General features: G+C 43.1%; 1 long non-coding RNA gene across 1 annotated transcript; it reads right to left on the minus strand.

Annotated features, from left to right (window-relative positions):
• Window positions 1-8,477: 8,477 nt before the first annotated feature.
• On the minus strand, window positions 8,478-44,389 carry LOC120991957. The gene is made up of 4 exons (XR_005776886.1): window positions 44,340-44,389; window positions 27,298-27,430; window positions 8,611-8,778; window positions 8,478-8,527 (listed from the first exon to the last, which is right to left on the minus strand). It is a non-coding gene; the product is annotated as an uncharacterized LOC120991957 (long non-coding RNA).
• Between the last annotated feature and the right edge of the window lie 27,700 nt (window positions 44,390-72,089).

The raw sequence follows: 72,089 nt of genomic DNA on the forward strand, positions 1-72,089 counted from the left end.
ATAAGGGAAAATAATACAATCTACAGAACACCGATCCCAAGCCCGAACATCTGTGATTTTTCTCACGCGAGTGCAAAACGCATTACAATGTTTTGCACTCGCGCGGAAAAATCGCGCGTGTTCCTGCAACGCACCCGCACATTTTCCCGCAACGCCCCTTGTGAAAGGGGCCGTTCAGTTCTGCCCAGAAATTTCCTTTGGGACTGAGGTCAGGGACTTGTGATGGCCGCCTCATTGCCCTCACTTTGTTGTCCTCCAGCCATTTTGCCAAACCTCTGGAAGGATGTTTGGGGAGATCATGAGTGGCACGTGCACCAATCACACAGCTGTTTACAGAAGGTTGCCATGCCGACCAGCAAAGCTCTGGCTGATTGGCCTATCAGAGAGAAGGGAAGCCGGGCCAATCAGGGCTCTCGCTCAGCATCCAATCAGAAGGCAGGGAGGGACATTTAAATCAGGTTGTGACCTTGCCTGTGATATCGTGTCCTGACTCCTGTGCTACTCAGCTCCTACATTAGAACTCCTGTTGAGCTGACCTTGGCTTGTTTCTGGATTATCCCTTAATCTTAATTCAGTTTCTACTGATACTTCTAGTAAACTGTCTTTGGCTTGTCTTCGGGTTAACCATTTGTCAGCTGATCTCGCTGATTCTGCCTCTCCTGGCTTTGACCCTGCTTGCTGATTACTTTTCTGTTCTAGTAGGTCTGCTACTAGCAGCGAGTGAATGAGTAGAAGATGTGTCTTCTCTGCTTGACACAGTGATTAGCAGGGTGGATAAAAAATCAATGATTTATTTATTTTTTTATCAATTTTTTTTTATTTAAATCGAATTTTTTTATATAAAATGCTTTTTGAGGAAAATATATTACCATCCAAAGTTTATTTCATCATGAAATAAAGATTAGTTTTTTAATTATGTAGAATAAGGCTGTACGTGGACTCCCATATTGTGGAATGGATTAGGCAGTGGCTGAGGGACAGACAACAGAGGGTTGTAGTCCATGGAGTATATTCAGACCAAGGTCTTGTTACCAGTGGGGTACCTCAGGGGTCTGTTCTGGGACCCATATTGTTTAATATCTTTATCAGCGACATTGCAGAAGGCTTCGATGGTGAGGTGTGTCTTTTTGCTGATGACACAAAGATTTGTAACAGGGTTGGTGTTCCTGGAGGGATACACCAAATGGAAAAGGATTCAGGAAAACTAGAGGAATGGTCAGAAATCTGGCAACTAAAATGTAATGTTGATAAGTGCAAGATAATGCACCTGGGACATAAAAACCCAAGAGCAGAATATACAATCAGTGATGCAGTCCTGACCTCAGTATCTGAGGAAAGGGATTTAGGGGTCATTATTTCAGAAGACTTAAAGGTAGGCAGACCATGTCATAGAGCAGCAGGAGATGCTAGCAGAATGCTGGGTGTATAGGGAGAGGCATTACCAGTAGACAGAGGGGGGCGCTCATGCCGCTCTACAGAGCACTAGTGAGACCTCATCTGGAGTATTGTGCGCAGTACTGGAGGCCATATCTCCAGAAGGATACTGATACTTTGGAGAGAGTTCAGAGAAGAGCTACTAAACTGGTCCATGGATTGCAGGATAAAACTTACCAGGAAAGATTAAAGGACCTTAACATGTAGAGCTTGGAAGAAAGACGAGACAGAGGGGAGATGAGAGAAACTGCTAAATACATAAAGGGAATCAACAAGGTAAAAGAGGAGAGAATATTTACAAGAAGAAAAACTACCACAAGAGGACATTGTTTTAAATTAGAGGGGCAAAGGTTTAAAAGTAATATCAGGAATATTACTTTACTGAGAGAGTAGTGGATGAAGTGGCGTAGGGATCGCCATAGCAACCATAGCAGTGGCTATGGGGCCCTACGCCACTGGGGGCCCGTCCGGACCGCATTCATTTATTTATTTATTTTTTTATTATTAACACACACAAAGACACTACACACAGGCAGTGGCGTAACTACCGGGGAAGCAGCTGCTTCGGGGCCCGACAGTTTATTTTCAAGTTAGTTAAATATCGATTCTTGTCTTAATGTTCAGGGCCCCTTCACAGCAGCAGTCTTAATATTCAGGCCCCCTCGCTAATGTGATCTAATCTTACTGTATTCTAAAGTCTCCTGATGTGTCTGGGATTCGAACCCACAACCTCCAATGTATCAGTGGCAAAGCATTTACCCACACAACCATAAAGGAGGCACTGCAACTGATTGAAAAAATATGAGACTTCTACTGTTATAGCTGGCTAAGTGTACATCTATACACATGACAGCTGCCACAACACACCCAGCATTGCTATATCTGTATATGACAGCTGTCCCAGCACACTCAGCTCTGCTATATCTCTATATATGAGCAGCTGTCATGTGTATAGATGTACACTTAGCCAGCTATAACAGTAGAAGTCTCGTATTTTTTTCAGTCAGCAGCAAGGCATTTCTTATGGCCGTGTGGTTAAGTGCTTTGCCTCTGATACAGAAGGTCGTGGGTTCGAATCCCAGCAGAAACTTTTCTGAAATACAAGCACTGACTCCATATATGGACATACAGGGCGGGACACAGGAAGAGGCTGCATCACCTCGCTGACATGGAGGTAAGTAGAAGTGTTTATTTTTTTAATACCCGACTGTTACTGCCATGGGGGGAGCGGGGGGCACTTGATACTGGCACATGGGGGGAGGGGGGTTGGCACCTGATACTGGCACATGGGGGGAGGGGGGTTGGCACCTGATACTGGCACCTGGGGGGGGGGTTGGCACCTGATACTGGCACATGGGGGGGGGGGGAGAGAGGCACCTGATACTGTGGATGGCACTGTTTAGGGGAGGGGGATCTGTGGATGGCACTGTTTAGGGGAGGGGATCTGTGGATGGCACTATTTAGGGGAGGGGGATCTGTGGATGGCACTGTTTAGGGGAGGGGGATCTGTGGATGGCACTGTTTAGGGGAGGGGGATCTGTGGATGGCACTGTTTAGGGGAGGGGGATCTGTAGATGACACTGTTTAGGGGAGGGGGATCTGTGGATGGCACTGTTTAGAGGAGGGGGGATCTGTTGATGGCACTATTTAGGGGAGGGGGATCTGTGGATGGCACTGTTTAGGGGACAGGGATCTGTGGATGGCACTATTTAGGGGAGGGGTATCTGTGGATGGCACTATTTAGGGGGGAGATCTGTGGATGGCACTATTTAGGGGAGGGGGATCTGTGGATGGCACTATTTAGGGGAGGGGATCTGTGGATGGCACTGTTTAGGGGAGAGGGATCTGTTGATGGCACTATTTAAGGGAGGGGGATCTGTGGATGGCTCTGTTTAGGGGAGAGGGATCTGTGGATGGCACTATTTAGGGGAGGGGGATCTGTGGATGGCACTATTTAGGGGAGGGGGATCTGTGGATGGCACTGTTTAGGGGAGGGGGATCTGTGGATGGCACTATTTAGGGGAGGGGGATCTGTGGATGGCACTATTTAGGGGAGGGGGATCTGTGGATGGCACTATTTAGGGGAGGGGGATCTGTGGATTGCACTATTTAGGGGAGGGGATCTGTGGATGGCACTATTTAGGGGAGGGGGATCTGTGGATGGCACTATTTAGGGGGGATCTGTGGATGGCACTATTTAGGGGAGGGGGATCTGTGGATGGCACTATTTAGGGGAGGGGGATCTGTTGATGGCACTATTTAGGGGAGGGGGATCTGTGGATGGCACTGTTTAGGGGAGAGGGATCTGTGGATGGCACTGTTTAGGGGAGAGGGATCTGTGGATGGCACTATTTAGGGGAGGGGGATCTGTGGATGGCACTATTTAGGGGAGGGGGATCTGTGGATGGCACTGTTTAGGGGAGAGGGATCTGTGGATGGCACTATTTAGGGGAGGGGGATCTGTGGATGGCACAGGGGGGGCCCATAATTTATTTTTGCTATGGGGCCCATGCATTTCTAGCTACGCCCCTGAGTGGATGCATGGAATAGCCTTCCTGCAGAAGTGGTAGCTGCAAATACAGTGGAGGAGGTTAAGCATGCATGGGATAGGCATAAGGCTATCCTTCATATAAGATAGGGCCAGGGGCTATCCATAGTACTCAGTATATTGGGCAGACTAGATGGGCCAAATGGTTCTTATCTGCCGACACATTCTAGGTTTCTATATGTGTAATTTTTTTGGTAAATAAATTCCATGAATCCACTCACAATGTCCGGCTCTTCCAGAGGTTTTTGTAAGATTATTGGGCAGTTTCTCTGCCTACAAGATATTATCACCGATGCTTGGTTTACTTTTGCAGTTCTCAAAACTGAATTTGACTCAGCAGAGATCACAGGCCTCTTCTTCACAGCAAAAATGTTATAACATGAACAGAGTTGAGAAAAATACCTTAATCCGAACTTCTACAAACCTATGATGGCAGAATCAACCCCTAAAACTAATATGAAAAGTTGTTATTCTAAAAACCTTCATCTACTTCAGGCATCCTCAAACTGCGGCCCTCCAGCTGTTGCAAATCTACAACTCCCAGCATGCCCGAACAGCCTACAGGTATCAGCCTACAGCAGGGCATTGTGGGAGTTGTAGTTTTACAACAGCTGGAGGGCCGCAGTTTGAGGATGCTTGATCTACTTGCATATTATAAGTTATACCAGCGAGAATTAGTCTTTATGTAGAAAACTAGGATTTAAATCAAATCCACCCTGGTGGTTATCACTCACCTGGGTGGTTACCTGTAGGGATGTCCTCCTTACACTGGTCCTCAGGCCTCATATTTGACTCTGCGGCACTGATATTGTTCTCATCTTTATGCTGTTTCAGTACCTGTGAAACAAATTATGTAAAAGTCACAGAACACTGTGGTCAACCTTTAAAAAAATCCTGACCCTGACCTGAGCGTTCACATAAGCCCTGTGACCTGACCACGCTTCCTTTTTCCCATTCCAGCTGCTCTGTTTGGAAGGCAGAGAGGTGAACAGGCCGACTGACAGAGCCTCCCCATGACACCTCGTACTCCTCTACAGGTCCTGAGCGTTCCATGCTTCGAACGTTTCTGTCAGCGACTGCAGAGGTGCAGGGGGGTTTTGGCATTGGTGGTCCATGTGGTATGTAGCACCTGCTCGGGAAATGATCTGCAATGCAGATACAAAACAAGTCAAATGTGCGGCTTTCATTTCGCCAGCGTGTAACAGGGATACAAATGGATGAATCCAATGGGCATGCTGCCGTTCACAGCCAGCTGTAAGCTCTGGCAGGCTCTCTCCCCTCTGTACCAGTCTGCCGATAGTTTGCTTAGTGTAAAGAAGGTATTAGGCATGTGTGACCGCTCTCGATGTACAGCACCATGGAATTAATGGCGTAATGAAACCCCTTTACAGTTACCGCTCCGCTGCTACGGTTCATCGCTGATACAGTAGCGGTACCGCCCATGTCGAACACCAGTAATGTACCTGCTAAGTGATAGACCACCTCATATGTATATTTAGGGTATGCCAAACTTACGTGCCGATTAATGCTCCTTATGCCGCCAGGACACGCCAGGGAGGTATTGAGTAATATGTGAGTGAAAAGCCCTGCATGTCCATGCTATGTATGACACGTACACTGGGAGTGGTGACATCACAGGAGGCCTATAAAACAGGGATGATGCCTTTGTGAGTCATATACCTGATGTCATATACACCGACGAGCTAAAGGGTAACAATGTTTAGAACTTCTGACTTCCAGGCTCCATATCTCACCATCCACTACAGCTTCGGACATGAGACTCCCATCATCCTATAGACAGTCATCTCGGCCATCTCATACATACATTGGACTTGTAGCTATTCAGCATATGATTAGTTCTGCAGGTTCTTCTCCTGTTACTGCATTGTTCCTGTTCTGCTCCTGGTGGTGGAACAATCTCTTTCTTCTTGTAGACTACAAATTCCACCCTGTCCTCACCTTCCCTGATAGCTCAGTGTCTTATTAGGTTGATTCCCAAGTGAAAGGTCACTGGTTCGAATCCAGGAGCCACTATGAAGAAGATTTCCCAAGAAAAGAGAAACGGCATCATCCAGCTCATCGCTAGCGGAATCTCGGACAGGAAAACCACCAAACTGCATCATACGAGCGCCATGACAGCTGGAAGAATATGGAATGAAGTCCGTCCATCCATTCCAAAGCCAAGAGGTGGACGTCCAGGCAAAATATTGGCATCAACAAGTCAGCTCATCACAAGGTCTATCAGTTCTGGTAGTGGAGGCGGCTCGTATGCTTCATTATAGTGAGATCATTACACAAGTCTGGAAAAAGGTGTGAAGAAGTATGAAAAAGGTGAAGAAGCCTCGACTTATGGGTTCAAATGGGTCTGGAAGAAACAAGGGAAAAGGGGCTAATGGATAGAGAAATTGAAGGAACTGTCAAGTCGGGAGGAGAAAGCCTGATATGGGGATGTTTCACAGCCAAATGGTTCCATGAAGTAGAGGAGCTGGATCAGCCCCCACAGACCAGACCTCAACCCAATCCAACATTTAGAGTTGAAGAAAAAGCTGTATTCATAGCCAAGTGAGGCGACCAGGATGCACCAACATTGGGAACGTGTGGAAGAGATCAGGGAACAGATTTTGGTCGAGACATGCTTGAATCTGATGGAGAGAATGCCCAGAAAGATTAAGGCCGTGCTGAAAGCCCAAAGGTGGATCTACAAAATACTTAAAAAAATATTTTTTTTAGAATTTTAGGAGCAAAACAGTAACAATGCAGTTACATGAGAAGAATCTGAGAACTAATCTTATGCTGAATAGCTGCAAGTCCAATGTATGTATGAGATGGCCGAGATGACTGTCTATGAAATGATGGGAGTCTCTCGTCCGAAGCTGTAGTGGATGGTGAGATATGGGGCCTGAAAGTCAGAAGTTCTAAACATTGTTACCCTTTTGCTCATCGGTGTATTTCCATTGCTAGTACCGCTAAAAAATGACATATGGTCATCAGGTTCAACCAAGGGATGTTATTGGGCGCTGTTAATATGGCGCTGTTGTAAGATGCACTGTATTACACTGCAAAATGTCGACCAGTAAGTGGTTAGTGGCCATACACACTGCAACCTGATCAGTGTAAGGGTTACCCTATGGCATCCCCATGCTATGTAGCAGATTATTGCCCATGAGTACCTTGTAGTGGAACCAAACTGATGAGAGAGTGTTTTGAGATATGTCACAGCCACTGGAATACAGACGACCGGTCACACACTACGTAGTAGTTAGCTAGCAAGTAGAGGTAAGTGGAGCTCCTCACTTCTTCAGGGCTTACTTAGGGGCGGGGAAGCAGTAACACCTGCAGCAGTATACAAGTGTTCATCGGGGCAGACGACTTCCACTTCCTAGCATCTGGTGAGTGTTCAGTGGACCTGTGGTAACCAGGCCAGGAGGAACAGTCCAGTCAGCTTGGGAAATGGCATGGTTTCCGTTGAAAGCGGGCGTGACCTAAGATGCACCATTTTGGGCTAAAACTGCACCACAGCTCTACCGTAAAGTTCTGTCTGAATGTGAGCCAACCAATAGTTGGCATAGAGTTAGACAGATTCATCATCCAGTCTGAGCCCCTGTGCTGCAGGTCTATACAGCCAGGCCTAGTAAATCTTCCCCTGTGTGCTTCCCAAGCCTGTCGCCTCTAACCAAGCCTGTGCCCTCAAAGAGAGACACTTGTACCCACTGAGCCCACACCCTCTTCTGAGAACTACCAACATCTGCTGCAAATGTGCCACTGATTCCTTTCATCAGCCTTGAGTGGGGAGCGACTTACACCACTCACAAGCCACAAAGATGATGGGTAAGGTCTGACCCTTTACAAGACTCCCTCAGGACTCGCAGAATTAGTCTAGGGAATCTGTGTGTGGTCCTCCTGCCTCTATATGGACAACAGAAGGATACACCAAAGGGTAGGAATCTGAGAACAATTGTAGGATAAAGGGTAATGAGGACTTTTACTACTGCACGGTCAACAGTGCTGATAACGTTCACTGGCGGGCATAACTGACAGCAATCTGTAGGGTAGGACCTGATCATAATAGCGGGAAAAACTCTAATCAGCAAGACAACCAAAACCGACATGCCAGGAGTCGTTATCAGAGCCAAGGAGCACATCTTCTAGAGGCTGGATGAAGGGTTTAGATGGCAGCTCAGTGACCACATCAGATGCATCCCCCACATGTGTACTCATCATGGACAGACATGATCTTCTACAGATCACAGGGAATATCTCTGATACTGTCTCTCCATACCTGATGATCCGGAGGAAGGCGAGGACTGGGATGACTCTCTGGGGTTCTTCTCTTACTAAAAATAACTGTAGGAGACACTAAATGAAATCATCCTTCAAATACAAATAATACAAGAAGATGTGCACTTAGCCATATCCATTACCTGGTGACGTGAGGGGCTGGTGCTCCTCCATCATGGCCTCCTTGTACAGATCCTTGTGTCCTTCTATATACTCCCACTCCTCCATGGAGAAATAGACAGTGACGTCCTGACACCTTATAGGAACCTGACAACACAATGACACCGTCATCACCCAGACCCCTCCAGTGCTGTTACTGGAGAATTGCCCAGCATTCCCAGCAGTGTCACCTCCCCAGTCAGCAGCTCCATCATCTTGTGGGTGAGTTCTAGGATCTTCTGCTCATGTATCAGGGGGTGAGGGGGAGGCTCTGCGATGGGGCGTAGGGTTCTACCACAAGATTCAACCAAAGGGGTCTGACAGTGCTCACTGGAAGTCTTCTTCACAACTGTATAATCCTATGTATGACGAGACAATAATAAATATCACTACATACATGCAGAGAACCTCTCTCCTCTCCAGTCAGATCATCTGGTATTACCATAGATAATGATGTAATGTGACATCATCAGAACCTCTCTCCTCTCCAGTCACATCATCTGTAATTACTATAATGATGTAATGTGACATCATCAGAACCTCTCTCCTCTCCAGTCACATCATCTGTTATTACCATAGATAATGATGTAATGTGACATCATCAGAACCTCTCTCCTCTCCAGTCACATCATCTGTTATTACTATAATGATGTAATGTGACATCATCAGAACCTCTCTCCTCTCCAGTCACATCATCTGTAATTACCATAGATAATGATGTAATGTGACATCATCAGAACCTCTCTCCTCTCCAGTCACATCATCTGTAATTACCATAGATAATGATGTAATGTGACATCATCAGAACCTCTCTCCTCTCCAGTCAGATCATCTGGTATTACCATAGATAATGATGTAATGTGACATCATCAGAACCTCTCTCCTCTCCAGTCAGATCATCTGGTATTACCATAGATAATGATGTAATGTGACATCATCAGAACCTCTCTCCTCTCCAGTCACATCATCTGTTATTACTATAGATAATGATGTAATGTGACATCATCAGAACCTCTCTCCTCTCCAGTCACATCATCTGTTATTACTATAGATAATGATGTAATGTGACATCATCAGAACCTCTCACCTCTCCAGTCACATCATCTGTTATTACCATAGATAATGATGTAATGTGACATCATCAGAACCTCTCTCCTCTCCAGTCATATCATCTGTTATTACCATAGATAATGATGTAATGTGACATCATCAGAACCTCTCTCCTCTCCAGTCACATCATCTGTAATTACCATAGATAATGATGTAATGTGACATCATCAGAACCTCTCTCCTCTCCAGTCACATCATCTGTTATTACTATAATGATGTAATGTGACATCATCAGAACCTCTCTCCTCTCCAGTCACATCATCTGTAATTACCATAGATAATGATGTAATGTGACATCATCAGAACCTCTCTCCTCTCCAGTCACATCATCTGTAATTACCATAGATAATGATGTAATGTGACATCATCAGAACCTCTCTCCTCTCCAGTCAGATCATCTGGTATTACCATAGATAATGATGTAATGTGACATCATCAGAACCTCTCTCCTCTCCAGTCACATCATCTGTTATTACTATAGATAATGATGTAATGTGACATCATCAGAACCTCTCACCTCTCCAGTCACATCATCTGTTATTACCATAGATAATGATGTAATGTGACATCATCAGAACCTCTCTCCTCTCCAGTCACATCATCTGTTATTACTATAGATAATGATGTAATGTGACATCATCAGAACCTCTCTCCTCTCCAGTTACATCATCTGTTATTACTATAGATAATGATGTAATGTTACATCATCAGAACCTCTCTCCTCTCCAGTCACATCATCTGTAATTACCATAGATAATGATGTAATGTTACATCATCAGAACCTCTCTCCTCTCCAGTCACATCATCTGTTATTACCATAGATAATGATGTAATGTTACATCATCAGAACCTCTCTCCTCTCCAGTCACATCATCTGTTATTACCATAGATAATGATGTAATGTGACATCATCAGAACCTCTCTCCTCTCCAGTCACATCATCTGTTATTACCATAGATAATGATGTAATGTTACATCATCAGAACCTCTCTCCTCTCAAGTCACATCATCTGTTATTACTATAATGATGTAATGTGACATCGTCAGAACCTCTCTCCTCTCCAGTTACATCATCTGTAATTACCTTAGATAATGATGTAATGTGACATCATCAGAACCTCTCACCTCTCCAGTCACATCATCTGTTATTACCATAGATAATGATGTAATGTGACATCATCAGAACCTCTCTCCTCTCCAGTCACATCATCTGTTAGTACCAGAGATAATGATGTAATGTGACATCATCAGAACCTCTCACCTCTCCAGTCACATCATCTGTAATTACCATAGATAATGATGTAATGTGACATCATCAGAACCTCTCACCTATCCAGTCACATCATCTGTTACTACTATAATGATGTAATGTGACATCATCAGAACCTCTCTGCTCTCCAATCACATCCCCTGTAATTACCATAGATAATGATGTAATGTGACATCATCAGAACCTCTCTCCTCTCCAGTCACATCATCTGTTATTACTATAATGATGTAATGTGACATCATCAGAACCTCTCTCCTCTCCAGTCACATCATCTGTTATTACCATAGATAATGATGTAATGTGACATCATCAGAACCTCTCTCCTCTCCAGTCACATCATCTGTTATTACCATAGATAATGGTGTAATGTGACATCATCAGAACCTCTCCAGTCACATCATCTGTTATTACTATAGATAATGATGTAATGTGACATCATCAGAACCTCTCTCCTCTCCAGTCACATCATCTGTTATTACTATAGATAATGATGTAATGTGACATCATCAGAACCTCTCTCCTCTCCAGTCACATCATCTGTTATTACTATAATGATGTAATGTGACATCATCAGAACCTCTCTCCTCTCCAGTCACATCATCTGTAATTACCATAGATAATGATGTAATGTGACATCATCAGAACCTCTCTCCTCTCCAGTCACATCATCTGTAATTACCATAGATAATGATGTAATGTGACATCATCAGAACCTCTCTCCTCTCCAGTCACATCATCTGTTATTACTATAGATAATGATGTAATGTGACATCATCAGAACCTCTCTCCTCTCCAGTCACATCATCTGTTATTACTATAATGATGTAATGTGACATCATCAGAACATCTCTCCTCTCCAGTCACATCCCCTGTAATTACCATAGATAATGATGTAATGTGACATCATCAGAACCTCTCTCCTCTCCAGTCACATCATCTGTTATTACCATAGATAATGGTGTAATGTGACATCATCAGAACCTCTCCAGTCACATCATCTGTTATTACTATAGATAATGATGTAATGTGACATCATCAGAACCTCTCTCCTCTCCAGTCACATCATCTGTTATTACTATAGATAATGATGTAATGTGACATCATCAGAACCTCTCTCCTCTCCAGTCACATCATCTGTTATTACTATAATGATGTAATGTGACATCATCAGAACCTCTCTCCTCTCCAGTCACATCATCTGTAATTACCATAGATAATGATGTAATGTGACATCATCAGAACCTCTCTCCTCTCCAGTCACATCATCTGTTATTACTATAGATAATGATGTAATGTGACATCATCAGAACCTCTCTCCTCTCCAGTCACATCATCTGTTATTACTATAGATAATGATGTAATGTGACATTATCAGAACCTCTCACTACTCCAGTCACATCATCTGTTATTACTATAACGATGTAATGTGACATCATCAGAACTTCTCACCTCTCCAGTCACATCATCTGTAATTACCATAGATAACGGTGTAATGTGACATCAGAACCTCTCACCTCTCCAGTCACATCATCTGTTATTACCATAGATAATGATGTAATGTGACATCATCAGAACCTCTCTCCTCTCCAGTCACATCATTTGTTATTACTATAATGATGTAATGTGACATCATCAGAACCTCTCTCCTCTCCAGTCACATCATCTGTTATTACCATAGATAATGATGTAATGTGACATCATCAGAACCTCTCTCCTCTCCAGTCACATCATCTGTTATTACTATAATGATGTAATGTGACATCATCAGAACCTCTCTCCTCTCCAGTCACATCATCTGTTATTATTATAATGATGTAATGTGACATCATCAGAACCTCTCTCCTCTCCAGTCACATCATGTGTAATTACCATAGATAATGATGTAATGTGACATCATCAGAACCGCTCACCTCTCCAGTCACATCCCCTGTAATTACCATAGATAATGATGTAATGTGACATCATCAGAACCTCTCTCCTCTCCAGTCACATCCCCTGTAATTACCATAGATAACGGTGTTATGTGACATCATCAGAACCTCTCTCCTCTCCAGTCACATCATCTGTTATTACTATAATAATGTAATGTGACATCATCAGAACCTCTCTCCTCTCCAGTCACATCCCCTGTTATTACCATAGATAATGGTGTTATGTGACATCATCAGAACCTCTCTCCTCTCCAGTCACATCATCTGTTATTACTATAATAATGTAATGTGACATCATCAGAACCTCTCACCTCTCCAGTCACATCCCCTGTAATTACCATAGATAATGATGTAATGTGACATCATCAGAACCTCTCTCCTCTCCAGTCACATCCCCTGTTATTACCATAGATAATGATGTAATGTGACATCATCAGAACCTCTCACCTCTCCAGTCACATCATCTGTTATTACCATAGATAATGGTGTTATGTGACATCATCAGAACCTCTCTCCTCTCCAGTCACATCATCTGTTATTACTATAATAATGTAATGTGACATCATCAGAACCTCTCACCTCTCCAGTCACATCATCTGTTATTACTATAGATAATGATGTAATGTGACATCATCAGAACCTCTCTCCTCTCCAGTCACATCATCTGTTATTACTATAGATAATGATGTAATGTGACATCATCAGAACCTCTCTCCTCTCCAGTCACATCATCTGTTATTACCATAGATAATGATGTAATGTGACATCATCAGAACCTCTCTCCTCTCCAGTCACATCATCTGTTATTACTATAGATAATGATGTAATGTGACATCATCAGAACCTCTCTCCTCTCCAGTCACATCATCTGTTATTACTATAGATAATGATGTAATGTGACATCATCAGAACCTCTCTCCTCTCTAGTCACATCATCTGTTATTACTATAGATAATGATGTAATGTGACATCATCAGAACCTCTCACTAGTCCAGTCACATCATCTGTTATTAATATAACGATGTAATGTGACATCATCAGAACCTCTCTCCTCTCCAGTCACATCATCTGTTATTACCATAGATAATGATGTAATGTGACATCATCAGAACCTCTCACCTCTCCAGTCACATCCCCTGTAATTACCATAGATAATGATGTAATGTGACATCATCAGAACCTCTCTCCTCTCCAGTCACATCATCTGTTATTACTATAATGATGTAATGTGACATCATCAGAACCTCTCACCTCTCCAGTCACATCATCTGTTATTACCATAGATAATGATGTAATGTGACATCATCAGAACCTCTCTCCTCTCCAGTCACATCATCTGTTATTACTATAATGATGTAATGTGACATCATCAGAACCTCTCTCCTCTCCAGTCACATCATCTGTTATTACTATAATGATGTAATGTGACATCATCAGAACCTCTCTCCTCTCCAGTCACATCATCTGTTATTACTATAATGATGTAATGTGACATCATCAGAACCTCTCTCCTCTCCAGTCACATCATCTTTTATTACCATAGATAATGATGTAATGTGACATCATCAGAACCGCTCACCTCTCCAGTCACATCATCTGTTATTACTATAATAATGTAATGTGACATCATCAGAACCTCTCACATCTCCAGTCACATCCCCTGTAATTACCATAGATAATGATGTAATGTGACATCATCAGAACCTCTCTCCTCTCCAGTCACATCATCTGTTATTACCATAGATAATGGTGTTATGTGACATCATCAGAACCTCTCTCCTCTCCAGTCACATCATCTGTTATTACTATAATAATGTAATGTGACATCATCAGAACCTCTCACCTCTCCAGTCACATCATCTGTTATTACTATAGATAATGATGTAATGTGACATCATCAGAACCTCTCTCCTCTCCAGTCACATCATCTGTTATTACTATAGATAATGATGTAATGTGACATCATCAGAACCTCTCTCCTCTCCATTCACATCATCTGTAATTACCATAGATAATGATGTAATGTGACATCATCAGAACCTCTCTCCTCTCCAGTCACATCATCTGTTATTACCATAGATAATGATATAATGTGACATCATCAGAACCTCTCTCCTCTCCAGTCACATCATCTGTTATTACTATAATGATGTAATTTGACATCATCAGAACCTCTCTCCTCTCCAGTCACATCATCTGTTATTACCATAGATAATGATGTAATGTGACATCATCAGAACCTCTCTCCTCTCCAGTCACATCATCTGTTATTACCATAGATAATGATGTAATGTGACATCATCAGAACCTCTCACCTCTCCAGTCACATCACCTGTTATTACCATAGATAATGATGTAATGTGACATCATCAGAACCTCTCCAGTCACATCATCTGTTATTACTATAACGATGTAATGTGACATCATCAGAACCTCTCACCTCTCCAGTCACATCATCTGTAATTACCATAGATAACGGTGTAATGTGACATCAGAACCTCTCACCTCTCCAGTCACATCATCTGTTATTACCATAGATAATGATGTAATGTGACATCATCAGAACCTCTCTCCTCTCCAGTCACATCATCTGTTATTACTATAATGATGTAATGTGACATCATCAGAACCTCTCTCCTCTCCAGTCACATCATCTGTTATTACCATAGATAATGATGTAATGTGACATCATCAGAACCTCTCTCCTCTCCAGTCACATCATCTGTTATTACTATAATGATGTAATGTGACATCATCAGAACCTCTCTCCTCTCCAGTCACATCATCTGTTATTACTATAATGATGTAATGTGACATCATCAGAACCTCTCTCCTCTCCAGTCACATCATGTGTAATTACCATAGATAATGATGTAATGTGACATCATCAGAACCGCTCACCTCTCCAGTCACATCCCCTGTAATTACCATAGATTATGATGTAATGTGACATCATCAGAACCTCTCTCCTCTCCAGTCACATCCCCTGTAATTACCATAGATAACGGTGTTATGTGACATCATCAGAACCTCTCTCCTCTCCAGTCACATCATCTGTTATTACTATAATAATGTAATGTGACATCATCAGAACCTCTCTCCTCTCCAGTCACATCCCCTGTTATTACCATAGATAATGGTGTTATGTGACATCATCAGAACCTCTCTCCTCTCCAGTCACATCATCTGTTATTACTATAATAATGTAATGTGACATCATCAGAACCTCTCACCTCTCCAGTCACATCCCCTGTAATTACCATAGATAATGATGTAATGTGACATCATCAGAACCTCTCTCCTCTCCAGTCACATCCCCTGTTATTACCATAGATAATGATGTAATGTGACATCATCAGAACCTCTCACCTCTCCAGTCACATCATCTGTTATTACCATAGATAATGGTGTTATGTGACATCATCAGAACCTCTCTCCTCTCCAGTCACATCATCTGTTATTACTATAATAATGTAATGTGACATCATCAGAACCTCTCACCTCTCCAGTCACATCATCTGTTATTACTATAGATAATGATGTAATGTGACATCATCAGAACCTCTCTCCTCTCCAGTCACATCATCTGTTATTACTATAGATAATGATGTAATGTGACATCATCAGAACCTCTCTCCTCTCCAGTCACATCATCTGTTATTACCATAGATAATGATGTAATGTGACATCATCAGAACCTCTCTCCTCTCCAGTCACATCATCTGTTATTACTATAGATAATGATGTAATGTGACATCATCAGAACCTCTCTCCTCTCCAGTCACATCATCTGTTATTACTATAGATAATGATGTAATGTGACATCATCAGAACCTCTCTCCTCTCCAGTCACATCATCTGTTATTACTATAGATAATGATGTAATGTGACATCATCAGAACCTCTCACTAGTCCAGTCACATCATCTGTTATTAATATAACGATGTAATGTGACATCATCAGAACCTCTCTCCTCTCCAGTCACATCATCTGTTATTACCATAGATAATGATGTAATGTGACATCATCAGAACCTCTCACCTCTCCAGTCACATCCCCTGTAATTACCATAGATAATGATGTAATGTGACATCATCAGAATCTCTCTCCTCTCCAGTCACATCATCTGTTATTACTATAATGATGTAATGTGACATCATCAGAACCTCTCACCTCTCCAGTCACATCATCTGTTATTACCATAGATAATGATGTAATGTGACATCATCAGAACCTCTCTCCTCTCCAGTCACATCATCTGTTATTACTATAATGATGTAATGTGACATCATCAGAACCTCTCTCCTCTCCAGTCACATCATCTGTTATTACTATAATGATGTAATGTGACATCATCAGAACCTCTCTCCTCTCCAGTCACATCATCTGTTATTACTATAATGATGTAATGTGACATCATCAGAACCTCTCTCCTCTCCAGTCACATCATCTTTTATTACCATAGATAATGATGTAATGTGACATCATCAGAACCGCTCACCTCTCCAGTCACATCATCTGTTATTACTATAATAATGTAATGTGACATCATCAGAACCTCTTACATCTCCAGTCACATCCCCTGTAATTACCATAGATAATGATGTAATGTGACATCATCAGAACCTCTCTCCTCTCCAGTCACATCATCTGTTATTACCATAGATAATGGTGTTATGTGACATCATCAGAACCTCTCTCCTCTCCAGTCACATCATCTGTTATTACTATAATAATGTAATGTGACATCATCAGAACCTCTCACCTCTCCAGTCACATCATCTGTTATTACTATAGATAATGATGTAATGTGACATCATCAGAACCTCTCTCCTCTCCAGTCACATCATCTGTTATTACTATAGATAATGATGTAATGTGACATCATCAGAACCTCTCTCCTCTCCATTCACATCATCTGTAATTACCATAGATAATGATGTAATGTGACATCATCAGAACCTCTCTCCTCTCCAGTCACATCATCTGTTATTACCATAGATAATGATGTAATGTGACATCATCAGAACCTCTCTCCTCTCCAGTCACATCATCTGTTATTACTATAATGATGTAATTTGACATCATCAGAACCTCTCTCCTCTCCAGTCACATCATCTGTTATTACCATAGATAATGATGTAATGTGACATCATCAGAACCTCTCTCCTCTCCAGTCACATCATCTGTTATTACCATAGATAATGATGTAATGTGACATCATCAGAACCTCTCACCTCTCCAGTCACATCACCTGTTATTACCATAGATAATGATGTAATGTGACATCATCAGAACCTCTCCAGTCACATCATCTGTAATTACCATAGATAATGATGTAATGTGACATCATCAGAACCTCTCTCCTCTCCAGTCACATCATCTGTTATTACCAGAGATAATGATGTAATGTGACATCATCAGAACCTCTCTCCTCTCCAGTCACATCATCTGTTATTACCATAGATAATGATGTAATGTGACATCATCAGAACCTCTCCAGTCACATCATCTGTTATTACCATAGATAATGATGTAATGTGACATCATCAGAACCTCTCTCCTCTCCAGTCACATCATCTGTTATTACCATAGATAATGATGTAATGTGACATCATCAGAACCTCTCTCCTCTCCAGTCACATCATCTGTTATTACTATAATGATGTAATGTGACATCATCAGAACCTCTCTCCTCTCCAGTCACATCATCTGTTATTACTATAATAATGTAATGTGACATCATCAGAACCTCTCACCTCTCCAGTCACATCATCTGTTATTACTATAGATAATGATGTAATGTGACATCATCAGAACCTCTCTCCTCTCCAGTCACATCATCTGTTATTACTATAGATAATGATGTAATGTGACATCATCAGAATCTCTCTCCTCTCCAGTCACATCATCTGTAATTACCATAGATAATGATGTAATGTGACATCATCAGAACCTATCTCCTCTCCAGTCACATCATCTGTTATTACCATAGATAATGGTGTAATGTGACATCATCAGAACCTCTCACCTCTCCAGTCACATCATCTGTAATTACTATAGATAATGATGTAATGTGACATCATCAGAACCTCTCACCTCTCCAGTCACATCATCTGTTATTACCATAGATAATGATGTAATGTGACATCATCAGAACCTCTCTCCTCTCCAGTCACATCATCTGGTATTACTATAATGATGTAATGTGACATCATCAGAACTTCTCTCCTCTCCAGTCACATCATCTGTTATTACTATAATGATGTAATGTGACATCATCAGAACCTCTCTCCTCTCCAGTCACATCATCTGTTATTACCATAGATAATGATGTAATGTGACATCATCAGAACCTCTCTCCTCTCCAGTCACATCATCTGTTATTACCATAGATAATGATGTAATGTGACATCATCAGAACCTCTCTCCTCTCCAGTCACATCATCTGTTATTACCATAGATAATGATGTAATGTGACATCATCAGAACCTCTCTCCTCTCCAGTCACATCATCTGTTATTACCATAGATAATGATGTAATGTGACATCATCAGAACCTCTCACCTCTCCAGTCACATCACCTGTTATTACCATAGATAATGATGTAATGTGACATCATCAGAACCTCTCTCCTCTCCAGTCACATCATCTATTATTACCATAAATAATGATGTAATGTGACATCATCAGAACCTCTCTCCTCTCCAGTCACATCATCTGGTATTACTATAGATAATGATGTAATGTGACATCATCAGAACCTCTCTCCTCTCCAGTCACATCATCTGTTATTACCATAGATAATGATGTAATGTGACATCATCAGAACCTCTCTCCTCTCCAGTCACATCATCTGTTATTACTATAATGATGTAATGTGACATCATCAGAACCTCTCTCCTCTCCAGTCACATCATCTGTTATTACTATAGATAATGGTGTAATGTGACATCATCAGAACCTCTCTGCTCTCCAGTTACATCATCTGTTATTACTATAGATAATGATGTAATGTGACATCATCAGAACCTCTCTCCTCTCCAGTCACATCATCTGTTATTACTATAATAATGTAATGTGACATCATCAGAACCTCTCACCTCTCCAGTCACATCATCTGTTATTACTATAGATAATGATGTAATGTGACATCATCAGAACCTCTCTCCTCTCCAGTCACATCATCTGTTATTACTATAGATAATGATGTAATGTGACATCATCAGAACCTCTCTCCTCTCCATTCACATCATCTGTAATTACCATAGATAATGATGTAATGTGACATCATCAGAACCTCTCTCCTCTCCAGTCACATCATCTGTTATTACCATAGATAATGATGTAATGTGACATCATCAGAACCTCTCTCCTCTCCAGTCACATCATCTGTTATTACCAGAGATAATGATGTAATGTGACATCATCAGAACCTCTCTCCTCTCCAGTCACATCATCTGTTATTACCATAGATAATGATGTAATGTGACATCATCAGAACCTCTCACCTCTCCAGTCACATCACCTGTTATTACCATAGATAATGATGTAATGTGACATCATCAGAACCTCTCCAGTCACATCATCTGTTATTACCATAGATAATGATGTAATGTGACATCATCAGAACCTCTCTCCTCTCCAGTCACATCATCTGTTATTACCATAGATAATGATGTAATGTGACATCATCAGAACCTCTCTCCTCTCCAGTCACATCATCTGTTATTACTATAATGATGTAATTTGACATCATCAGAACCTCTCTCCTCTCCAGTCACATCATCTGTTATTACCATAGATAATGATGTAATGTGACATCATCAGAACCTCTCTCCTCTCCAGTCACATCATCTGTTATTACCATAGATAATGATGTAATGTGACATCATCAGAACCTCTCACCTCTCCAGTCACATCACCTGTTATTACGATAATGATGTAATGTGACATCATCAGAACCTCTCCAGTCACATCATCTGTAATTACCATAGATAATGATGTAATGTGACATCATCAGAACCTCTCTCCTCTCCAGTCACATCATCTGTTATTACCAGAGATAATGATGTAATGTGACATCATCAGAACCTCTCTCCTCTCCAGTCACATCATCTGTTATTACCATAGATAATGATGTAATGTGACATCATCAGAACCTCTCCAGTCACATCATCTGTTATTACCATAGATAATGATGTAATGTGACATCATCAGAACCTCTCTCCTCTCCAGTCACATCATCTGTTATTACCATAGATAATGATGTAATGTGACATCATCAGAACCTCTCTCCTCTCCAGTCACATCATCTGTTATTACTATAATGATGTAATGTGACATCATCAGAACCTCTCTCCTCTCCAGTCACATCATCTGTTATTACTATAATAATGTAATGTGACATCATCAGAACCTCTCACCTCTCCAGTCACATCATCTGTTATTACTATAGATAATGATGTAATGTGACATCATCAGAACCTCTCTCCTCTCCAGTCACATCATCTGTTATTACTATAGATAATGATGTAATGTGACATCATCAGAATCTCTCTCCTCTCCAGTCACATCATCTGTAATTACCATAGATAATGATGTAATGTGACATCATCAGAACCTATCTCCTCTCCAGTCACATCATCTGTTATTACCATAGATAATGGTGTAATGTGACATCATCAGAACCTCTCACCTCTCCAGTCACATCATCTGTAATTACTATAGATAATGATGTAATGTGACATCATCAGAACCTCTCACCTCTCCAGTCACATCATCTGTTATTACCATAGATAATGATGTAATGTGACATCATCAGAACCTCTCTCCTCTCCAGTCACATCATCTGGTATTACTATAATGATGTAATGTGACATCATCAGAACTTCTCTCCTCTCCAGTCACATCATCTGTTATTACTATAATGATGTAATGTGACATCATCAGAACCTCTCTCCTCTCCAGTCACATCATCTGTTATTACCATAGATAATGATGTAATGTGACATCATCAGAACCTCTCTCCTCTCCAGTCACATCATCTGTTATTACCATAGATAATGATGTAATGTGACATCATCAGAACCTCTCTCCTCTCCAGTCACATCATCTGTTATTACCATAGATAATGATGTAATGTGACATCATCAGAACCTCTCTCCTCTCCAGTCACATCATCTGTTATTACCATAGATAATGATGTAATGTGACATCATCAGAACCTCTCACCTCTCCAGTCACATCACCTGTTATTACCATAGATAATGATGTAATGTGACATCATCAGAACCTCTCTCCTCTCCAGTCACATCATCTGTTATTACCATAAATAATGATGTAATGTGACATCATCAGAACCTCTCTCCTCTCCAGTCACATCATCTGTTATTACCATAGATAATGATGTAATGTGACATCATCAGAACCTCTCTCCTCTCCAGTCACATCATCTGTTATTACCATAGATAATGATGTAATGTGACATCATCAGAACCTCTCTCCTCTCCAGTCACATCATCTGTTATTACTATAATGATGTAATGTGACATCATCAGAACCTCTCTCCTCTCCAGTCACATCATCTGTTATTACTATAGATAATGGTGTAATGTGACATCATCAGAACCTCTCTGCTCTCCAGTTACATCATCTGTTATTACTATAGATAATGATGTAATGTGACATCATCAGAACCTCTCTCCTCTCCAGTCACATCATCTGTTATTACTATAATAATGTAATGTGACATCATCAGAACCTCTCACCTCTCCAGTCACATCATCTGTTATTACTATAGATAATGATGTAATGTGACATCATCAGAACCTCTCTCCTCTCCAGTCACATCATCTGTTATTACTATAGATAATGATGTAATGTGACATCATCAGAACCTCTCTCCTCTCCATTCACATCATCTGTAATTACCATAGATAATGATGTAATGTGACATCATCAGAACCTCTCTCCTCTCCAGTCACATCATCTGTTATTACCATAGATAATGATGTAATGTGACATCATCAGAACCTCTCTCCTCTCCAGTCACATCATCTGTTATTACCAGAGATAATGATGTAATGTGACATCATCAGAACCTCTCTCCTCTCCAGTCACATCATCTGTTATTACCATAGATAATGATGTAATGTGACATCATCAGAACCTCTCACCTCTCCAGTCACATCACCTGTTATTACCATAGATAATGATGTAATGTGACATCATCAGAACCTCTCCAGTCACATCATCTGTTATTACCATAGATAATGATGTAATGTGACATCATCAGAACCTCTCTCCTCTCCAGTCACATCATCTGTTATTACCATAGATAATGATGTAATGTGACATCATCAGAACCTCTCCAGTCACATCATCTGTTATTACTATAATGATGTAATGTGACATCATCAGAACCTCTCTCCTCTCCAGTCACATCATCTGTTATTACTATAATAATGTAATGTGACATCATCAGAACCTCTCACCTCTCCAGTCACATCATCTGTTATTACTATAGATAATGATGTAATGTGACATCATCAGAACCTCTCTCCTCTCCAGTCACATCATCTGTTATTACTATAGATAATGATGTAATGTGACATCATCAGAACCTCTCTCCTCTCCAGTCACATCATCTGTAATTACCATAGATAATGATGTAATGTGACATCATCAGAACCTATCTCCTCTCCAGTCACATCATCTGTTATTACCATAGATAATGGTGTAATGTGACATCATCAGAACCTCTCACCTCTCCAGTCACATCATCTGTAATTACCATAGATAATGATGTAATGTGACATCATCAGAACCTCTCACCTCTCCAGTCACATCATCTGTTATTACCATAGATAATGATGTAATGTGACATCATCAGAACCTCTCTCCTCTCCAGTCACATCAGCTGGTATTACTATAATGATGTAATGTGACATCATCAGAACTTCTCTCCTCTCCAGTCACATCATCTGTTATTACTATAATGATGTAATGTGACATCATCAGAACCTCTCTCCTCTCCAGTCACATCATCTGTTATTACCATAGATAATGATGTAATGTGACATCATCAGAACCTCTCTCCTCTCCAGTCACATCATCTGTTATTACCATAGATAATGATGTAATGTGACATCATCAGAATCTCTCTCCTCTCCAGTCACATCATCTGTTATTACCATAGATAATGATGTAATGTGACATCATCAGAACCTCTCTCCTCTCCAGTCACATCATCTGTTATTACCATAGATAATGATGTAATGTGACATCATCAGAACCTCTCACCTCTCCAGTCACATCACCTGTTATTACCATAGATAATGATGTAATGTGACATCATCAGAACCTCTCTCCTCTCCAGTCACATCATCTGTTATTACCATAAATAATGATGTAATGTGACATCATCAGAACCTCTCTCCTCTCCAGTCACATCATCTGTTATTACCATAGATAATGATGTAATGTGACATCATCAGAACCTCTCTCCTCTCCAGTCACATCATCTGTTATTACCATAGATAATGATGTAATGTGACATCATCAGAACCTCTCTCCTCTCCAGTCACATCATCTGTTATTACTATAATGATGTAATGTGACATCATCAGAACCTCTCTCCTCTCCAGTCACATCATCTGTTATTACTATAGATAATGGTGTAATGTGACATCATCAGAACCTCTCTGCTCTCCAGTTACATCATCTGTTATTACTATAGATAATGATGTAATGTGACATCATCAGAACCTCTCTCCTCTCCAGTCACATCATCTGTTATTACTATAATGATGTAATGTGACATCATTATCTATGGTAATACCAGATGATGTGACTAGAGAGGAGAGATATTCTGATGATGTCACATTACATCATTATGAAACCAAAGTGGAGTTGTCTGGAAGAAACACACAACACTATGTGTGGAGAAAAAGAGGCACAGCACACCAACATCAAAACCTCATCCCAACTGTGAAGTATGGTGGTGGGGGCATCATGGTTTGGGGCTGCTTTGCTGCGTCATGGCCTGGACGGATTGCTATCATCGAAGGAAAAATGAATTCCCAAGTTTATCAAGACATTTTGCAGGAGAACTTAAGGCCATCTGTCCACCAGCTGAAGCTCAACAGAAGATGTGTGTTGCAACAGGACAATGACCCAAAACATAGAAGTAAATCAACAACAGAATGGCTTAAACAGAAGAAAATACGCCTTCTGGAGTGGCCCAGTCAGAGTCCTGACCTCAACCCGATTGAGATGCTGTGGCATGACCTCAACAAAGCGATTCACACCAGACATCCCAAGAATATTGCTGAACTGAAACAGTTCTGTAAAGAGGAATGGTCAAGAATTACTCCTGACCGTTGTGCACGTCTGATCTGCAACTACGGGAAACGTTTGGTGGAAGTTTATTGCTGCCAAAGGAGGTTCAACCAGTTATTAAATCCAAGGGTTCACATACTTTCTCCACCTGCACTGTGAATGTTTACATGGTGTGTTCAATAAAAACATGGTGACATTTAACTCTTTGTGTGTTATTAGTTTAAGCCGACTGTGATTGTCTATTGTTGTGACTTAGATGAAGATCAGATCACATTTTATGACCAATTTGTGCAGAAATCCATATCATTCCAAAGGGTTCACATACTTTTTCTTGCAACTGTATATGAGGACGGAACGTTAAACTCCTCAATCATCAGGCAACATGTTGAAGAGTAAATCAAGAACTCACTTTATTGAAGACCAACTCAGTATATAAAGTTCAAGAAGTCTAACAACATAACTCAATCAAACATGAACAGCAGACAGACATCCCTCCCCAGTGTCTTAATGAAAGAATAGGGAGAGAGGAGACCCATGTGATGGGATTATCTCCGGAGTGTATCATAGGGTGATCTACTCCTCTACACCAGAGACGGCTACTTCTAGAGTCAGCTATGTTAATCCTATCACTAACACAATAGAACAAAGGGACAAATAAATGGGCAATAGGAAAGATGTGGCCTGTAACTCCACACATAAATCAGGGCTAATAGTTCCTTGTAACCCCAAGAGGTCTGAGGAGGTCTCCATAGTTCTGGGTCCATAGTCCGTAGGAAGGAGGCTGGCCCTCAGGCTTCTCCAGCAGCCCCAGTGATGGTTCAGTCCGTCACAGTGACATCATCAGAATCTCTCCAGTCACATCATCTGTTATTAGGGATCGACTGATATAGATTTTTTAGGGCCGATACCGATAATCTGTGAACTTTCCAGCCGATAATTTATACCGATATTCTGTGAATTTTCATTAAAAAAAAAATAATAAAATTTCCAACTCAAATCTGCTGAAAATGAATGTTTATTGTTAATGTGTAGTTATTTTTTTGTAAATCTTTCTTTTTCATTTATAATTAATATTTTGGTGTGTGTTTATTTATTTTTTTACTAACTATTAGCCCCCTTAGGGACTAGAACCCTTGTCCTATACACCCTGATAGATCTCTATCAGGGTGAATAGGAGCTCACACTGTCCCTGTGCTTTGTGCACACAGCAGCAGGGAGATTACCATGGCAGCCAGGGCTTCAGTAGCGTCCTGACTGCCATTGTAACCGATCGGAGTCCCAGCATTACACTGCTGGGGCTCTGATCGGAACTGCCACTGCACCACCAATGCAATGAGAAGGAGCGGAGGGGACCACTGCCACCAATGATGATAATACTTTGGGGGGGGGGGGGGGCGCCACCAATAATTAATACTGGGTTTGGTGGGGGGGGGGAGCACTGCGCCACCAATTATTAATACTGGGTTTGGTGGGGGGGAGCACTGCGCCACCAATTATTAATACTGGGTTTGGGGTGGGGGGGCGCACTGCACCACCAATGAATAATACTGGGGTATATACAGGAGGCGGGAGCTGGCTGCAGAATCACATAGCCGCTTCCGACCTCTATGAGCGGTAGCTGCGATCCGTGGCACCTGAGGGGTTAACTACCGCAGATCGCAGCTACTTGTCATAGAGGTCGGGAGCCGCTATGTGATTCTGCAGCCAGCTCCCGCCTCCTGTATATGAATTAACGAGAGAGGTATCTTCATTGGTGGCGCAGTGGCCACAGCCCCGCCCCTCCTCTTGTCCTCCCTTCTCTCATTGGTAGCGCAGTGGCCACAGCCCCGCCCCTCCTCTTGTCCTCCCTCCTCTCATTGGTGGCGCAGTGGCCACAGCCCCGCCCCTCCTCTTGTCCTCCCTCCTCTCATTGGCAGCAGCAGTACAGGGGGGAGGAGACACTGCTTCCTTCCTGTGCTGCTGAGGGAACACGGAGAGCGCTGTCAGCAGCGCGATCCTTGTTCCCCATACGTTATTGGTATATCGGCAAAATAGATGCCGATAACGTTCAAAATCCTGAATATCGGCCGATAATATCGGTAAAACCGATAATCGGTCGATCCCTATCTGTTATTACCAGAGATAATGATGTAATGTGACATCATCAGAACCGCTCACCTCTCCAGTCACATCATCTGTTATTACCAGAGATAATGATGTAATGTGACATCATCAGAACCTTTCACCTCTCCAGTGAGCCAGAAGATTATCTCTAGGGTGAGATCTAACATTCTCTCCTCCATCTTGTTGTTGGCTGTATCCATCAGGGATATCACCTTCTGCAGCAGATATGGACCGCGGGTCCTGTGCACTAGGAGCCTGTTTGGAGAGAAGTGGACATGTGAGGAGATATTGCCCTGCTGAGCTTCTATTCTCTCTTGGTATGGGCTGGGAGAAAAGTTTGTGGGAAGTGGAACCGTCACCAATCGGTTGTCACCAACCGATCCCGAAGACCATCGACATCAGGAGCCTGGAGCTCAGGGGCTCTAAACCTGCTGTAAAATCGTCTGTTTTACTAAATCCAGATAATCGAGCGCCATCCGGCTTCAGCTTTTCTCTTCTCCTGTTATTGGAGACGTCGAATATTCAACTTAACCACTTCAGCCCCCCTACCTTAAACACCCTTAAAGACCAGGCCACTTTTTACACTTCTGACCTACACTACTTTCACGGTTTATTGCTCGGTCATGCAACTTACCACCCAAATTAATTTTACCTCCTTTTCTTCTCACTTCTAGAGCTTTCATTTGGTGGTATTTCATTGCTGCTGACATTTTTAATTTTTTTGTTATTAATCGAAATTTAACGATATTTTTTCAAAAAAATGACATTTTTCACTTTCAGTTGTAAAATTTTGCAAAAAAAAACGACATCCATATATAAATTTTTCTCTAAATTTATTGTTCTACATGTCTTTGATAAAAAAAAATGTTTGGGTAAAAAAAAAATGGTTTGGGTAAAAGTTATAGCGTTTACAAACTATGGTACAAAAATGTGAATTTCTGCTTTTTGAAGCAGCTCTGACTTTCTGAGCACCTGTCATGTTTCCTGAGGTTCTACAATGGCCGGACAGTACAAACACCCCACAAATGACCACATTTCGGAAAGTAGACACCCTAAGGTATTCGCTGATGGGCATAGTGAGTTCATAGAACTTTGTATTTTTTGTCACAAGTTAGCGGAAAATGATGATTTTTTTAATCTTTTTTTTTTTCTTACAAGTTTCATATTCCACTAACTTGTGACAAAAAATAAAAACTTCCATGAACTCACTATGCCAATCAGAAAATACCTTGGGGTGTCTTCTTTCCAAAATGGGGTCACTTGTGGGGTAGTTATACTGCCCTGGCATTTTCCAGGGGCCCTAATGTGTGGTAAGTAGGTAAATGACCTGTGAAATCCGAAAGGTGCTCTTTGGAATGTGGGCCCCTTTGCCCACCTAGGCTGCAAAAAAGTGTCACATCTGGTATCACCGTACTCAGGAGAAGTTGGGCAATGTGTTTTGGGGTGTCATTTTACATATACCCATGATGGGTGAGATAAATATCTCGGCAAAAGACAACTTTTCCCATTTTTTTATACAAAGTTGGCATTTGACCGAGATATTTCTCTCACCCAGCATGGGTATATGTAAAATGACACCCCAAAACACATTGCCCAACTTTTCCTGAGTACGGCGATACCAGATGTGTGACACTTTTTTGCAGCCTAGATGCGCAAAGGGGCCCACATTCCTTTTAGGAGGGCATTTTTAGACATTTGGATCCCAGACTTCTTCTCACGCTTTAGGGCCCCTAGAATGCCAGGGCAGTATAAATACCCCACATGTGACCCCATTTTGGAAAGAAGACACCCCAATGTATTCAATGAGGGGCATGGCGAGTTCATAGAATTTTTTTTTTTTGCCACAGGTTAGCGGAAATTGATTTTATTTATTTTTTTCTCACAAAGTCTCCCTTTCCGCTAACTTGGGACAAAAATTTCAGTCTTTCATGGACTCAATATGCCCCTCAGCGAATACCTTGGGGTGTCTACTTTCCGAAATAGGGTCACATGTGGGGTATTTATACTGCCCTGGCATTTTAGGGGCCCTAAAGCGTGAGAAGAAGTCTGGAATATAAATGTCTAAAAATTTTATTTTTTGACACAAGTTAGTGGAATATGAGACTTTGTAAGAAAAAAATAAAATAAAAAATTTCCGCTAACTTGTGCCAAAAAAATGTCTGAATGGAGCCTTACAGGGGGGTGATCAATGACAGGGGTGTGATCAATGACAGGGGTGTGATCAATGACAGGGGTGTGATCAGGGAGTCTATATGGGGTGATCACCCCCCTGTCATTGATCACCCCCCTATAAGGCTCCATTCAGATGTCCGTACGTGTTTTGCGGATCCGATCCATGTATCAGTGGATCCGTAAAAATCATTCGGACGTCTGAATGGAGCCTTACAGGGGGGTGATCAATGACAGGGGGGTGATCAGGGAGTCTATATGGGGGTGATCACGCCCCTGTAAGGCTCCATTCAGACGTCCGTATGTGTTTTGCGGATCCGATCCATGTATCAGTGGATCCGTAAAAATCATACGGACGTCTGAATGGAGCCTTACAGGGGGGTGATCAATGACAGGGGGGTGATCAGGGAGTCTATATGGGGTGATCACCCCCCTGTCATTGATCACCCCCCTGTAAGTCTCCATTCAGACGTCTGTATGTGTTTTGCGGATCCGATCCATGTATCCGTGGATCCGTAAAAATCATATGGACGTCTGAATGGAGCCTTACAGGGGGGTGATCAATGACAGGGGGGTGATCAATGACAGGGGGGTGATCAGGGGTTAATAAGTGACAGGGGGGGGAGGTGTAGTGTAGTGGTGTTTGGTGCTACATATTACAGAGCTGCCTGTGTCCTCTGGTGGTCGAACCTTCCGATCCTGTGAACGCGCGCGCCTGTGTTCACAGGAAATCTCGCGTCTTGCGAGAGGACGCGTATATGCGTCCAAGAGGAATGAATCAACCATCTCCAGGACGCGTCGCTGCGTTCGGCGGTCCGGAGGTGGTTAATTTGCGGAGTTCACCAGGAGACAAAACTACATTTCCCACTTCACCGCCGGTTACATCACATCCCCAACCTCATTCACAAACTGCCCCCTAGATTGTTCATAACCTGCCCCTTTACCTTCTACCTTGCTGACCACCTGCCCCCTAGCTCACTGACCACCTGCCCCTCAGCCCCCTAGCTCACTGACAACCTGCCCCTCTGCCCTCCAGCTTGCTGACAACCTGCCCCTCTGCCCCCTAGCTCACTGACAACCTGCCCCTCTGCCCCCTAGCTCACTGACAACCTGCCCCTCTGCCCCCTAGCTCACTGACAACCTGCCCCTCTGCTCCCTAGCTCACTGACAACCTGCCCCTCTGCCCCTAGCTCACTGACAACCTGCCCCTCTGCCCCCTAGCTCACTGACAACCTGCCCCTCTGCCCCCTAGCTCACTGACAACCTGCCCCTCTGCCCCCTAGCTCACTGACAACCTGTCCCTCAGCCCCCCTAGCTCACTGACAACCTGCCCCTCTGCCCCCCTAGCTCACTGACAACCTGCCCCTCTGCCCCTAGCTCACTGACAACCTGCCCCTCTGCCCCCTAGCTCACTGACAACCTGCCCCTCAGCCCCCTAGCTCACTGACAACCTGCCCCTAAGCCCCCTAGCTCACTGACAACCTGCCCCTCTGCCCCCTAGCTCACTGACAACCTGCCCCTCTGCCCCTAGCTCACTGACAACCTGCCCCTCTGCGCCCTAGCTCACTGACAACCTGCCCCTCTGCCCCCTAGCTCACTGACAACCTGCCCCTCTGCCGGTAGCTCGCTCACTTGTTCCGACCATGTATATGACATGCGTGTGGACTTACGGTACATGGCAGGAGAGATCAGGTGACGCCTCAGCGGGGGCGGGTTCATGTGACCGCTACTGGAATCGGCGAGTATGTTACAAACCCTACATAGATAGAAGTTAAAGGGGAGGTCCTCTAAGGCAGCTATTTAGTACTCCCCTACTCCACCGCCGCTGCCTCCAGTGCCGCCGCTCTCATCCTCCCCACAGGATGACCGTATGCTCCACATGACCACCGCAGCCAATCACTGTGGTCATATCCCGCAGAGAGCAGCAGAGTCCATGGGATATGACACATCATGGCTGCAGCAGAGGATTGGAGCGGCTGCGCTGGAGGTGGCCGGGGAGGAAATCCATCAGAAGGAATTATTCTATTATTTCATCACAATTGCCGACTTGAGAGACACTTTTCATTAGTTGCACAAACCCTTAAAGGAAAACATTTAGGGGGTCGTTTATCAAACTGCTGTGAAGTCAGTTTTATCTCATAGGGAACGCTGTAAACACAAAACCCATAAAACTATATAAATGTGGTATCTCTGTAATCGTACTGACCCGGAGAATGAAGAGAACAGGACAGTTTTATCTCATAGGGAACGCTGTAAACACAACCCATAAACTATATAAATGTGGTATCACTGTAATCGTACTGACCCGGAGAATGAAGAGAACAGGTCAGTTTTATCTCATAGGGAACGCTGTAAATACAAAACCCATAAAACTATATAAATGTGGTATCGCTGTAATCGTACTGACCGGAGAATGAAGAGAACAGGTCAGTTTTATCTCATAGGGAACACTGTAAAAACAAAACCCATAAACTATATAAATGTGGTATCACTGTAATCGTACTGACCCGGAGAATGAAGGGAATAGGTCAGTTTTATCTCATAGGGAACACTGTAAAAACAAAACCCATAAACTATATAAATGTGGTATCACTGTAATCGTACTGACCGGAGAATGAAGAGAACAGGACAGTTTTATCTCATAGGGAACGCTGTAAACACAAAACCCATAAAACTATATAAATGTGGTATCTCTGTAATCGTACTGACCTGGAGAATGAAGAGAACAGGTCAGTTTTATCTCATAGGGAACGTCGTAAACACAAAACCCATAAAACTATATAAATGTGGTATCACTGTAATCGTACTGACCCGGAGAATGAAGGGAACAGGTCAGTTTTATCTTATAGGGAAAACCAGAAAAACACAACCCATAAACTATATAAATGTGGTATCACTGTAATCGTACTGACCCGGAGAATGAAGAGAACAGGTCAGTTTTATCTCATAGGGAACACTGTAAAAACAAAACCCATAAAACTATATAAATGTGGTATCTCTGTAATCGTACTGACCCGGAGAATGAAGGGAACAGATCAGTTTTATCTCATAGGGAACACTGTAAAAACAAAACCCATAAAACTATATAAATGTGGTATCGCTGTAATCGTACTGACCCGGAGAATGAAGAGAACAGGTCAGTTTTATCTCATAGGGAACGTCGTAAACACAAAACCCATAAAACTATATAAATGTGATATCACTGTAATCGTACTGACCCGGAGAATGAAGAGAACAGGTCAGTTTTATCTCATAGGGAACACTGTAAACACAAAACCCATAAAACTATATAAATGTGGTATCACTGTAATCGTACTGACCCGGAGAATGAAGGGAACAGATCAGTTTTATCTCATAGGGAACATTGTAAAAACAAAACCCATAAAACTATATAAATGTGGTATCACTGTAATCGTACTGATCCGGAGAATGAAGAGAACAGGTCAGATTTATCTCATAGGGAACGCTGTAAACACAAAACCCATAAAACTATATAAATGTGGTATCTCTGTAATCGTACTGACCCGGAGAATGAAGGTAACAGGTCAGTTTTATCTCATAGGGAACGCTGTAAACACAAAACCTATAAACTGTATAAATGTGGTATCACTGTAATCGTACTGACCCGGAGAATGAAGAGAACAGGTCAGTTTTATCTCATAGGGAACGCTGTAAATACAAAACCCATAATACTATATAAATGTGGTATCACTGTAATCGTACTGACCCGGAGAATGAAGAGAACAGGTCAGTTTTATCTAATAGGGAACACTGTAAATACAAAACCCATAAAACTATATAAATGTGGTATCACTGTAATCGTACTGATCCGGAGAATGAAGAGAACAGGTCAGTTTTATCTCATAGGGAACGCTGTAAACACAACTCATAAAACTATATAAATGTGGTATTACTGTAATCGTACTGACCAGAAGAATGAAGAGAACAGGTCAGTTCTATTTCATAGGGAACGCTGTAAACAAAACCCATAAAACTATATAAATGTGGTATCACTGTAATCGTACTGACCCGGAGAATGAAGGGAACAGGTCAGTTTTATCTCATAGGGAACACTGTAAACACAAAACCCATAAAACTATATAAATGTGGTATCACTGTAATCGTACTGACCCGGAGAATGAAGGGAACAGGTCAGTTTTATCTCATAGGGAACACTGTAAACACAAAACCCATAAAACTATATAAATGTGGTATCACTGTAATCGTACTGACCCGGAGAATGAAGAGAACAGGTCAGTTTTATCTAATAGGGAACACTGTAAATACAAAACCCATAAAACTATATAAATGTGGTATCACTGTAATCGTACTGATCCGGAGAATGAAGAGAACAGGTCAGTTTTATCTCATAGGGAACGCTGTAAACACAACCCATAAAACTATATAAATGTGGTATCACTGTAATCGTACTGACCCGGAGAATGAAGAGAACAGGTCAGTTTTATCTCATAGGGAACGCTGTAAACACAACTCATAAAACTATATAAATGTGGTATCACTGTAATCGTACTGACCAGAAGAATGAAGAGAACAGGTCAGTTCTATTTCATAGGGAACGCTGTAAACAAAACCCATAAAACTATATAAATGTGGTATCACTGTAATCGTACTGACCCGGAGAATGAAGAGAACAGGTCAGTTTTATCTCACAGGGAACGCTGTAAACAAAACCCATAAAACTATATAAATGTGGTATCACTGTAATTGTACTGACCCGAAGAATGAAGAGAACAGGTCAGTTTTATTTCATAGGGAACGCTGTAAACACAACCCATAAAACTATATAAATGTGGTATCACTGTAATCGTACTGACCCGGAGAATGAAGAGAACAGATCAGTTTTATCTCATAGGGAACGCTGTAAAAACAAAACCTATAAAACTATATAAATGTAGTATCACTGTAATCGTACTGACCCGGAGAATGAAGAGAACAGGACAGTTTTATCTTATAGGGAACGCTGTAAAAACAAAACCTATAAACTATATAAATGTGGTATCACTGTAATCGTACTGACCCGGAGAATGAAGAGAACAGGTCAGTTTTATCTCATAGGGAACGCTGTAAAAACAAAACCCATAAAACTATATAAATGTGGTATCTCTGTAATCGTACTGACCGGAGAATGGAGAGAACAGGTCAGTTTTATCTCATAGGGAACACTGTAAAAACAACACCCATAAAACTATATAAATGTGGTATCACTGTAATCGTACTGACCGGAGAATGAAGAGAACAGGTCAGTTTTATCTCATAGGGAACACTGTAAAAACAAAACCCATAAAACTATATAAATGTGGTATCACTGTAATCGTACTGACCGGAGAATGAAGAGAACAGGTCAGTTTTATCTCATAGGGAACGCTGTAAACACAACCCATAAAACTATATAAATGTGGTATCACTGTAATCGTACTGACCCAGAGAATGAAGGGAACAGGTCAGTTTTATCTCATAGGGAACGCTGTAAAAACAAAACCCATAAAACTATATAAATGTGGTATCACTGTAATCGTACTGACCCGGAGAATGAAGAGAACAGGTCAGTTTTATCTCATAGGGAACGCTGTAAAAACAAAACCCATAAAACTATATAAAATGTGGTATCACTGTAATCGTACTGACCGGAGAATGAAGGGAACAGGTCAGTTTTATCTCATAGGGAACGCTGTAAAAACACAACCTATAAAACTATATAAATGTGGTATCACTGTAATCGTACTGACCCGGTGTCAGGATTCGAACCAGTGACCAGCCATGTCCCAGGCAGTAGCTCTAGCCACTAGACTACCAACCCTTCTGGACATTTCCTTCTACTGAACTCTTTGATCTACCTTGTTCCAGCCTTGCCTTGTTAATCTCTGTGATTCCTTGCACCTGCTACTTCCTCTTTATAAGCCCAGCCTCTTGCACCAGATCCCTGCTGGTTATTGTTCTTCTGGACTTGATCCTGCTGCATCTACTGCTGTTCCTCTGTTGCTACTGCTACCAACTTGACTGCTGCCAACCTTGGAATTGTCCCCGACTACTCTTCTGCTTGTCCCTACCAACTGAACTGCTTCCACCGTTCCCGATCCGGACTGTCTGACCACGCTTACTGCCGCCTGCCCTGACCCACCGCCTGCCTACCGACCACGCCTCTGCCAGACTTCCTGCACCTACTACCTGCCTGCGGTCCTTGCCACTGGGCTCCACCTCCAGCCAGCTGTCCTCTGACTCAGGTGAGCCTGTAGGATTGCAACACCCGGAGAATGAAGGGAACAGATCAGTTTTATCTCATAGAGAACGCTGTAAACACAACCCATAAAACTATATAAATGTGGTATCACTGTAATCGTACTGACCCAGAGAATGAAGAGAACAGATCAGTTTTATCTCATAGGGAACGCTGTAAAAACAAAACCCATAAAACTATATAAATGTGGTATCACTGTAATCGTACTGACCGGAGAATGAAGGGAACAGGTCAGTTTTATCTTATAGGGAAAACCAGAAAAACACAACCCATAAACTATATAAATGTGGTATCACTGTAATCGTACTGACCCGGAGAATGAAGAGAACAGGTCAGTTTTATCTCATAGGGAACGCTGTAAAAACAAAACCTATAAAACTATATAAATGTGGTATCACTGTAATCGTACTGACCCGGAGAATGAAGGGAACAGGTCAGTTTTATCTCATAGGGAACACTGTAAAAACAAAACCCATAAAACTATATAAATGTGGTATCACTGTAATCGTACTGACCCGGAGAATGAAGGAACAGATCAGTTTTATCTCATAGGGAACGCTGTAAAAACAAAACCTATAAAACTATATAAATGTGGTATCACTGTAATCGTACTGACCCGGAGAATGAAGGGAACAGGTCAGTTTTATCTCATAGGGAACACTGTAAAAACAAAACCCATAAAACTATATAAATGTAGTATCACTGTAATCGTACTGACCCGGAGAATGTAGAGAACGGGTCAGTTTTATCTTATAGGGAACGCTGTAAAAACAAAACCCATAAAACTATATAAATGTGGTATCACTGTAATCGTACTGACCCGGAGAATGAAAAGAACAGGTCAGTTTTATCTCATAGGGAACATTGTAAATACAAAACCTATAAACTATATAAATGTGGTATCACTGTAATCGTACTGACCGGGAGAATGAAGGGAACAGATCAGTTTTATCTCATAGAGAACGCTGTAAACACAACCCATAAAACTATATAAATGTGGTATCACTGTAATCGTACTGACCCGGAGAATGAAGGGAACAGGTCAGTTTTATCTCATAGGGAACGCTAGAAAAACACAACCCATAAACTATATAAATGTGGTATCACTGTAATCGTACTGACCCGGAGAATGAAGGGAACAGGTCAGTTTTATCTTATAGGGAACGCTGTAAAAACACAACCCATAAACTATATAAATGTGGTATCGCTGTAATCGTACTGACCCAGAGAATGAGGGAACAGGTCAGTTTTATCTTATAGGGAACACTGTAAAAACACAACCTATAAAACTATATAAATGTGGTATCACTGTAATCGTACTGACCCGGAGAATGAAGAGAACGGGTCAGTTTTATCTCATAGGGAACGCTGTAAAAACACAACCCATAAACTATATAAATGTAGTATCACTGTAATCGTACTGACCCGGAGAATGAAGAGAACAGGTCAGTTTTATCTCATATCGAACGCTGTAAAAACAACACCATAAAACTATATAAATGTGGTATCACTGTAATCGTACTGACCCGGAGAATGAAGAGAACAGGTCAGTTTTATCTCATAGGGAACGCTGTAAACACAAAACCCATAAAACGATATAAATGTGGTATCACTGTAATCGTACTGACCCGGAGAATGAAGAGAACAGGTCAGTTTTATCTCATAGGGAACGCTGTAAACACAAAACCCATAAAACGATATAAATGTGGTATCACTGTAATCGTACTGACCCAGAGAATGAGGAGAACAGGTCAGTTTTATCTCATAGGGAACGCTGTAAAAACACAAACCATAAACTATATAAATGTGGTATTACTGTAATCGTACTGACCAAGAGAATGAAGAGAACAGGTCAGTTTTATCTCATAGGGAACGCTGTAAAAATAAAACCCATAAAACTATATAAATGTGGTATCACTGTAATCGTACTGAGTCGGAGAATGAAGAGAACAGGTCAGTTTTATCTCATAGGGAACGCTGTAAGAACAAAACCCATAAAACTATATAAATGTGGTGTCACTGTAATCGTACTGACCCAGAGAATGAAGAGAACAGGACAGTTTTATCTCACAGGGAACGCTGTAAACAAAACCTATAAAACTATATAAATGTGGTATCACTGTAATCGTACTGACCCGGAGAATGAAGAGAATAGGTCAGTTTTATCTCATAGGGAACACTGTAAAAACAAAACCTATAAAACGATATAAATGTGGTATCGCTGTAATCGTACTGACCAAGAGAATGAAGAGAACAGGTCAGTTTTATCTCATAGGGAACATCGTAAAAACAAAACCCATAAACTATATAAATGTGGTATCACTGTAATCGTACTGACCCGGAGAATGAAGAGAACAGGTCAGATTTATCTCATAGGGAACGCTGTAAAAACAAAACCCATTAAACTATATAAATGTGGTATCACTGTAATCGTACTGACCCGGAGAATGAAGAGAACAGATCAGTTTTATCTCATAGGGAACATTGTAAACAAAACCTATAAAACTATATAAATGTGGTATCGCTGTAATCGTACTGACCGGAGAATGAAGAGAACAGGTCAGTTTTATCTCATAGGGAACGCTGTAAATACAAAACCCATAAAACTATATAAATGTGGTATTAATGTAATCATACTGACGGGAGAATGAAGGGAACAGGTCAGTTTTATCTCATAGGGAACGCTGTAAAAACAAAACCCATAAAACTATATAAATGTGGTATCACTGTAATCGTACTGACCCGGAGAATGAAGAGAACAGGTCAGTTTTATCTCATAGAGAACACTGTAAACAAAACCCATAAAACTATATAAATGTGGTATCTCTGTAATCGTACTGACCCGGAGAATGAGGGGAACTGGTCAGTTTTATCTCATAGGGAACGCTGTAAATACAAAACCCATAAAACTATATAAATGTGGTATCACTGTAATCGTACTGACCCGGAGAATGAGGGGAACTGGTCAGTTTTATCTCATAGGGAACACTGTAAAAACAAAACCCATAAAACTATATAAATGTGGTATCTCTGTAATCGTACTGACCCGGAGAATGAAGAGAACAGGTCAGTTTTATCTCATAGGGAACGCTGTAAAAACAAAACCCATAAAACTATATAAATGTGGTATCGCTGTAATCGTACTGACCCGGAGAATGAAGAGAACAGGTCAGTTTAATCTAATAGAGAACGCTGTAAATACAAAACCCATAAAACTATATAAATGTGGTATCGCTGTAATCGTACTGACCGGAGAATGAAGAGAACAGGTCAGTTTTATCTCATAGGGAACGCTGTAAAAACAAAACCCATAAAACTATATAAATGTAGTATCACTGTAATCGTACTGACCGGAGAATGAAGGGAACAGGTCAGTTTAATCTAATAGAGAACGCTGTAAATACAAAACCCATAAAACTATATAAATGTGGTATCACTGTAATCGTACTGACCCAGAGAATGAAGAGAACAGGTCAGTTTTATCTCATAGGGAACGCTGTAAATACAAAACCCATAAAACTATATAAATGTGGTATCACTGTAATCGTACTGACCTGGAGAATGAAGGGAACAGGTCAGTTTTATCTCATAGGAAACGCTGTAAACACAAAACCCATAAAACTATATAAATGTGGTATCACTGTAATCATACTGACCCGGAGAATGAAAAGAACAGGTCAGTTTTATATATCAGGTAGTATACATTAAACAGAGAAATAATACCACAGTGCACTGCAGACATCAGGATGTATACGGTATACACAGGGCACTGCAGACACCAGGTGGTAAAAGGTATAGACAGTGCACTGTAGACACCAGACAGTATACGGTATACATAGGGCACTGCAGACACCTGACAGTATACGGCATACACAGTGCACTGCAGACACCAGGCGGTATACGGTATACACAGGGCACTGCAGACACCAGGCGGTATACGGTATACACAGGGCACTGCAGACACCAGGCGGTATACGGTATACACAGGGCACTGCAGACACCAGGCGGTATACTGTATACACAGGGAACTGCAGACACCAGGCGGTATACTGTATACACAGGGCACTGCAGACACCAGGCGGTATACTGTATACACAGGGCACTGCAGACACCAGGCGGTATACTGTATACACAGGGCACTGCAGACACCAGGCGGTATACTGTATACACAGGGCACTGCAGACACCAGGCGGTATACGGTATACACAGGGCACTGCAGACACCAGGCGGTATACAGTATACACAGGGCACTGCAAACACCAGACAGTATACGGTATACACAGGTCACTGCAGACACCAGGCGGTATACGGTATACACAGGGCACTGCAGATACCAGGCGGTATACGGTATACACAGGGCACTGCAGACACTATAGGCGGTATACGGTATACACAGGGCACTGCACACACTATAGGTGGTATACGGTATACACAGGGCACTGCAGACACTATAGGCGGTATACGGTATACACAGGGCACTGCAGACACTATAGGCGGTATACGGTATACACAGGGCACTGCAGACACTATAGGCGGTATACGGTATACACAGGGCACTGCAGACACCAGGCGGTATACGGTATACACAGGGCACTGCAGACACTAAACGCGGTATACGGTATACACAGGGCACTGCAGACACTATAGGCGGTATACAGTATACACAGGGCACTGCAGACACCAGGCGGTATACGGTATACACAGGGCACTGCAGACACCAGGCGGTATACGGTATACACAGGGCACTTCAGACACCAGGCGGTATACGGTATACACAGGGCACTGCAGACACCAGGCGGTATACGGTATACACAGGGCACTGCAGACACCAGGCGGTATACTGTATACACAGGGCACTGCAGACACTATAGGCGGTATACGGTATACACAGGGCACTGCAGACACTATAGGCGGTATACGGTATACACAGGGCACTGCAGACACCAGGCGGTATACGGTATACACAGGGAACTGCAGACACTATAGGCGGTATACACAGGGCACTGCAGACACTATAGGCGGTATACGGTATACACAGTGCACTGCAGACACTATAGGCGGCATACGGTATACACAGGGCACTGCAGACACCAGGCGGTATACGGTATACACAGGGCACTGCAGACACTATAGGCGGTATACACAGTGCACTGCAGACACCAGGTGGTATACGGTATACACAGGGCACTGCAGACACTATAGGCGGTATACGGTATACACAGTGCACTGCAGACACTATAGGCGGCATACGGTATACACAGGGCACTGCAGACACCAGGCGGTATACACAGGGCACTGCAGACACTATAGGCGGTATACGGTATACACAGGGCACTGCAGACACCAGGCGGTATACGGTATACACAGGGCACTGCAGACACTATAGGCGGTATACACAGGGCACTGCAGACACCAGGCGGTATACACAGGGCACTTCAGACACTAGGCGGTATACGGTATACACAGGGCACTGCAGACACCAGGCGGTATACGGTATACACAGGGCACTGCAGACACCAGGCGGTATACACAGGGCACTGCAGACACCAGGCAGTATACGGTATACACAGGGCACTGCAGACACTATAGGCGGTATACGGTATACACAGTGCACTGCAGACACTATAGGCGGCATACGGTATACACAGGGCACTGCAGACACCAGGCGGTATACGGTATACACAGGGCACTGCAGACACTATAGGCGGTATACGGTATACACAGGGCACTGCAGACACCAGGCGGTATACACAGGGCACTGCAGACACCAGGCGGTATACGGTATACACAGGGCACTGCAGACACTATAGGCGGTATACGGTATACACAGTGCACTGCAGACACTATAGGCGGCATACGGTATACACAGGGCACTGCAGACACCAGGCGGTATACGGTATACACAGGGCACTGCAGACACTATAGGCGGTATACACAGTGCACTGCAGACACCAGGCGGTATACGGTATACACAGGGCACTGCAGACACTATAGGCGGTATACGGTATACACAGTGCACTGCAGACACTATAGGCGGCATACGGTATACACAGGGCACTGCAGACACCAGGCGGTATACACAGGGCACTGCAGACACTATAGGCGGTATACGGTATACACAGGGCACTGCAGACACCAGGCGGTATACGGTATACACAGGGCACTGCAGACACTATAGGCGGTATACACAGGGCACTGCAGACACCAGGCGGTATACACAGGGCACTTCAGACACTAGGCGGTATACGGTATACACAGGGCACTGCAGACACTATAGGCGGTATACACAGGGCACTGCAGACACCAGGCGGTATACACAGGGCACTGCAGACACCAGGCGGTATACGGTATACACAGGGCACTGCAGACACCAGGCGGTATACGGTATACACAGGGCACTGCAGACACCAGGCGGTATACACAGGGCACTGCAGACACCAGGCGGTATACGGTATACAAAGGGCACTGCAGACACTATAGGCGGTATACGGTATACAAAGGGCACTGCAGACACTATAGGCGGTATACGGTATACACAGGGCACTGCAGACACTATAGGCGGTATACATAGTGCACTGCAGACACCAGGCGGTATACGGTATACAAAGGGCACTGCAGACACTATAGGCGGTATACGGTATACAAAGGGCACTGCAGACACTATAGGCGGTATACGGTATACACAGGGCACTGCAGACACTATAGGCGGTATACGGTATACACAGGGCACTGCAGACACTATAGGCGGTATACACAGGGCACTGCAGACACTATAGGCGGTATACGGTATACACAGGGCACTGCAGACACTATAGGCGGTATACGGTATACACAGGGCACTGCAGACACTATAGGCGGTATACGGTATACACAGGGCACTGCAGACACTATAGGCGGTATACGGTATACACAGGGCACTGCAGACACTATAGGCGGTATACACAGGGCACTGCAGACACTATAGGCGGTATACGGTATACACAGGGCACTGCAGACACCAGGCGGTAAACAGTATACACAGGGCACTGCAGACACCAGGCGGTATACGGTATACACAGGGCACTGCAGACACTATAGGCGGTATACGGTATATACAGTGCACTGCAGACACCAGGCGGTATACTGTATACACAGGGCACTGCAGACACTATAGGCGGTATACGGTATACACAGGGCACTGCAGACACTATAGGCGGTATACGGTATATACAGTGCACTGCAGACACTATAGGCGGTATACGGTATACACAGGGCACTGCAGACACTATAGGCGGTATACGGTATACACAGGGCACTGCACACACTATAGGTGGTATACGGTATACACAGGGCACTGCAGACACTATAGGCGGTATACGGTATACACAGGGCACTGCAGACACTATAGGCGGTATACGGTATACACAGGGCACTGCAGACACTATAGGCGGTATACGGTATACACAGGGCACTGCAGACACCAGGCGGTATACGGTATACACAGGGCACTGCAGACACCAGGCGGTATACGGTATATACAGTGCACTGCAGACACTAAACGCGGTATACGGTATACACAGGGCACTGCAGACACTATAGGCGGTATACAGTATACACAGGGCACTGCAGACACCAGGCGGTATACGGTATACACAGGGCACTGCAGACACCAGGCGGTATACGGTATACACAGGGCACTTCAGACACCAGGCGGTATACGGTATACACAGGGCACTGCAGACACCAGGCGGTATACGGTATACACAGGGCACTGCAGACACTATAGGCGGTATACTGTATACACAGGGCACTGCAGACACTATAGGCGGTATACGGTATACACAGGGCACTGCAGACACTATAGGCGGTATACGGTATACACAGGGCACTGCAGACACTATAGGCGGTATACACAGGGCACTGCAGACACTATAGGCGGTATACGGTATACACAGGGCACTGCAGACACTATAGGCGGTATACGGTATACACAGGGCACTGCAGACACTATAGGCGGTATACGGTATACACAGGGCACTGCAGACACTATAGGCGGTATACACAGGGCACTGCAGACACTATAGGCGGTATACGGTATACACAGGGCACTGCAGACACCAGGCGGTAAACAGTATACACAGGGCACTGCAGACACCAGGCGGTATACGGTATACACAGGGCACTGCAGACACTATAGGCGGTATACGGTATATACAGTGCACTGCAGACACCAGGCGGTATACTGTATACACAGGGCACTGCAGACACTATAGGCGGTATACGGTATACACAGGGCACTGCAGACACTATAGGCGGTATACGGTATATACAGTGCACTGCAGACACTATAGGCGGTATACGGTATACACAGGGCACTGCAGACACTATAGGCGGTATACGGTATACACAGGGCACTGCAGACACTATAGGCGGTATACGGTATACACAGGGCACTGCAGACACCAGGCGGTATACGGTATACACAGGGCACTGCAGACACCAAGCGGTATACGGTATACACAGGGCACTGCAGACACTATAGGCGGTATACGGTATACACAGGGCACTGCAGACACCAGGCGGTATACGGTATACACAGGGCACTGCAGACACCAGGCGGTATAGGGTATTGAGAGGTAATAGAAGAAGTCAGAGGCCAAGAAGTAACCAGCCTCATAAAGAAGCTGTAGAAACTGCAACTGCTTCTATGGTCCAGTCATGCAGGGGTTAATGAAACCTGTGCCCCCGGTGACCACTCACCACCTCCTCCAGCAGAAGCTAGAGAAGACTTCTTCCCGGTAGGTATGACGTCACAGGAAGAGGCGGGCACTCCTGGTGTAATGGGCGGGGCCTCTCTGAACAAGGAAGAAGGTGCATAGTGTGAAACGCACGGTCACCATGGTGACTGAGGCTGCCAATGTCACATGACCAGACGACGTCAGAAGGTCCTCCTAAATCACATGGCTAGATGACGTCAGAGAAGGACAAAGGTTTTCACAGAGTTCAGAGACTGTAATGCAGGAGGGACGAGCGATGTTATTTACATGGGACTGTATGCAGGAGGGACGAGCGATGTTATTTACATGGGACTGTATGCAGGAGGGACGAGCGATGTTATTGACATGGGACTGTATGCAGGATGGATGAGCGATGTTATTTACATGGGACTGTATGCAGGAGGGATGAGTGATGTTATTTACATGGGACTGTATGCAGGAGGGACGAGCGATGTTATTTACATGGGACTGTATGCAGGATGGACGAGCGATGTTATTTACATGGGACTGTATGCAGGAGGGACGAGCGATGTTATTTTCATGGGACTGTATGCAGGAAGGACGAGCGATGTTATTTACATGGGACTGTATGCAGGAGGGATGAGCGATGTTATTTACATGGGACTGTATGCAGGAGGGATGAGCGATGTTATTTACATGGGACTGTATGCTGGAGGGACGAGCGATGTTATTTACATGGGACTGTATGCAGGAGGGACGAGCGATGTTATTTACATGGGACTGTATGCAGGAGGGATGAGCGATGTTATTTACATGGGACTGTATGCAGGAGGTATGAGCAATGTTATTTACATGGGACTGTATGCAGGAAGTATGAGCGATGTTATTTACATGGGACTGTATGCAGGAGGGACGAGCGATGTTATTTACATGGGACTGTATGCAGGAGGGACGAGCGATGTTATTTACATGGGACTGTATGCAGGAGGGACGAGCGATGTTATTTACATGGGACTGTATGCAGGAGGGACGAGCGATGTTATTTACATGGGACTGTATGCAGGAAGGACGAGCGATGTTATTTACATGGGACTGTATGCAGGAGGGATGAGCGATGTTATTTACATGGGACTGTATGCAGGAGGGACGAGCGATGTTATTTACATGGGACTGTATGCAGGAGGGACGAGCGATGTTATTTACATGGGACTGTATGCAGGAGGGACGAGCGATGTTATTTACATGGGACTGTATGCAGGATGGATGAGCGATGTTATTTACATGGGACTGTATGCAGGAGGGATAAGCGATGTTATTTACATGGGACTGTATGCAGGAGGGACGAGTGATGTTATTTACATGGGACTGTATGCAGGAGGGACGAGCGATGTTATTTACATGGGACTGTATGCAGGAAGGACGAGCGATGTTATTTACATGGGACTGTATGCAGGAGGGATGAGCGATGTTATTTACATGGGACTGTATGCAGGAGGGACGAGCGATGTTATTTACATGGGACTGTATGCAGGAGGGATGAGCGATGTTATTTACATGGGACTGTATGCAGGAGGGACGAGCGATGTTATTTACATGGGACTGTATGCAGGAGGGACGAGCGATGTTATTTACATGGGACTGTATCTTGGAGTATTAGGCTCAGGATTTGCACCGTAGCTCATGTACATTGTATTCTATGAGATTTTGTAATTCTCAGTGCACACAATGCAGATTTTTTCTGCGGTCAATTTATTTTATTTTTACCCTAAAAGGATTTTGTTGCAGCAGTTACGATAAAAGGAAGTTGTCCATTTGGCGGAGCCGCCTGTAGGACCCCGTTACTCGGATATATATAGAGGAACCGCAGCCCTCGGATGTCTTTTATTCCCCCAAGCAATGCGACGTTTCGCCCGTTCATGGTCTTTTACATGTATGTACTCACCGCTCCCAATCTACCGATGGACCGAACATATGAAAGTACATCCACAATGGAGGGAGGGTCCTTCAGGGTAGATCGCCATCATGTGGAGCGCGCGGTAACCGCTGCGTCCTTTTGTAGGAAATGCGCATGCGCTGGCAGCATCAGGGATGACAGAGAACATCACCTACGCCTGGATAAGCTGCGCATGCGCCGGTTCTTCATATACATGTAAGAATGTGTTCCACCATCCTATGCTCCAGCAGAGCGTCTTACAGTGTTGCTAAGTAACAGGCTGTTCCGTGGGAGCTTGTTTGGCGCATGTCAGCATCTGTCAGAAATGTGTCACAATCTCCACCTTTATGTCATCGGAGCCCCTAATAAAGCTTCATGTGTCAGAATGTCCAGTGACCACCCGTCATTCGGTACACAGGGTGAGCGCCGGTGCGGGAGGCCCCTCTCATGTTTCTATATCTGCCTGGAGACTTCCATTCCTAGGTCCACGCTCAGCCCTCACCACCGGACGGGAGCCCCTCCTGAGCGTGGGGGTAGGAGGCCCCTCTCATGTTTCTATTCCTCTGGCTGGAGACTTCCATCCCTAGGTCCGGGCTCAGCCCTCACCACCGGACAGGAGCCCCCCCCCCCCCCTGAGCGCGGGTGCGGGAGGCCCCTCTCATGTTTCTATTCCTCTGGCTGGAGACTTCCATTCCTAGGTCCACGCTCAGCCCTCACCACCGGACGGGAGCCCCTCCTGAGCGCGGGGGCAGGAGGCCCCTCTCATGTTTCTATTCCTCTGGCTGGAGACTTCCATTCCTAGGTCAGCCCTCACCACCGGACGGGAGCCCCTCCTGAGCGCGGGGGCAGGAGGCCCCTCTCATGTTTCTATTCCTCTGGCTGGAGACTTTCATTCCTAGGTCAGCCCTCACCACCGGACGGGAGCCCCTCCTGAGCGCGGGGGCAGGAGGCCCCTCTCATGTTTCTATTCCTCTGGCTGGAGACTTCCTTTCTTAGGTTCGGGCTAAGCCCTCACCGCCAGACAGGAGCCCCTCCTTAGCGCGGGTTTTTGCGGCCCCTCTCATGTTTCTATTTCTCTGGCTGAAGACTTCCATTCCTAGGTCCACGCTTAGCCCTCACCTCCGGATGGGAGCCAATCCTGAGCGCGGGCGCGAGCGGCCCCTCTCATGTTTCTATTCCTCTGGCTGGAGACTTTCATTCCTATATCCACGCTCAGTCCTCACCACCGGACAGGAGTTCCTCCTGAGCGCGGGTGCAGGTTGGCCCCTTTTATGTTTCTGTTCCTCTGGTTGGAGACTTCCATTCCTAGGTTCGGGCTCAGCCCTCACTGCCGGACGAGAGCCCCTCCTGAGCATAGGTGCGGGCGGCCCCTCTCATTATTCTATCCCTCTGGCTGGAGACTTCCATTCCTAGGTCAGCCCTCACCACCGGACGGGAGCCCCTCCTTAGCGTGCATTTGGGCCGCCCCTCTGATGTTTCTATTCGTCTGGCTGGAGACTTCCATTCCTAGGTCCACGCTCAGCCCTCACCGCCAGACGAGAGCCCCTCCTGAGCGCGGGTGCGAGCGGGTTCTCTGATATTTCTATTCCTCTGGCTGGAGACTTCCATTCCTAGGTCTACGCTCAGCCCTCACCGCCGGATGGGAGCCCCTCCTGAGCACGGGTGCAGGCGGCCCCTTTTATGTTTCTATTCCTCTGGCTGGAGACTTCCATTCCTAGGTCCGGGCTCAGCTTTCATCGCTGGACGGGAGCCCCTTCTGAGCACAGGTGCAGGCGGCCCCTCTCATGTTTCTATTCCTCTGGCTGGAGACTTCCATTCCTAGGTCAGCCCTCACCGCCAGACGGGAGCCCCTCCTTAGCGTGCATTTGGGCCGCCCCTCTGATGTTTCTATTCGTCTGGCTGGAGACTTCCATTCCTAGGTCCACGCTCAGCCCTCACCGCCAGACGAGAGCCCCTCCTGAGCGCGGGTGCGAGCGGGTTCTCTGATATTTCTATTCCTCTGGCTGGAGACTTCCATTCCTAGGTCTACGCTCAGCCCTCACCGCCGGATGGGAGCCCCTCCTGAGCACGGGTGCAGGCGGCCCCTTTTATGTTTCTATTCCTCTGGCTGGAGACTTCCATTCCTAGGTCCGGGCTCAGCTTTCATCGCTGGACGGGAGCCCCTTCTGAGCACAGGTGCAGGCGGCCCCTCTCATGTTTCTATTCCTCTGGCTGGAGACTTCCATTCCTAGGTCCACGCTCAGCCCTCACCGCCAAATGGGAGCCCCTCCTGAGCGCGGGTGCGGGCGGGCCCTATCATGTTTCTATTCCTCTGGCTAGAGACTTCCATTCCTAGGTCCACGCTCAGCCCTCACCAGCGGACGGGAGCCCCTCCTTAGCGCGGGTGCGGGCGGGCCCCTTTTATGTTTCTATTCTTCTGGCTGGAGACTTCCATTCCTAGGTTCGGGCTCAGCCCTCACTGCCGGATGGGAGCCCCTCGTGAGCGCGGGTGCGGACGGCCCCTCTCATGTTTCTATTCCTCTGGCTGTAGACTTCCATTCCTAGGTCAGCCCTCACCGCCAGATGGGAGGCCTTCCTTAGCACGGGTGCGGACGGCCCCTCTCATGTTTCTATTCCTCTTGGTGGAGACTTCCATTCCTAGGTCCACGCTCAGCCCTCACCGCCAGATGAAAGCCCCTCCTGAGCGCGGGTGCGGGCGGGCCCTTTGATGTTTCTATTCCTCTGGCTGAAGACTTCCGTTCCTAAGTCCACGCTCAGCCCTCACGTTCGGATGGGAGCCCCTCCTGAGCACGGGTGCAGGCGGCCCCTCTCATGTTTCTATTCCTCTGGCTGGAGACCCGGGTCCAGCCATAGTAAGGAGAACCCTCTACTGAACCTCAGATTTAATAGACCACCCCATCCCCTGGACGGAGTCCCGATCAGTCATCCAGGGTCATGTAGGGCGGACCATCCAGTGGAAAGGACAGCGGTATGTGTTGTGGACTTACAACCCCCATTATGTATGCTTACACAGATAACGCGAGTAGAGGAGTGGTTTATAATGCCGAATGATGTATGTCTATTGCTCTGTCGGTAGAGGCCTTATTTATTCCAGAGCCCCCTGAATACCGAAAAAACAGGAAATGGGATTAAAAAATGGTGTCACAAGCACAAGCTCTAGGTACCATTCATATAACTACTATAGCCCCGCGACGTAAACCGTATCTGGCTGATAGAGGGAGCTAACACCCTATAAGACCCTTAGGTTCAAGCTCATCCAATGTATCTCCAGTCTTGATCAAGCACTCCCTGTGCCCTTCCTCGGGGGTGGGGGGGGGGGGGGCGCGCTCCATCGATGATCCTGTATCATTATGCTTGGTCTCGGTGGTTGAGTTCTTGTCCGAGCGTTTCTCTTCAGTGGGGTATTTTACGGATGAGGTAACGGCGCTGATTCAGTCTCTTTCTTCCACGTAGAATAATCCTATACCCAGAGGTAAAATGACCCTCCATCTGAACTGTCCTACCCCTGAACTGTTACATCTAGAGCACCCGAGCACGGGTAGCATCCTGTCTTATCATGTGCAGATATATGCTGTCACACTCGCTTCGCACGGATCAGACGGGCAGTCTTGAACGTTTCTATCTCAGGGAGTGACAGGGTAAGGACGTGCCAGCTGGATTTCAGTAGCTCTGCTATCTGTCTGCTCTTTGTGCAGTCCAGTCCACGTGCTCTCTGTCTGTGTCCTTTTACCATCCTTTTAGGGCAACCTGTTGCACACGTCCTGTAATCTGTCCTCCAACCTTGTTTCGTCCGTCACATCTAACCTTAAGCAGTTGGCTTTCGGGGAGAGACTCCATTGGTTGAGGATGGTTTACCAGTCTGTGCGTAAGTGTCAATTTTCCGTGTAGACAGTGGTGTCCAAGAACTGTGAGGCTGTCTCAGAGAATGCCAAAGTTAAGTGGACTTGATTAGAAAAGCCATTGATGTAATGTTGGAAATTGCATAATTGTTCAATTGTGTCAGTCCAGATGAAGAATACGTCATCTGAATATCTCATCCAACCCCTGGTGTAGCCTTAGTAGGAGTCGGACGGATTGTGTCAGGATGCGTTCAGTGAAATGCGCAACATTTCGCAAGCAAGTTCAGTCACTTTTGTCTACAATAGCATTATGTTTCCGTTTTTCACGCATGTGAAAAAAAACTAAAAAGTTTACAAACCACACCTATGAGAAATGCTTTGATTCCAGATGCAAAGTGTTTTTTACTGAAGCCCCATTCACTTCTATGGGGCCAGGGCTGCGTGAAAAACGCAGAATATAGAACGTGCTGTGATTCTCACGCAACGAGAACTGATGCGATAAAAAAATGAATGGCGCAGGACTCAGAGCGGGTGCTGTGCTTCACTTCACCCATTGCACCCGCAAGGAAAACTCACTCGTGTGAAAGGGGCTTTACTCCATTCTTTCACTTGTGAATAAGTGATGGGAAATCCACCGGGAAACCCACCGGCCCCTAGTGAGAACCAGCAGAGGTCCCCATGAGATCCCTTCCCCTGCAGCTTCTGCCAGATATAATGAAGCTACATCATACTAACATAAGACTGAAGAAAGCCTCCGCATCCAGTTCGGCCTGTTATCCTGCAAGTTGATCCAGAGGAAGGCAAAAAAAAACTGTGAGGTAGAAGCCAATTTTCCCCACTTTAGGGGAATAAAAAATTCCCTCCCGACTCCAATCAGACATCAGAATAACTCCCTGGTTCAACGACCCCTCTCTTTTTTTCTTTTTTTTTTTTAAATACTTTATTAGATAATATCAACAACACTATTTTACAAAATGTAGAAATACAATACACATTCTTTACTTTTTCCCCTTCCTCCCTCCCTTTGCGATGCGTCTCTATTGATGATGATGGGGGAACCCCCAACAAAAGTGACCTCCGAAACTCTTGTAAGAGCAACAAAACCACACAGTTCCCTAGAACCTCCAACATGACCATATCTCCCTCCAACATGACCATATCTCCCTCCAACATGACCATATCTCCCTCCAACATGACCATATCTCCCTCCAACATGACCATATCTCCCTCCAACATGACCATATCTCCCTCCAACATGACCATATCTCCCTCCAACATGACCATATCTCCCTCCAACATGACCAATGTTTTCACATCTTTTTACTTTGTTGACCAAGAGCATTGAGCTTTGGGGAATTTCGTGAGAACCAAGTTTTTATATTCATTAATCTAGCCAGGAACATTATTCTAGTCAGAAGTCGCTTTTTATTCTTAGGGCAGTTCACTTTAGAAATATCCTTTAATAGCCAGCACTGTGGCGTAAACGGGATCACTACAAATTCCCAGATTGAGCTCCAGGAGTCACTTAGTTCTAAACAAGACCAAAGCATATGCATAAAATCCGCCTCAGGTGAATCACATCTTGGACAGATAGAAGCTTCCCTTAACCCACATTTATTTAACCATATCGGGCTGATATATATTCTATGTATAATATTACATTGAACTAATACGTGGTTAAAATTGTGAGATACAAGTCTTAAATTCCCAAATATATTTTCCCACTCTTCCAAAGCAATACCAGGACAATCAGTCCCCCATGCCTTTTGGCCAGGAGAGCATGCCTTCTTAAACAGTGTCTTAACCGATACATTATACAATTGGGAGATCTTAGGATTTCCCATCATGTCCTCCAATAGTTTACAGGAGTCTATTACCAGCAGTGGTTGTTCCTTAACACTGGCCAGTGCTGAACACAACTGAAAATATCTAAACCAGCTTAAATTACCTAAATTCCCTCTTTGAACTACGGTAGCAAAGATAATGGAAGAATCTCTCCATTCTCCACAACCTGTGAAGCATATCAAATATTTTTTTGCCAAAACTGATCCCCCGATAATTCAAAAAGATCCTATAAATAGAAATTATACCAAAGAGGGGTGCACATTAAAGATCCCTTTATCCCCAACCAGCATCTAACAGTGGCCCAAGATTTAGAAAAAAAAGCATTCTAGCAGCCCTATAGTCTTGATCCACCCTAATTAAACGCCCAGACTAACAGAGGAAATATATTATCATATGGAAAGCGACCCACCAAAAGCTTACATAGGGAGCTTTTTTCCCATTCACCCCATAGCCATAACTGTGCAGCTAAAAAATATCCCTTGAAGGTTTAACCCTCCCTGCTCCATTGGCTTATACTGTATACACTGCTCAAAAAAATAAAGGGAACACTTAAACAACACAATGTAACTCCAAGTCAATCACACTTCTGTGAAATCAAACTGTCCACTTAGGAAGCAACACTGAGTGACAATCAATTTCACATGCTGTTGTGCAAATGGGATAGACAACAGGTGGAAATTATAGGCAATTAGCAAGACACCCCCAATAAAGGAGTGGTTCTGCAGGTGGTGACCACAGACCACTTCTCAGTTCCTATGCTTCCTGGCTGATGTTTTGGTCACTTTTGAATGCTGGCGGTGCTTTCACTCTAGTGGTAGCATGAGACGGAGTCTACAACCCACACAAGTGGCTCAGGTAGTGCAGCTTATCCAGGATGGCACATCAATGTGAGCTGTGGCAAGAAGGTTTGCTGTGTCTGTCAGCGTAGTGTCCAGAGCATGGAGGCGCTACCAGGAGACAGGCCAGTACATCAGGAGACGTGGAGGAGGCCGTAGGAGGGCAACAACCCAGCAGCAGGACCGCTACCTCCGCCTTTGTGCAAGGAGGAACACTGCCAGAGCCCTGCAAAATGACCTCCAGCAGGCCACAAATGTGCATGTGTCTGCTCAAACGGTCAGAAACAGACTCCATGAGGGTGATATGAGGGCCCGACGTCCACAGGTGGGGGTTGTGCTTACAGCCCAACACCGTGCAGGACGTTTGGCATTTGCCAGAGAACACCAAGATTGGCAAATTCGCCACTGGCGCCCATGTGCTCTTCACAGATGAAAGCAGGTTCACACTGAGCACATGTGACAGAGTCTGGAGACGCCGTGGAGAACGTTCTGCTGCCTGCAACATCCTCCAGCATGACCGGTTTGGCATTGGGTCAGTAATGGTGTGGGGTGGCATTTCTTTGGAGGGCCGCACAGCCCTCCATGTGCTTGCCAGAGGTAGCCTGACTGCCATTAGGTACCGAGATGAGATCCTCAGACCCCTTGTGAGACCATATGCTGGTGCGGTTGGCCCTGGGTTCCTCCTAATGCAAGACAATGCTAGACCTCATGTGGCTGGAGTGTGTCAGCAGTTCCTGCAAGACGAAGGCATTGATGCTATGGACTGGCCCGCCCGTTCCCCAGACCTGAATCCAATTGAGCACATCTGGGACATCATGTCTCGCTCTATCCACCAACCTCACGTTGCACCACAGACTGTCCAGGAGTTGGCAGATGCTTTAGTCCAGGTCTGGGATGAGAGCCCTCAGGAGACCGTCCGCCACCTCATCAGGAGCATGCACAGGTGTTGTAGGGAGGTCATACAGGCATGTGGAGGCCACACACACTACTGAGCCTCATTTTGACTTGTTTTAAGGGCATTACATCAAAGTTGGATCAGCCTGTAGTGTGTTTGTCCACTTTAATTTTGAGTGTGACTCCAAATCCAGACCTCCATGGGTTGAAAAATTAGATTTCCATTTTTTTATTTTTGTGTGATTTTGTTGTCAGCACATTCAACTATGTAAAGAACAAAGTATTTCAGAAGAATATTTAATTAACTCAGATCTAGGATGTGTTATTTTTGTGTTCCCTTTGTTTTTTTGCGCAGTGTATATATTTCAACTTTAACCTTACCCCTTTCCTTCCCCACAGTAAGTTATTAATAATTTTCTCAATTAATTAAAAAAACTTATCTTCAATCCATATTGGAGAGTTCCTTAAGACATAAAGTTGGGGTAGAATTATCATCTTGACCATAGAGATTCTATCGGCTCTGGACTTCGGGAGCCGAATCCATGTCGTGGTCTTAGATCTTAATTTAGTAATCACTGGAATCAAATTGAGCTGTATATAATCTTCGTCCTTAGGGGAGATCATCACAGCCAGATATTCAAATGTATCAGAGACTTTGATCATACTCAAAAACCCCTCTCTAGAAAGTTCAAACCTATCCAATAGCAAAAGATTGGTTTTTGACCAATTTATATCAAAGCCAGAAACCTCCCCAAAAGAAGTAACTGTTCAAATAATTCTTGGCAAAGTTATATTAGAGTGTTCTACAAAAAATAATACATCCTCTGCATATAAAGAAATGCGATCCTCTACTCCTAATGTTCCAAAGCCCTTAATCATGGCATCTTGTCTAACACTAACGGCTAGAGGCTCAATGTATATGTCAAACAATAGCGGAGAAAGCGGGCATCCCTGACAGGAGCCTCTCGACAAAGTGAAACTCGAGGTTATGCTCCCATTAAGATTCCATCTCACGTACAAAAGCCTAATCATAGAAAGAAGTGGTAGGGCACACCAATATCAGGTACCACACGGATAATGGATAATGTAATATATTATTTTATTATATTATTGGTGATATACTTTTAACAACCATTCATAAAAATATCAGAAAAATATCATAAAAAATTCCATAAAATTTCATATAAAATATATAAAAAGCTAGTACATATAGGAATTATTCAACTGTATTATATAGCTACAATAATACATATAACAGTATAACTCCTATACTTTGTGCTGATAATTCAACTATATGTATGCCAAAGTGCGTTTGAAGAGGTGATTGATATCTTTCCAAGTGGGTTAATATCCCTTTCAATGCTGCTGTATGAGAGAAAAGTTTATCTGTTTAGATAGAGTCTTTTGAATAGTCACAGATTTGCAACTGTTGCGACTCAACAGTCGCGGTCTGTATTAGAATGTTACACTGTTGCTGGGTTTAGTAATGAAGTGCCGAAGCTGTTTGTACTCACAATTTCTGATGTAGTGATGTCGGCTATTACTGCGTCACAGGTGGCGTCCCACGTGTGATAAGCAGTGATTACACAAATACCAGCGTGTACAGATGATGCGGCTTTCAGGATCTTCGGTGTATTGCCGTGCTGTATTGGAGATGAATCAATTATTCAGCAGAGGTGGACGATGTCACAAGGCTGGCTCTCCAAACTGGCAAATGTCCGGCTTATCTCCGCTTATTCACAAAGAAAAATCACCGATCCTTTACTTCTCATTCTTTTCCTTTGAACTCTTTAAATCCTCCGGTGCTGTACTCTATTCCATGGGACAGTTACCAAACGCGTTTCGGAGTTGGCTACGACTCCTTCATCAGTGGCTAAAATCTCCATGGAAATGACCAACTTTTATACACCTCAATCATGTGTGAATTAAATTAATCAGCTTGAGAACGGAAGTGACATACCGTCCCTCTCCGATCTAATTTGTAGATATATACCTTACTAATTCAATGTAAAATCAATAAAAATGAATTAAATATATGCGGTTTGAGTATATCGCTAACAAGATTCACATATGTCCATATAAACATGTGTCCGCATAAACATAAATGCACATAAACACAGCTGTAGCAATTTGCTCTGTGTTTTCTATTACACCTATAATCATAATTATAACTATACTTATTTTCTATTCACCGTTTACAATCTGCATGTTCCGGTCTGTTCCATACTATTTATCTATACTGATAAAGATACAGACCAATAAATGCAAATAATATCAGAATATCGCAAAAAACCGCACCATGTTTGTGCAGTCCTAATACTATACTCTATGTATTGCGGTTTCAATGCGTTTTTAGTTTTAATTCCATATTATTTCAATCTCAATCATTATCAAGTCTATCTGGACAGTTCAGTTTCATTAAAACACTTAAATATAGAACCAATATATAAACCTAATATGTTAAAAATAATAATAATAAAATAAAAATAATAAATAAAAATATTTTTATTTATATATAAAAATAAAATAGTTAATAACCATGTATATCACCAAAATAGGACTCATAAATATTTAATTTTATTTCCATTATTATTTTTAATTCTAGTTTCAATTGAGGAGCTTCAACAAGTGGATACTAGAGGGGGGAGTCCACCACCAGGGGAAGACTCGGAGGCATAAAATACTCACGAGTCTCTCCCTGGTCGGGGCACCCCCCCCCCCCCCCCAAAACACATCTATAGAAATCCATATATTTCAATTTCAGCATTTAATCCTGCTGGTAATAGGGTATTAAAGTCAAAGATGAATCTTGATTCAACCCTCGACATTTTCTTGATGTGATCTCCACCCCTCCAGTCTGTTTCTATTTTTTCCAAGGCTGAAAAAACCAATCCACTAGGGTCTTGGTTGTGTATAAGTTTAAAGTGGTTAGACAAAGTATGTTTTATATAGCCTTTCTTTATATTAGAAATATGTTCTGCTATGCGGACTTTCAATTGTCTCTTAGTTCTTCCCACATATTGTTTTTTGCAAGGACATTGTATAACATAAATAACACTATTGGTGTTACATGTAAGAAAATCCTTAATTATATGTTGGTGCCCATTTGTTGTAGATGTCACTGCTGATGTTTTTTTAGGAAATCTAGTATTTTTGCACCCCATACATTTTCCACAACGAAAAAAACCTGTAATATTTGTCCATTTCTGTATGGATGAATCCATTTTATTTTTATCAATTTTTGGAATGGTTGGTGCTACCATAAGTGCTAAATTAGGGGCTTTGGTAAAAATAACTTGTGGAAAATCAGGAATTAATTGGCCTATTATTTTATCTTTATTCAGAAAATGCCAATGTTTATTCAAAATATACCTCACTTTTTTATGTTGAGTATTAAACGGGACAATTATTCTTATATTTTCATCTTTCTGTACTTTTATTTTTGTATCAAAGAAAGATTGCCGGTCTAATTGTCTCACTTTATTTAGTGCTGTATCCAAAACCTCTGTTGGATATAATTTCTCCAAAAATTGATTCTTCATATCTACAGCTTCCTTTTCAAAGACTTCCATTTTTGAACAGTTTCTCCTAATTATTCTAAATTGTCCTGTAGGTACATTTAAAAGCCATTGTGGCAAATGACAGCTATTATATAAAATATAGCTATTCTTTGATGTTGGCTTCCGAAATGTATTACAAATCAACCTGGACTCCTCTATTTTAATTTCTAAATCTAGGAATTCCACCATTTCTTGACTGGTCTTTCCTGCAAACCGTAGATTATAGTCATTTTTATTTATCTCCTCCAAAAATCTATCTAATGATTTCTGGTCATTTTTCCATATAAACAGGACGTCATCAATATACCTTTTCCAGAGCACCAGGTCTGTCCCCAGCTTAGGATCAATAACTTCTCGTTCCAAATTCGCCATAAATAAATTGGCATAGCTGGGGGCAAACCTGGTGCCCATTGCAGTACCGCATATTTGCAGATATATATTAGAATCAAACCAGAAATAGTTATGGTCCAAAATATATTGGGTAGCTGTCTGCAAATATTCAATCTGTTCTATGGGTACCTGACTATTCTGTTGTAATTGCTGCCCCATAGCTGTTATTCCTTGTTTGTGGTTTATTACGGTATATAAAGACTGCACGTCCAATGTTCCTATAATCCACCCAGGTTTATATTGTATCTTCTCAACCATATCTATTACTGACGTGGTATCCCTTATATATGATTTAATGGTTTTAACTACTGGCTGCAATAATTTATCTATATAATGTGACAGATTGGCTGTCAATGAACCAATACCGGAGATTATTGGCCGCCCTGGTGGATTTACTGGGTCCTTATGCAATTTGGGGATGCAGTAAAAAACTGGCAGTCTGCATTGGCTATTAGGGTCAGAAAACAGGCATTTTATCCCAACAAGAATTTCATTATATCACTAATAGCCAATGCAGACTGCCAGTATTTTACTGCATCCCCAAATTGCATAAGGACCCAGTAAATCCACCAGGGCGGCCAATAATCTCCGGTATTGGTTCATTGACAGCCAATCTGTCACATTATATAGATAAATTATTGCAGCCAGTAGTTAAAACCATTAAATCATATATAAGGGATACCACGTCAGTAATAGATATGGTTGAGAAGATACAATATAAACCTGGGTGGATTATAGGAACATTGGACGTGCAGTCTTTATATACCGTAATAAACCACAAACAAGGAATAACAGCTATGGGGCAGCAATTACAACAGAATAGTCAGGTACCCATAGAACAGATTGAATATTTGCAGACAGCTACCCAATATATTTTGGACCATAACTATTTCTGGTTTGATTCTAATATATATCTGCAAATATGCGGTACTGCAATGGGCACCAGGTTTGCCCCCAGCTATGCCAATTTATTTATGGCGAATTTGGAACGAGAAGTTATTGATCCTAAGCTGGGGACAGACCTGGTGCTCTGGAAAAGGTATATTGATGACGTCCTGTTTATATGGAAAAATGACCAGAAATCATTAGATAGATTTTTGGAGGAGATAAATAAAAATGACTATAATCTACGGTTTGCAGGAAAGACCAGTCAAGAAATGGTGGAATTCCTAGATTTAGAAATTAAAATAGAGGAGTCCAGGTTGATTTGTAATACATTTCGGAAGCCAACATCAAAGAATAGCTATATTTTATATAATAGCTGTCATTTGCCACAATGGCTTTTAAATGTACCTACAGGACAATTTAGAATAATTAGGAGAAACTGTTCAAAAATGGAAGTCTTTGAAAAGGAAGCTGTAGATATGAAGAATCAATTTTTGGAGAAATTATATCCAACAGAGGTTTTGGATACAGCACTAAATAAAGTGAGACAATTAGACCGGCAATCTTTCTTTGATACAAAAATAAAAGTACAGAAAGATGAAAATATAAGAATAATTGTCCCGTTTAATACTCAACATAAAAAAGTGAGGTATATTTTGAATAAACATTGGCATTTTCTGAATAAAGATAAAATAATAGGCCAATTAATTCCTGATTTTCCACAAGTTATTTTTACCAAAGCCCCTAATTTAGCACTTATGGTAGCACCAACCATTCCAAAAATTGATAAAAATAAAATGGATTCATCCATACAGAAATGGACAAATATTACAGGTTTTTTTCGTTGTGGAAAATGTATGGGGTGCAAAAATACTAGATTTCCTAAAAAAACATCAGCAGTGACATCTACAACAAATGGGCACCAACATATAATTAAGGATTTTCTTACATGTAACACCAATAGTGTTATTTATGTTATACAATGTCCTTGCAAAAAACAATATGTGGGAAGAACTAAGAGACAATTGAAAGTCCGCATAGCAGAACATATTTCTAATATAAAGAAAGGCTATATAAAACATACTTTGTCTAACCACTTTAAACTTATACACAACCAAGACCCTAGTGGATTGGTTTTTTCAGCCTTGGAAAAAATAGAAACAGACTGGAGGGGTGGAGATCACATCAAGAAAATGTCGAGGGTTGAATCAAGATTCATCTTTGACTTTAATACCCTATTACCAGCAGGATTAAATGCTGAAATTGAAATATATGGATTTCTATAGATGTGTTTTGGGGGGGGGGGGGGGGGGTGCCCCGACCAGGGAGAGACTCGTGAGTATTTTATGCCTCCGAGTCTTCCCCTGGTGGTGGACTCCCCCCTCTAGTATCCACTTGTTGAAGCTCCTCAATTAAAACTAGAATTAAAAATTTAAAAATAAAAATGGAAATAAAATTAAATATTTATGAGTCCTATTTTGGTGATATACATGGCTATTAACTATTTTATTTTTATATATAAATAAAAATATTTTTATTTATTATTTTTATTTTATTATTATTATTTTTAACATATTAGGTTTATATATTGGTTCTATATTTAAGTGTTTTAATGAAACTGAACTGTCCAGATAGACTTGATAATGATTGAGATTGAAATAATATGGAATTAAAACTAAAAACGCATTGAAACCGCAATACATAGAGTATAGTATTAGGACTGCACAAACATGGTGCGGTTTTTTGCGATATTCTGATATTATTTGCATTTATTGGTCTGTATCTTTATCAGTATAGATAAATAGTATGGAACAGACCGGAACATGCAGATTGTAAACGGTGAATAGAAAATAAGTATAGTTATAATTATGATTATAGTTGTAATAGAAAACACAGAGCAAATTGCTACAGCTGTGTTTATGTGCATTTATGTTTATGCGGACACATGTTTATATGGACATATGTGAATCTTGTTAGCGATATACTCAAACCGCATATATTTAATTCATTTTTATTGATTTTACATTGAATTAGTAAGGTATATATCTACAAATTAGATCGGAGAGGGACGGTATGTCACTTCCGTTCTCAAGCTGATTAATTTAATTCACACATGATTGAGGTGTATAAAAGTTGGTCATTTCCATGGAGATTTTAGCCACTGATGAAGGAGTCGTAGCCAACTCCGAAACGCGTTTGGTAACTGTCCCATGGAATAGAGTACAGCACCGGAGGATTTAAAGAGTTCAAAGGAAAAGAATGAGAAGTAAAGGATCGGTGATTTTTCTTTGTGAATAAGCGGAGATAAGCCGGACATTTGCCTGTTTGGAGAGCCAGCCTTGTGACATCGTCCACCTCTGCTGAATAATTGATTCATCTCCAATACAGCACGGCAATACACCGAAGATCCTGAAAGCCGCATCATCTGTACACGCTGGTATTTGTGTAATCACTGCTTATCACACGTGGGACGCCACCTGTGACGCAGTAATAGCCGACATCACTACATCAGAAATTGTGAGTACAAACAGCTTCGGCACTTCATTACTAAACCCAGCAACAGTGTAACATTCTAATACAGACCGCGACTGTTGAGTCGCAACAGTTGCAAATCTGTGACTATTCAAAAGACTCTATCTAAACAGATAAACTTTTCTCTCATACAGCAGCATTGAAAGGGATATTAACCCACTTGGAAAGATATCAATCACCTCTTCAAACGCACTTTGGCATACATATAGTTGAATTATCAGCACAAAGTATAGGAGTTATACTGTTATATGTATTATTGTAGCTATATAATACAGTTGAATAATTCCTATATGTACTAGCTTTTTATATATTTTATATGAAATTTTATGGAATTTTTTATGATATTTTTCTGATATTTTTATGAATGGTTGTTAAAAGTATATCACCAATAATATAATAAAATAATATATTACATTATCCATTATCCGTGTGGTACCTGATATTGGTGTGCCCTACCACTTCTTTCTCTGATTTACCTTTTTAGAGGATTGGGTGAATCCTCTTGATAGGAGCACCCTGTTCCACTCTTGAATATACAGGTGAGCCCTCTCTACCTATTCACTCTTGATTAAAGCCTAATCATACTAATAAACCGCTCCCCAAAACCCATCCTTCCCATGACCCTCCACAGGAATTCGCACTCCACCCTGTCAAAGGCCTTAGTAGCATCCAAAGACCGGATGGAGCGGGAGCCCTCACCAGACAGTCTGTGAATATTATAATGAGTTCTCTTATTTGGAATAAACCCGTTTCGGTCAGGATGAATAATCGATGAGATAACTCTGGAGAACCTTGTGGCCAGAACTCTTGACAGGAGCTTCACATCAGTATTCAATAATGATATCGGTCCATAAGACCCCATATCTAAGGGATCCTTTCTTTTTTTATGATTAAAATGATTATGGCCTCTGTCATTGATTCTGGGAGCTTAGCATCCCCCAGAGACTCCATAAAAACCTTTAGAAGACAGGGAAGAATAACCTCCCCATACTTCCTATACAGCTCATATGGAAAGCCATCTAAACCAGGGAAGGAGTTCCCTCAACAAACCTTAAGGGCATCCTCTAACTCCTGGGGAGAAATATCTACCTCAAGGGATTCCCTCTGCCTTTCTGTAATCGCTGGTTGAGTGATGGAGTCCAAATAGGAGTCCATCATCTCTTCCAAAATAGTATTATCTGAATGATAAATCTCCAAAAAGTGCTTCGAAAAAAACTGCCTTTATTTGTTCTTGCTTCTCAATAATTACCCCTTATGGTGTCCGAATCTTCACTATTTCTATTTTTGGATCTTGATTACATATCAAACTTGCTAACAGTTTACCTGGACGCCCCAATTCACAAAATTATTTTTGCCCCCTAAAAAAAAGCCTTTGCTGGGCCTTATCCAATAAAAAATCTGAATAGTCCTGACTTGCATTTTTCATAGTCCTTCTATTTTCCTCTGTTTTATTCCTAGCAAACTGATTGGCATAACATGTAGCAGCTTCTTTTAAGGTCCTTTCCCTCATCCCGTATCCCTTCATTAACTTATGGATATTGCTGACAAATAACCCCCTCATAAAGGCCTTAAGTGCGTCCCATACCGATTGGACCCTAGCTGAATTATTATTAACAGCCCAAAAAAAGGCAATCTCCTGTTTAATTAGATCATGACTATCTAGCACCATCAACAAATAGGGATTTAGTCTAAAGGGAGGTCTTATCAGATCCTTATCAGAGCTCATAGAGGTACATGATCGGAAAGGGCCCTGGCTTCATATCTGATTTGCTTAATATGATCCCTATATTTTTCATTTATTAGAGCCAAATCGATTCTGGACATATATCTCCCAGATTTACTTATACAGGAGAAGGCTCTCCTCCCCGTCCTAAAAACTCCCAGACTCCTGACAAAATCGTGCCAGAGGGGATCCCTGAGAAGGTATAGCTTTCCATAGTAATCCTATAAACCTTAGGGTTCATGACACAGTTAAAGTCTCATTCACCAACGTAAGACATTCTGGCGACTTCTCCATTAAAGTCAATAAGCAAATAAGTACATAAAAAAAAAAAAAAGGGTGGGGGGATATAAATAAAAGCCAAGATACACATTCTGCCGAAAAGTTTCCCATAGAGGAAAACAAATCTCCCCTGACTGTCAATAGAGGATGCCTCGCATACAAAATCAATCCTTCAATGAAAAAAAACCCGAAACTTCTCTGGAATAACTAGTGAAAGTTGAATGAAATGCCTGCGAGACCCATCCTCTACTGCCTCTTCAGTAATTTGAGTCTCCAACAGACAGACCACAGCTGGTAGATGTCTCTGGACTAAATCAAACATAGCCTGTCTTTTCAATTTGCCCCCAAGTCCCTTTTCCTTGTAGACGTTTCTTAACTGCTAAAAAGCTGCGCCTCTTTTCTTGAATCTCCTTAGAGAAATCTGGGAAGAAAAGACAATTTATTTCCGTTGTATGAAATGGGGGGACATTCCCTGGCCCTTTTCAAAATCATATCTGTGACAAACTCCCCTCTTTTGAGGTTGCCACGAGTACTTGGAGAGGACTACTTGCCAGCCTCTTACCATGTGATTACGGTCCCATGTTGAATGCACCGGTTTTATGCAATAGCTGCATAGTTGTATAAGTTCATGTATTTTGCTGTCTTTTGCTACCATGTGGCTAATGGAGTCTTGCCTCTGTCCTTGGGAGATAAGTGGATCACTTCTCAATTGTCTCCAGGACAAAAGACTGTGTAGAACCAGTTTTGGACAGAAAAGCCATGAGTACAGCCAGGCCAAAGAGACTTTTACAAACTTTTGAACTCCTGGTCTAATTCGTGCCATTTTGGGATGTGTTAAATGTCTATGTGTACTGTAAAGGGTGGGACATTGTATATTTGAGTAAGTGATGTCTGTCCTATTGTCTCCCCGTGTGTATTAGCGATTTCCCTTTGTCCTGAGAGATAATTGAATTACACCTCGGTTGTCTCCAGGACAGAAGACATTGTATATTGTCCTGCCTGGGATAATTATGTTAACCATTGTGTACCATAATTATATCACAGGCAGAGGGGAGGATGTTATGTGGGTTGTAACCTTTGTGTTATGGGTTAATGTATGTTTATTGTGGGTGTCTCCCTTTCATGGGAGCAGGGGATAAAAGAAATTGTATGTTTGTTTGAATGCCAGTGCCTTCGAGTAAAGTATTTCCAGCATTTAGCTTGGGCTCATGTATGGACTTATTTGGCGATACCAGCGATACTAGCGATAATAGCGATTTATTGCTCTGTGGATTATTTGGCTGTGCTATTTCAAGGGAAGAAGGGAATACTAGACGGTGTCACAACGATGATACCGTCACAATATCTCTGTCCCTTGAAACAAGAACCTTTGCCAGGAGCACCCCTGGCGGCCTTCCAGGCGTTGGTTGACCCCCTGGGACCCGATGTGCCCTCTCCATCATAAACATTGGTGAAAAATAGTCCTTTCAGAAATGATGAAGAATTAAGGTCTGTATCATTTCAGCTGGATTCTTTTTCTCTGCGTCCTTGGGTAGCCCCAGTATTCTCACATTGCATCTCCTCGACCTATCTTCCAGGTCTATCACTTTCTTTTATGGGGATTTCAGTTTTAAATGCTTTTACTTCATTCTCCAAAGAGCCCACAGATCTTTCTATATCAGTGACTCTAGAGTTGTGCTCATACTGTCACGGATGGTGTACAGGAAACAAGACAATACCATATAAACAATGTCTCTCTGGATCCACAACTAAGGAACAAAGGGAGACCCCTGCAATAGACCTGCCGCTCTCCCTCACTGCTCAGCCTATGCGAACACCCCAAAGGTGGATGTCCGCATATCCACGTTCCTCGGCTATCTATTACCTGAAGACCCTACAATAGTGAAGGGACACGACCACCGGCTCCCTACACTGACACGGAGGGAGTCAGGGTCACCTGGATCCAGAAAAGACAAAATCATAAATACATAAACAGCACTTATCTTGCAGACGAATGACGACTGGGAACTGCATGCACACACACTCCAGGAAGTTGAATCAGCCGCACACTACTGCATTATGGGGAGGAACTTAAAGGGTAGCGATCAGTCTGACTGCATGACAGCTGAGATAGACTAACGAGATGAGAAACTAAACCAAAACAAAGAAATTCAAGGAGGAGGATCTGAGAAGCTCCTGTGAGCGCTTCTCAGCTGTCTGGCTGTGACAGTACCCCTCCCTCTAGGAGTGGACTCCGGACACTCAGGGCCCACCTTCTCAGGATGGGACCTATGGAAAGCCCTGATGAGACGAGAGGCCTTAATGTCCGTCACTGGGATCCACATCCTCTCCTCAGGACCATAACCCTCCCAATGAACGAGGTACTGGAGGGAACCGCGGACAAGACGAGAATCCACAATCCTAGAGACCTGAAATTCAAGATTTCCATCAACCATAATCGGAGGAGGAGGCAAAGGCGAGGGTACAATAGGTTGAACATAAGGTTTCAATAAGGACTTATGAAAAACATTATGGATCTTCCAAGTCTGAGGAAGATCAAGACGGTAGGCAACAGGATTGATGACAGACAGGATCTTGTAAGGCCCAATAAACCTAGGACCCAACTTCCAGGAGGGAACCTTCAATTTGATATTCTTGGTAGACAACCACACCAGATCACCAACATTCAGGTCCGGACCAGGCACACGTCTCTTATCCGCCACACGCTTATATCTCTCACTCATGCTCTTTAGATTATCCTGAATCTTTTGCCAAATAGATGACAAAGACAAGGAGAATCTGTCCTCATCAGGCAAACCAGAAGAGCCCTCTCCCGAGAAAGTCCCAAACTGCGGATGGAACCCATATGCACCAAAAAATGGTGACTTATCAGAGGACTCCTGACGACGGTTATTTAAAGCAAACTCAGCAAGGGACAAAAAAGAACACCAATCCTCCTGATTCTCCGCCACAAAACAGCGCAGATATGTCTCCAGATTCTGATTGACGCGCTCTGTCTGGCCATTCGACTGCGGATGGAAAGCAGAAGAGAATGACAACCGAACCCCCAAGCGAGAACAGAAAGCCTTCCAGAATCTGGAAACAAACTGCGTGCCCCTATCAGAGACTATGTCTGAAGGAATCCCATGCAATTTGACAATGTGGTCAATAAATGCCTGCGCCAGCGTCTTAGCATTGGGCAAACCAGGAAAAGGGATAAAATGCACCATTTTGCTAAAACGGTCCACCACCACCAGAATCACAGACTTCCCCGAGGAACGAGGCAAGTCCGTTATGAAGTCCATGGACAGATGTGTCCAAGGACGGGAAGGAATGGGCAAAGGAAGGAGAGGACCTGATGGCCGTGAATGAGGGACCTTGGTACGAGCGCAAGTCTCGCAAGCTGCCACAAAACCCTCAACCGACTTACGAAGCGCAGGCCACCAGAATCTCCGAGCGATGAGATCCAGTGTGGCTCTTGCCCCCGGGTGCCCAGCAAGGACCGTGTCGTGGTGTTCTTTAAAAATCTTGTGTCTCAAAGCGAGAGGCACTAACAACCTCCCAGGAGGACAAAGATCAGGAGCTTCTGACTGGGCTGCCTGAACCTCTGCCTCCAATTCAGGAAAAAGAGCAGAGACCACCACACCTTCAGCCAAAATGGGACCCGGGTCTTCAAAATTCCCACCTCCCGGAAAACAACGTGACAGGGCATCTGCCTTCACATTCTTAACCCCAGGGCGGAACGTAACAACAAAATTAAACCTTGAAAAGAACAAAGACCATCTGGCCTGTCTCGGGTTCAGACGCTTGGCTGACTCCAAGTAGGCCAGATTTTTATGGTCAGTAAACACGGTAATAGGGTGTCTGGCTCCCTCTAGCCAATGGCGCCATTCCTCAAAAGCCAACTTGATGGCCAACAATTCCCTATCTCCCACATCATAATTTCTCTCTGCGGAGGAGAGTTTCTTTGATAAAAAGGCACACGGTTGCCATTTGGCAGGAGAGGAACCCTGAGACAAGACCGCACCCACCCCTACCTCAGAAGCATCAACCTCAACTATGAAGGGTAACGAAATATCAGGTTGTACTAGGATGGGAGCGGAAGCAAAACTCTCCTTGATATTAGAAAAGGCCTTACGTGCCTCTACCGACCAGGAAGAAAAATCTACCCCCTTTATGGTCATATCAGTGAGTGGTTTAACAACAGAGGAATAATTCAAAATAAATTTCCTGTAATAATTGGCAAAGCCCAAAAAACGCATCAGCGCCTTCTGATTTTCAGGAAGCTCCCACTCAAGCACAGCGCGGACCTTCTCGGGGTCCATGCGAAAACCAGAAGCGGAGAGAAGAAACCCCAGAAATTGGATTTCTGGAACCGCAAACACACATTTTTCCAGTTTCGCGTATAATTTATTCTCCCGCAGGATGAGCAAGACCTGACGTAAGTGTTCCTTATGAGTCTTGAAATCAGGAGAAAAAATCAAAATGTCATCCAAATACACTAATACAAATTTTCCCATTAAATGATAAAAAATGCTGTTGACGAAATGCTGAAAAACGGCTGGGGCATTCATCAAACCAAAAGGCATAACCAAATTCTCAAAATGGCCCTCAGGGGTATTGAAAGCCGTCTTCCATTCGTCTCCTTCTCTGACCCTAACCAGGTTGTATGCCCCTCTTAGGTCTAATTTGGAAAAGACTTTAGCCCCAACAACCTGGTTAAACAGGTCCGGGATCAGAGGAAGCGGATAAGGGTCACGAATAGTGATACTGTTCAGCTCCCTGAAATCCAGACAAGGTCTTAAAGAACCATCTTTTTTCTTAACAAAGAAAAAACCAGCGGCAACAGGTGACTTCGAGGGTCGTATGTGTCCTTTTCTCAGACTCTCAGAGATATAAGCCCGCATAGCGACCCTCTCAGGTTGGGAGAGATTGTATAAACGAGATTTAGGCAGCTTGGCGCCTGGGATGAGATTAATAGGGCAATCATACTCCCTGTGCGGAGGTAAACCCTGAACTCCACTCTCAGAGAAGACATCCAAAAATTCAGAGAGGAAAGGTGGTACAGTCTTAGTAGAAACCTCAGAAACAGATGTTATGAGGCAATTCTCTCTGCAAAAGTTACTCCAACCATTTATTTGCCTCGCTTGCCAATCAATGGTGGGGTTATGTTTAGTGAGCCAGGGTAGCCCCAACACTAGAGGAGTAGGCAAACCGCTAAGGACGAAACATGACACATCCTCAACATGAGCATCACTCACAATTAAACGGATATTGTGAACTATGCCCTTTAATGATTTCTGAGAAAGTGGAGCTGAATCAATAGCAAAAACAGGAATATCCTTTCCCAAAGTGCATACCTGGAAACCATGAGTTATTGCAAATTGATTATCAATGAGGTTGACAGCTGCTCCACTATCCACAAAAATCTCACAAAAAATGCTCTTGCTCTCTAGCGCCACCCTAGCAGGCAGGACAAAATGGGAACTACAAGCAAACGGAAAACCTTCAATTTCCGCCTCAACCCTGCCAATAGTAACAGACGGAACATTTTTAAAAGATTTTTTCCTTTTTGTCTCTTTATTACTCCCAGAAAACTGCCTGAATCTCGTAGAGGGACAAACATTTGCCAGATGATTTATACCTCCACAACAAAAACAAACCCTCCCCTGCGGGTTGAATCTTCTATTGTCAGAGGCAATCAACCCCAGCTGCATGGACTCCTGCTCAGAAGGGGCTGACAGCGACTGAGACCCCTGTGCACAGAATGAGACCGCTGCACTGTCCCGGGACTGAGTATGACAGGAAGGAGAGATCTCTCCTCTCTCTCTAAGACGCCTGTCAATACGAACAGCCTGAGACATAGCAGAATCCAAGGAGGTAGGTCTTTCATGAAAGGCAAATGCATCTTTCAATCCCTCTGAAAGACCATAGCAAAATTGACTTCGGAGTGCAGCATCATTCCAACCCGTATCTGCTGCCCATCTCCGAAATTCTGAGCAGTATATCTCTGCGGATTGTTTACCCTGGCATAACAGACGTAGTCTAGACTCAGCCAGAGCAATACGATCCGGATCATCATATATCTGACCCAGGGCTAAAAAGAATTCATCCACTGAACGAAGGGGCCGTGCCCCCTCCGGCAGCGAAAAGGCCCAGGACTGAGCGTTACCCCTGAGCAGCGATATAATGATCCCCACCCTCCGTTCTTCATCACCAGAAGAATGGGGAAGAAGGCGAAAATGGAGTTTGCAAGCCTCTCTAAAACGCACAAAATTCTCACTACCCCCGGAGAACGTATCCGGGAGCGAGATCTTAGGCTCAGCACAAACTCCATGAACGCAAGCTGAACCGGTCACTTGAAACTGAGAAAAAGTCTTACGGAGATCAGCTACCTCCAAAGAAAGACCCTGAAAGCGTTGAGCCAAAAGTGAAACCGGATCCATGCTTGAGACGGTTTTGGCGGCTGATAATGTCACGGATGGTGTACAGGAAACAAGACAATACCATATAAACAATGTCTCTCTGGATCCACAACTAAGGAACAAAGGGAGACCCCTGCAATAGACCTGCCGCTCTCCCTCACTGCTCAGCCTATGCGAACACCCCAAAGGTGGATGTCCGCATATCCACGTTCCTCGGCTATCTATTACCTGAAGACCCTACAATAGTGAAGGGACACGACCACCGGCTCCCTACACTGACACGGAGGGAGTCAGGGTCACCTGGATCCAGAAAAGACAAAATCATAAATACATAAACAGCACTTATCTTGCAGACGAATGACGACTGGGAACTGCATGCACACACACTCCAGGAAGTTGTATCAGCCGCACACTACTGCATTATGGGGAGGAACTTAAAGGGTAGCGATCAGTCTGACTGCATGACAGCTGAGATAGACTAACGAGATGAGAAACTAAACCAAAACAAAGAAATTCAAGGAGGAGGATCTGAGAAGCTCCTGTGAGCGCTTCTCAGCTGTCTGGCTGTGACACATACGTTTACATACCCTTGCATACCATTGGTCAGAGATTATGAATGATAACGCAGACACTTTTCTCTCACTCGTGGTTAGTGGTCGGCTGAAGCCATTTATTGTCAAACAACTCTGTTTACTCTTTTTAAATCATAATCACAAAACAAACTCCCCAAATGACCCTGATCAGAAGTTTACATACCCTGGTGATTTGGCCTGATAACATGCACACGACTTGACACAAAGGGTTACAATGGCTATTAAAGGTAACCATCTTCACCTGTTATTAGTGGGTGTATAAAAGGTCAATGACTTTCTTGACCCCTGACCGACCCTTGCATCTTTCATCCAGTGCTGCACTGATGATGTTTGGATTCTAAGTCATGGGGAAAGCAAAAGAATTGTCAAAGGATCTGTGGGAAAAGGTAGTTGAACTCTATAAAACAGGAAAGGGATAAGAAAATATCAAAGGACTTGAGAAGGCCAATCAGCAGTGTTCAAACTCTAATTAAGAAGTGGAAAAGTGGGGGTTCTGCTGAAACCAAACCACGATCAGGTAGACAAACTAAACTTTCAGCCAGAACTGCCAGAAAAATTGTTCGGGATGCAAGAAAAAACCCACAAATAACTTCAGGTGAAATCCAGGACTCTCTGAAAGAATGTGGTGCGGCTGTTTCAAGATGCACAATAAGGAGGCACTTGAAGAAAGATGGGCTGCATGGGCGAGTTGCCAGAAGAAAGCCATTACTACACAAATGCCACAAAGTATCCCGCTTACAATATGCCAAACAGCACAGAGACAAGCCTCAAACCTTCTGGCACAAAGTCATTTGGAGTGATGAGACTAAAATTGAACTGTTTGGACACAACCATAAACGCTACATTTGGAGAAGAGTCAACAAGGCCTATGATGAAAGGTACACCATTCCTACTGTGAAGCATGGTGGTGGATGGCTGATGTTTTGGGGATGTGTGAGCTACAAAGGCACAGGACATTTGGTCAGAATTGATGGCAATATGAATATACTATTGTATCATAAATGCTGGAGGAAAACTTGCACTCGTCATCCCGAAAGCTGCGCATGGGACGTACTTGGACATTCCAACATGACAATGATCCAAAACACAAGGCCAAGTCGACCTGTCATTGGCTACAGCAAAATAAAGTGAAGGTTCTGGAGTGGCCATCTCAGTCTCCAGACCTCAGTATCATTGAGCCACTCTGGGGAGACCTCAGACCTGCAGTTCATGCAAGACAGCCCAAGAATTTAGGGGAACTGGAGGCTTTTTGCCAGGAGAATGGGCAGATTTACTATCTTTCATATATCCTCTATATAAAAAGAATCTTCATATAAAAGAGAGGATCAAACAAAAAAATAATGTATCAAAAAAAATTATATGTCCCTTCAGGTGGACATAATCGCCTCTAAGTTCTTTTTATCGAGTATCTTAATTTGATTTGTGCAAGCAGTGAAACAAAGGGACAATTGTATATGCAAATATATATATATCGTTTATTATAAAACAAAGAATATAAAATCAATACAATTGCAAAACAAATAATGGAGTTACAAAATAATACCTAAAATATACCACACGGTGGTGCTAACACACCCTTATCTTATCAGCACAGTGCGACAACCAGTGTCCTAACAAACGGACTCATATACCAAGAGAAACTTAGGATCTTCTGTTATCAAACAGGCTATAACAATCAAACACGGATTATACAGGAAAATAACTGTTATCCCTTGACTCTGTATTCCTATGACCAATCAAAAATATATGATATTAATATGATAAAATATTCAGCTCGGCAATCAGACTATGGAAAATAACTTTCCAAGGGTTTAGTCCCCTTTTCAAATAATGTCAGATCTTCCATTAACAATATGCATCTTTGCTAAGAGAATAATCAGCATTATGGAGGCACCTAACACTATATATTCCCACAGTATGGGAACTCTTGGCTATACACCGAGAGAAATATCTCAAGTAGTGAACACAAATATACACTCACCTAAAGAATTATTAGGAACACCATACTAATACGGTGTTGGACCCCCTTTTGCCTTCAGAACTGCCTTAATTCTACGTG

The sequence above is a fragment of the Bufo bufo genome, chromosome 2 (assembly GCF_905171765.1).
Source record: "Bufo bufo chromosome 2, aBufBuf1.1, whole genome shotgun sequence".
Classification (NCBI taxonomy): Eukaryota; Metazoa; Chordata; class Amphibia; order Anura; family Bufonidae; genus Bufo; species Bufo bufo.